This window comes from Notamacropus eugenii, chromosome 4, assembly GCF_028372415.1.
Source record: "Notamacropus eugenii isolate mMacEug1 chromosome 4, mMacEug1.pri_v2, whole genome shotgun sequence".
Lineage (NCBI taxonomy): Eukaryota > Metazoa > Chordata > Mammalia > Diprotodontia > Macropodidae > Notamacropus > Notamacropus eugenii.
The window spans coordinates 4,043,750-4,107,259 of record NC_092875.1 but is presented as its reverse complement, the minus strand read 5'-3'; the positions used below and the strand labels follow the sequence as shown (position 1 = coordinate 4,107,259).

The 63,510-nt window shown below is 40.1% G+C and overlaps 1 protein-coding gene and 1 long non-coding RNA gene across 2 annotated transcripts; both read left to right on the top strand.

Annotated features, from left to right (window-relative positions):
• The first annotated feature begins 7,945 nt into the window (after nt 1-7,945).
• On the top strand, nt 7,946-28,582 carry LOC140498848 (uncharacterized). Its single transcript, XM_072599636.1, is given in 6 exon segments — nt 7,946-8,065; nt 8,068-8,133; nt 8,972-9,066; nt 14,237-14,363; nt 14,914-15,009; nt 25,735-28,582. Coding segments are annotated over 6 exon segments (1,860 nt in total). The 5' UTR covers nt 7,946-8,001; the 3' UTR covers nt 27,147-28,582.
• Nucleotides 28,583-28,672: 90 nt separating this feature from the next.
• On the top strand, nt 28,673-50,784 carry LOC140498847 (uncharacterized). Its single transcript, XR_011965191.1, has 3 exons — nt 28,673-36,759; nt 40,677-40,881; nt 48,747-50,784. It is a non-coding gene; the product is annotated as an uncharacterized lncRNA (long non-coding RNA).
• The last annotated feature ends 12,726 nt before the right edge of the window (nt 50,785-63,510 follow it).

Sequence of the window (63,510 nt, the reverse complement as noted above, 5' to 3'; positions counted from 1 at the left end):
GTCCTCATCATCTTTCTTTCCCTAAGAAGGTCAGAGAAACTTACATAGCCAAGATACCTGAAGAATGTAATTTATAACTAGGAACTGAAACACAATATAATTAAGAAATTTCTGAACATCTCCCTTATTTATGACAATATGTTCCAAAATGCTTGCAATCTGGAAAGATTTCTCAAGTAACTATTGCTTTAAAAACACAGAACTACATGCCCCAATAGGCAGTAGCTGAGTACAAGAGAATCCCAAGGCCCCCCTCCTCATTCTCTCACTAGGATCCAAACTTAGTTTCCTTGTGTTATTTGATTGTTTTCTGAGAATGTGAAATTCTGTGTCTTTTCTTCCCTGCTTTTACATTCCCTGTGATCAGAATCAGAGAGAGTGGAGACACCTCCCTTTCCAAAAGAATCCATGTTGTCAAGGAAAAGTCAGTTAAAAGCCACATAGAGTCAAAAGAGAAGTGTAGATTTGATATCACCCTCTATGGCTAAACATTATCAGTCTATTTGATCCAGTGACTCTGGACTCCTGGCTGTTCCACAAACAAGATTCTCATATCTTTTAGGTCCAGGCATTTTCTCTGTTTAATTTCCAGGCACACTCTCCCTCTTCTGCTTCATCTGCTGACCTCTCTGGCTTCCTTTAAGTCCCAATGTCAAGTTTTCCTACTGCCTTGGAGAAGCTTGGAATGAAATTGCTAACGCACATGAATATATTCCTGAAAATGCTACAGAAGAAGAGCAAATGAGCAAACTAAAAACTCTGATGGGGCTTCATCAAGAGAAATAGAAAGAAAAGAAGAAAAAGAAGCACATGAAAAGCAAATAAGATACTGAGAGTGAAGAAAAAAAGAAATACGAAAAACTGAAAAAAGCATTAAATGTTGAGGAGGCCTGGTTCCCCCATGTCAAGATCATAAGAGGAAAAGGCCCTGCAATAGCATGTATAAAGTCCAAGAGCCTACAGAAGAGGAAAGGGAGGCAGAAAGCATGAAACATCCACCAGAGGCCAGAGAACCCTGCAGCTTCTTTCCTTGTGCAGAAATGGCATGACTTGGCAGGAGATTCAGCCTACCTAACTAGTACACATATATTCTTTTCAGTCTCTTAGCAAACATGGATGGAACAAATTCTCATTTGTTTTTCTTATTGGCTGTCTTTTAAATAAATTTCTGGAACTCTCATAAAAAGTGATTCTTGATCACTTGAAGTTGAGACAGCATGTGTTTATGACCAAGAGGTAGATAAAGCCACTGAAGAAAGGATGTTTGGAGTTTTGGTTTATATGGTCCTGCACTATAAGTTCCACTGATTTATCCACTCAGAATCAGCAGTCTCAGCTTGACATTCAGAGTCTGGGATATTGTGGCATGAAAAGCAGTTTGTTCAAAATCTTAAGATGAAGCTTGTTATTGAAGTCTAGTCTTGGCCTGGGTAATGAAGGACTTCTAGGCCCACTTGACTTTTCTACCTGGACCGAGTTATGCTTAGCTCACATTTCCATCTATATACAATACCGATTAATGGAAAGAAAGACCTAGAAACACATTGTACACTTTTGTATAAGAACTATTACGAGTTATACACCTTTTGTATCTCATGAATACTGGGACAATTGGCTTTGGTCTTGTTGAGAGGTACTTGGTAACAGAGAACAAAATATTGAAATGCATAAGAAGCTCAGAATTCATGCAGGTCCACAGAATTTTCAAAAAAAATTAATACATGATTAGAGTTGGACCCTGGATGGACAATGCTTGTATCTCAACATTTACCTGTGGGTCTGCCCTTGCTTCTTCACAGGGACCCAACTTCTAAAACTAGCCATGATTGAGAAGCAATGCAATATATCCAGGTAATAAAGATTCCTGGTCTAGCCCCTTCATTTTATGCCCTTCTACTCACTCTTACTATAGAGGTATACTGGAATGGATAATCCCCTTTTCCTTTGTAGGCCTCACTTAAGTACCTAAGTATACAGATGTTGATCTGTCAAACCATATAAGATCCTATAGGATTCCTAGCAGACAAGTAGGATTTAAGTCTCCTGACCATTCCATACAGTTGGCAATTCATGAAGGATAAATACTAGAAAGTAGTGTTAGGATAAATCTCTAGTCTGGAAATGACACCTTTGGGACACAGGTTTCTTAAGAGCTAAAGGGGCTTTGTAGTAGAGTCAAACCGAAGGTTCACATAATCAACAAATGCCATGGTATTGGGGTTTGGATTTATGAAAACTGTTAAAATGAGACTTGAGATAGAATGCTAAGCCAGGGATAGAATACAATGATGGCTGGAAAGTTTGCTTAGAACCTTACATATCTGATGAGTAGTCTTAAAATAAAAAAGAAGGGAGGGGAAAAATGTTCACAAACAATTAAAAAAGATGGAGCAGCAAGTCCAACATGGACCAGAAGTACATGGAATATATGATCTAGTAAAATAACAGCAACAAGAAAAAGACATGGCTTTAGAAGTCTATATACCAACTAATGAAGCATGTCTACCAAATAATGTGAGCTAAAGTTTCTAAGACAAGTAGACAAATTTTGATTCAAGAGGAATCACTGAAACTTGATGGACTACGGCTTACGACTGTGAAACCTATGAAATATGTTCTACCCATTCAGATCTTAGAGAGTATTTATTAGAAATGTATACTTCCAAGAACTGACTAGATAAATGTGGGTGGGATAATCCTCTGTTAAGAAGTATCCTTATGAGGAAATCCAAGAGAGTACAACTTTTTGTGATTTTTTTTATTTAATACTTATTTTTCCCAATTTTCTGCAAAAAAAATTAACATTCAATTTTTTTTTCAAATTTTGAGTTCCAAATTCTCTCCCTTTCTTGCCTCCCCCCCCATTGACAAGATTAGCAATTTGACATATCTTATACATGTGTTACTGTTCAAAACATATTCATATGAAGTCATTCTGTGAAAGAAAGCACAAACACACACAAACATGAAAAATAAAGTTTAAGAAAAGTATCTTTGATCTGCATTCAGGCTCCATCAGTGATCTCTCTGGAAATGGACAGCACCCCTCACCATAAGTCCTACAAAACTGTCTTGGATCACTGCTGAGAATAGTAAGGTTAGGCAAAGTAGATCATCACACAATATGGCAGTTACTGTGTACAATGTTCTCCTGGTTCTGCTCTTTCACTTTGCATCAACTCATGTAAATCTTCCTGTTTTTCTGAGAGGGTCCTCCCCTTCCTTTCTTAAAGCACAACAGTATTTCACCATAACCATAAGAGAACAACTTGTTTAGCTATTCTCCAATTGATGGACATCCCCTCAATTTCCAATTCTTTGCCACCACTAAAAGAGCCACTAGTAGTGGTATTGCTTTATCAATCTGACAGGCATGAGATAGTAGCTCAGAGTTGTTTTAATATATATGTCTCTCAAGTAATGGCTTAGAAAATTTTATTTATATCACTATAGACACTTTTGATTACTTTCAAAACTGCCTGTTCATATCCCTTCACCATTAATCAATTGAGGAATGGATCTTATTTTTACAAATTTGTTTCAGTTTTCTATGTTTGAGAAAGGAAGTCTTTATCAGAGAAATCCACTGTGATTTTTTTAATGATTTTTTTAAAATGATTACCAACTATATATTTCCCTCCATCCTGTTTTCTCCTTGTTTATCCTACTTCATCTCTCTCCTTTTACCTGTCCATTCTCAAGTGTTTTGCTTCTTTGACATCCCCCAAACTTCTTTGCCTTTTATCACCTTCTCCATTTCTCTTATGACCTTCCCTTCTTTCCTGTATGATAACAAAGATTTCTACACTCAACTGAGTGTGTATTTTATTCCTTCCTTAAGCCAATTCCAATGAGAGTAAGGTTCCTGTGCTCCTCTCTCCACTTCCCCTATTTCCCTTGCACTGTAAAATCTCTTTCAGGCCTCTTTTATGTCAGGTAATTTATCCCTTTCTACCTCTCCCTTTTCCTTTCTCCCAATGCAGTCTTCTTTAATATTTCTTAATTTTATTTAGATAATCATACAACCACATTAAACTCACACTTATGTTTTCTGTCCATGTTCACTCCTTCTAAATACCCTCATAATAAGAAAGTTTTTAGGAGTAATGAATATCATTTTCCCATGCAGGAATATAAACAGTTTAACTGTATGAAATCCCTTCAGATTTCTCTTTCCTGTTTACCTTTTTATGCTTCTTTTGCATTTTGTATTTGAAGTCAAATTTTCTATTCAACTCTGGTCTTTTCATCAGAAATTCTTGAAAATTCTCTATTTCATTGAATATCCATTTTCCCCCTGAAGGATTATACTGAGGCTTGCAGGGTAGGTGATGCTTGGTTGTAATCCTAGCTCTTTTGCCATCTGGAAATATCATATCCCAAGTCCAAATCCTTTAATGGAGAATCTACTAAATCTTATGTTATCTGGACTGTGGCCCCACAACATTTGAACTGTTTCTTTTTGACCCTTTGCAGTACTTTTTCTTTGATCTGGGAGGTATAGAATTTGGCTATAATATTTCTGTGAGCTTTGCATCCTTTAATTAGATATACTTTAAAATGTACCTTATTTTGTAAAAATATAACTACTATGTGCTTAATAATTTCAAAAAATGAAAAAAAATACTTTATTAATTTGAAACTTAACTAAAGTCATGTGGCCTTAAAGCTGCTACACAGGTATACCTCATAGTCATAATACATATCACTATTAGAGACAATTATCAAAAAGATGGTAAGTGTTCATATAGAAACAGAAGCATTGGTCCCAAAGAGATAGTGTAGCATTGTAAAGCCAGTGCAATACCCACAGCAGCTTCTATGGATATGCAGATGTATTTACAGGGTAATTTTGCAAAATATAAACTCTCTTACTCAAAGCAGAAACCAAGATATTTATTCAGATAGCAGAAAGTCAGTTTCGCCATGGTAACAATGAAGTTGGTCCACATTAGCAATAAGGGGAGCATGGTCATCCCCAAGCCTTCCCTCCATAAAGCGTTCCCACAAACAACTCTCTTAGGCAAAATTTCTCTCTCTCTCTCTCTCTCTCTCTCTCTCTCTCTCTCTCTCTCTCTCTCTCTCTCTCTCTCTCTCTTTCTCTCTCTCTCTCTCTCTCTCTCTCTCTCTCTCTCTCTCTCTCTCTCACACACACACACACACACACACACATACACACACACACACACACACGCACACATACACTAGCTGCTTTGCTCAAGTCTTCCTCTTCTCTCCCAGTTGTGTTTCACTCTCTCTCAGCTGCACCCTCCTGCTCCACCTATTCAGGAAGCTACTCCCACCATCAGCTCCATGTGACTCAGACTGTGGGCTGGACCAAAGCTGAAAGCAGATCCCATGGGCTGATTAAGGGGAAGGGAAGATCTTCAAATCCCCTTACCATAACAAGTATTATCAAGGAAAGATCATGATAGCTAGACTAGTTCCATTTTTGACAAAATTACTAAACTGTGAGATCAGTGAAGTGCTGGAGATAAGTTTATCTTCATTTTAGAGAAGCATTTGAAGAAGCATCTCACATTATTCCCATTGAAAAGATGGAGACAACACAGTAACTGGCTAGACAATACTCCAGGCAAGTCACTAGACAATAATACAATACAATAATAGATTTGGAATTACTTATATGCCTGAACTCAAAAAGTAGCTTTAAATGCAAAAATGACATGCTTATTAAATTTTCAGATGATACAATGTTGGGAAGGAGAGGTAAGACACTGGCAAACAGTCAGGATTGCAACTGATATTGACAGGTTCAAGACAAAATTTAAAGGGAATAAATATAAAATCTTACACTTAAGTTAAACGAAAGTCTTTAGAAGCACAAGAAGGCAAGATTTGGTGTTGTTTAGTCATTTTTTTAAATTGTGTCCAACTCTTCATTTGGGGTTTTCTTGGCAGAAATACTGGAGTGGTTCGTCATGCCCTTCTCCAGTTCATCTTAGAGATGAGGGAATTGAGGCAAACACAGTTAAGTGACTAACATGGAAGCAGTGAGTGAATGTCTGAAACTAGATTTGAACTCAGGAAGATGAGTCTTCTTGAATCCAGGCCTGGTACTCTATGTACTACTGTACCACCTCCCTGCTCCTAGCTTGGTAAAACAACAGTTTATCTGAAAAAGATCTGGAAGTTTCAGTGGACTGCAAGATGGTAACGAATCAGCCACGTGATATGGCAGTCAGAAAAGCTAATATGTTCTTCAGCTACATTAAAATGCACTTTAAGACATTTGAGAAAAAGGAGAAAGTCTCCTTGTACACAGTCCTGGTAAACTATATCTGGTGAATAGTGTACTTTTAAAGACTTTTATTTAACCTAAATGGATGACTTTATACTTATTTCCTTGAAATTTCAAGTTTCCTAAGGCTACAGTGCCCATATTTTTACATTTCTCCACAAATGGTAGGTTAACTGTTCCATCAACTGATCTGTTGAAGTTTGGCAAATTTGCCATATACAGAATAAATTGTACCCTAATATGCTAAGTACAAAAATCTCATATCTTTTTAAAGTTTGCATGAGACAATACTGAGCAGGCCATGAAATGAATGTCCTTATGGGGAATGAGAAAAGTTGAGAAACCAGATCTTTCTCAAAAACAACACCTTTATTTTTCTTAAACATTCTTCATATCTTTCATCACTCCAATTTACTGCTGATCATATTATTAAGTACTATTAAGTGTTTTATACCTGCTAGTTTTTTTGTTTTGTTTGTTTGTTTTACCAATATGGCATGTTGTTTTATCTATTCTTTTTGAAATCCCTTTTCTAACTTTCCTTTCCAATGACAGATTACTAGCACAGACAGAAAAACCTAAGAAGCACCACCAATCATACTGAAAACAAAATTCTTAGGTTCAGAGGCAATTAGAATTGTGAAGTGCTTCTTTGTTGTTTCCAAGGAGGTATGGCCCACTTGTACTGTTTTACCTTTGTCTCCTTCTTGATTTATATCTAAGCCCATGACAATTTTCTCTTTTTTGTTTTTGCTTTAGTTTTTCTTTCATATATTTTCAAGTGTTCTTTTGTCAACTATCCCAGTAAAATACAATAATGATCCCCATCATTGATCTGCCAGCATTTACACGCCCAGTGAATTCTAAATTGACATGTTGTGTTGTTAGGAGCACTTAGAAGTACTACTACACCTTTAGGTTTGGGTGTTTCCTTTTTCTGGACCTCCGTCTCCTTAGGAACCACTTCCTGGTTCTACCTCACTATGCTCTGAGTTCACGATTCTTCTGAGGACATTTCTGTGCCTCCATTTTCTATCACAGGTTGAAACTTCCATGCTAACAGCTGGATTTAAGTCTTCACAAAAGAGAGACTGTCCTTGAGAAGGCTGCGCAGGTGCTCTGGGGCCTGCAGGACCTCTCCTTCAAAGACTCATTTTTCAAGAAGTGGCAACTTGTCATAGCTTCTTTCCTTCCTACATATGGAACAACTATGACTTCAAGGCTCCATTTTAGAGTTTTCCCAGGAATCGATATATGCCTCACTGAGTCGCCCGTGGCAGACTGTTCTTTTCTTGAGAATCGGAATCACGGATGTCTTTCTCAGTGCTGCAGAACCTTTCTTCCCATCCTGTTCAGTCATCATGCTGGCCAGCTGGGATGGAGAGTTTAAGGAGACCTGGCATTCCTCCGGGCAGCAGGGGGCGCGCTCAAGGCCTCCTCCGGCCTTGGGAGTCATTCCTTTCCAGAGCAAATGTCATTCTCTGGACACAGGAAGCAGTTCAGCTTCCCTGACTTGTCCTTTCTCAAACAGCCCCAGCTCTAGCGAATGGGCTTCCGGTCTTGAGATCTTTCACTCTCCATGACACAGATTGGAGGAAAGGTGGAGCATGGGGAAGGAGGCCCCGCCCCCTAGGCACCTCCCCAGGTCACGTGGCGCAAGGAAGCCTAGAGGCGACTTCCTGTTTTCTAAACGTCATTTCCTGCGCTCACGTTCATGGTCACTTCCGGTCCTCCGGGTCATGCGTCATTTGCGCGCGTCTCGCGCGTTCTGTGGGCGTCTCTTGCTCCGCCGTCTTGGGCCGCCTTGGTTCGTTTCGCCCTCAGCCGCCGCCACCAGGGTCCGAGTCCTGCGTCCCGGGTCTCGGACCAGGGTGAGTTGGGGCAGGGACCCGAGGGGGCAGGGGAGGAGACACGGCCCCGGCGGCAGGCCCGGGCTGCGGAACTCCGCAGGCGGGCGAGGGTTGGAGGCGCGCTTGCGCAGTTTGGAGCGGCGCCCCGGCCCTTCTCCGAGCGGGGCGCTCATTGGTCATCCGCAGGGGCGGGATGGGGCCCGGTAGCCAATCAAGGCCCGCTAGTGCTCTTCCTGCTCCGCGTGGCGCGTCTCCCCGCCTTCGTCCCTGCTTTACCCGCTCTGCTCCGCTTGTGCTGCGCTGCCGCCTGCCGCTGCTCGGGGCTCCCCGACCCCGCGGAGGCTCCTCTCGGCCTCCCAGAAGGCCGCCGGCGAGCGCTTAGGGAGCGCCTGCCGTGTGCCAGGCCGAGCGTCCTCCGCAGCTCCGGACCGGAGATGGAGGGCTGCCCGCGGGGGTCTCCGGCCCTCCCGGAGGGCGGGGGCGCTCCCCCTTTTGTGCCCCCGGTGCTCCGCGCACAGCCGGGGCCGCCAACAGCCGCACGTGGCCCTGCACGTGCCAGGGAGGGCACTGTCCCCTCCAGAGTCATCGCAGCCCAGGGGCAGGACAGAAGCCAAGACGGTGCCAGGGCCCCGGATGCAGGGGTGACCCCGTTGTGCCGGAGGAGTCTTCACGATCCTGGCAGGGTTTGCGGCCCCGTCCGCGGAGACCTTCCCCGGGTGCTGCGGCTGCCGCGCGTGCTGCGTGGCTTAGAGCTGAGTGCGGGTGGATGAAGGTAGAGCCGGCGCTTAGCGCAGGTGGAGAAGCCTGGAGCTGCCCGGCGCGGCCCTGTGTGCCTAATGGGGGCTTCTTTCTTCCCCAGCTCTGCCTTGTAAGGACTCGGCTCTTCTGCCCAGAAGAAGGAGGTTGGAAAAGCCCAGCATGGCCCCTGTGCTCCTAGCAGCCAGGGCCTGCCAGGTGAGAGAGGCCTTGCCACCCAGTTTAGAGCAGGAGGGGAGCTCTGCCATCATCTCTGGTCCGCTCATGTTACACAGGAGGGGACTGAGTGAACTGAGAATTCCTAAGTGTAAGTGGGGACGAGGGCCTTGAACCCGTTTCTCTTTCAGAGAACCCATTGCTTACCCTTTTATTTCACGTCATTGTCTGTTGATGTTAGAGGCAGCTGGCAGTCCAGTAGATAGAGCCCTGGGCCTGGGGTCAGGAAGACCCGAGTTCAGACCCAGCCTCAGACACTTCCTAGCTGTGTCATCCTGGACAAGTCACTTAACCCTTTGTGCTTGTTTCCTCATCTGTGAAATGAGGAAAGTAGTAGCACCTACCTTTCAGGGTTGTTGTAAGGATCAAATTTGCAAACCATAAAGTATTGTATGGATAGTAGCCATTATTATATTTAATATATACATGCCTCCTACCTCAGGCATTCTGATGTCCCAGTTCCTCCTTCTGCTTACTTCCCATGATCTCTACCTCCCCTGAGCCCTTTTCAGAGGTAATGATCAGACCCTTGACTTCACCATCACCCACAAATGTTCCACTTGAGCATCCATGAACCCCTGAAATTCCTTTATCTGGTCACCTTTTCTCATTCCACCCTGCCCTGTACGTTTGCTTCTCAACCCTTAAATTCTTGCCCAGAACATCACCCCTGCTTGGGCTGCATTGGCCTTCCTTCTGTAGCTAGAACCCTTGTTAGTTCAACTCTCCGCCGTCATGTATGCTCAGATCTCTTGTCCTGTGAGTGAGGCCGTTTCACCAAACTGCACTGTAAACACCCACCTCTTTTGTTCCTGCTCACATACTCCTGAATGGAGCAGCAGAGTCACCAAGTCCCCCATACTCTGATGACCAGGTCCAATCCAAATGTGTGAAATCATCACAACTCAGCCCTCCAGCAGCAAGACAAACCTTTTATTCTAGTTCCCCCACTCCCAGGTTCTTCTCCACCTACCAGAGGGGCTGGCCTAAACATCCTCATCTCACTGAACTCCTGAACTTGCTCCCTCCCAAACTGAGAAGGAGTCATCTAACCCTCACCCAAACATCTACTTGTATCCTCCTGAAGCTTTGTCTTACATGAAGAGTTGGCCCATTTTGCCAAGACCAGCCCCTCTACATGCACAGACCATCCTGTTCCCTCCCATCTTCTCCAGCAGATTACCCCCTCCCTATCCCCACTCTCTAGTCTTCTGTCTGTCTGCTAGCTGCTTCTCTGCTGCTGATAGAAATGTTCGCATCTCCCATGTCCTTTAAAAATACCCACTCATTGTAGCCATCCTGACCAGCCAAGTCCCTCATTCCTTTTCCCCCTCTCTGCTAAACTTGAGAAGGCCTTCTTGGGTGTGCCTGCACTTCTCCTTTCACTCTCTTCTAAACCTTCTAGAGTCTGCCCTCATCCAAAGGAAATGGCTCTCCAAAGTTACCAGGGATCTCCTAACTGCTAAATGCACTGGTCTTTTCTCAGTCCTCACCTTCCTGACCTCAAAGCCTTGGACACTGTTGACCACCCTCTTCTCCTTGAGGTTCTCCTTTGGATTTCCTCTCTGCTCCTGGGTTTCCTCTTACATGCCAGTTTCTTCCCAGCCATTTGTTGGGCTTGTTAACTGTGGATACTCCGAAAAGGGCTGTTTGGAACCTTTATCTTTCGTGGTGAGATGGCCTTATACCATCTCACTTGGTGACTTATTATTAATGCAGATAATTCCCAGATTTACATATCCAGCCTTAGTCTCCTCTGAGCTCTAGTCCCATCTCACCAGCTACCCACTGGACAACTTCCTCCATGTCCCATAAAAACCTTAAAACAGATATGGCAAAACTGAACTTACTGTCTTTTCCCTGCAAATCTTCCCCTTCTCCCAACTTTCCTCTTCCTGAGAAGCAGATCACTATTCTTCTGCCATTCTCCCAGTCCCCCAGTCTCATTGTTGTTATCCTTGACTCCTTACTCTAAGTATCCACCCAGAAGTCCAGTCTCATCATTTCTACCCTCATGGTACCTCACGTCTGCTTCCCTTTTTCTCCACTCAGATAGCCTCTAGCTTTGTGCAGGCCGTCATCACACCTGAACTCTGGCAGTAAGCTGCTGCTTGGCCTCTCTGCCTTGGCCTCCTCCTCTCAGCTGTCCAAGTGAATCTCCTAAAGCACTGACCATGTCACCTCCCTACTCAGTGAACTCCAGTGGCTCCTATTGCCTCCAGGATTGGCAATAAATACTGGCCATCGAATCCTTTCCCAACCAAACATCCTCCTATCTTTCCAGTCGTTTTGCTCCTCTCTCTGTAGGCTCCATGGTCTGGCTTCACTGGCCTTTCTGCGATGCCTTGAACAAGATACTTCGTTTCCTGCCTCTTTGCCTTTTTACTGACCGTTAATTCTCCTCTGCCTGTTCATTTCCTTGGGCTCCTCTGAAGCCCAGCTCAAATCCTTCGACAAGAAGTTTTTCCTAGTCACCTCCCTACTATGCATACCATTCCTCTGAGATTACCTCCATTTTATACTCTATGTTTGTTTTTCATGAGTCATTTTTGCATTTTGTCTCCCCAAATTGGAATGTGAGCTCCTGAAGGGTAGGAATCATGTTTGTGCCTTCCTTTGCATCCACAGAGTTTGATTCAGTACTTGGCACACGTAGGAAGCATTTCTTGCTTGTTGAGAGATGGTTGCCCACTTTCCTCCGGCTCTCATTTCTGTGGGCAGTATTTACTGATTTTCCCTCCATCCAGTCATGACCCATATGTGTAATGCTGAATTGGAAGCTTTTAGGGATGCCAAAAAATCTAAGCAAACAACAAAATTTAAATTATATTAATGGATCGTAATATGCTTCTTTAAGATACCGGAAGCTTTATTGCTCCTGTCAACACAGTTAAACTGAAAAGGTTGCTCAGGACCTTCTTAGGTCTTGGGGGCTTCGATATGTTCGATATTATAAGGTCTCACCCGTCTGTCATCTAGTACCAAATGTCCTCTAGATGGATGGTAAGGCTGCCAACACACTAGAACAAAGGCAAATCAGCTCCCATACAAGTGTTCAGAGAGCTATTTTTTGCATTTAGTTGCAGCCCCTGTTAAATAACTAAAAGCCATCTGTTTCAAAATGCTGCTGGTTTCCTTCCAGGGGTGATGAGGAAGAATGAGTCTTCCTCTTGGTCCCAGACCTTTTAATGTCATTGCAGTGATCTGTGCTGCTCAAGTGGATCATCCTCAAACCTATGTGGCAGTTGGATGAAGCCACAGGAACAGGCGTCCTGCCTTCCCCCTTCTAAGGTAGATCTGGGTGCTTCAGCAGGTTTCCGTTTCCCAGGAATTCTCTGACCATGATGGGTGGTGTGAGGAGATGATATCCTCTGTGTCCTCTCTACCATCCTCCTCCTGTTGAGAGCAAAGATCTTCCCACAGCCCCTCCAGCACTGACTGTCTCCGTCTTTTGTCATGTTGACTTAGCTTGCTGGATTTGAGGCAAAATGTAAAAGTGATTTTGGTATGACCATTCTCCATTCTTTCCTTATTTATCACTCCATAGTTTTATTTTTCTCACATTTAAACTTCTAGAAAAGGCCATTTCTGCTCATCACCTCTCCTTTTTGCTCACTTCACAGCCCTTTTTAGTAAGCTAGTTTTCTAACTTGTCACGTAACCAATGCAGTTTTCTCCCATGTTACTCCTGGTTACTTAATTAAGCCAGACCCAAAGATTCTTTCCTGACTTCTCTTCAGCCTTTGACATGTCTGGATATCCTCTTTCAGGGTTTTCAGGCCTCTGATTTGCCTTGCTTTTCCAGCCTGCCTGATTGCCTCTTCTCACTCTCTTTTGCTGGCCTGTCATCCTTGCGTCATGTTCCCTACCTGTGGGTGTGGACCTTCAGGCTCTGACCTTGATCTTCTCCTCATTGGTCACTGTGGGCTTAGCTTAGCTATGATCTCTCTGCAGATAACTCAGAGTCAGCCCTCTTCATTCTGCAGGACACCAGCCCTGCATTCCTCTGCATTGGACGGGACTTTCCAGGGGTATCTCCAGTCCAGAAGAGAGCTCATCTTTCCTCAGACATCTTCTGGGCTCCATCTCTGTGAGGCAGTCCCAGGCACAACTTTGGCACCTTTAACTCCTGACTGCATCTTCCCTTCACAAATCCACTTAGTTGCCAGATCTTGAAATTTCTGTCTCCACAGTCTTTGTCCACTCATACAGCCGCCCCCTGGCTCAAGTCCTTGTCACCACTTACTTTGACTATCTTCTCTGTAGTCCTTCCTCCATGCAGGTGCCAAAGCAACTTTGTTTACCCCATTCTTTTCCATGGGTCTCTGTGGCATTGAGGAGGACATAGACATATCTCTGTTTCCACAAACCTCTCATAAGCAGGACTTCCAGGCTGCAAGGTCTAGCTCTAGATTCTTGGCTGTATGGGGGCCCTCCCATGAGATGCTCCCATCTCCTGGCTCTGAGCCTTTGAGCTGGCTGTTTCTTACCTGGCCTGGACCATTCTCTCTCCTCTCCTTCTTGGGGTCTTTGAGCAATGCTCAACTTCAGGGAAACTGTGCCTGAACGTTTATTCCCAGAACACTTACTCTGCATTTGTTTGATATAGGCCTGCGCATGGGCTTGTCTTCTCTGTTGGGGTGGAAGCCTCTTTGGGCCATGGTCTGGTTTGCTCTTGTTTTTGCTAAGCCAGCACCTAGGTCATGCTTGGCACATAGTAGGCACTTAATTTCTTGTGTGTGCTTCAAGGAAAATTCCCATCATTCCCAGCAGTTTCTAAAGCACTTGAGCTCCCTTGGCAAGTTTATATATAAACGGGCCCTTGAGGTACAGAAGGAGAGGTGGCTTGGTATTATGGATAGACCATTGGTCTAGGGTTCTGAAGGCCTAGAGTGGAGTCCAAGCTGTGTGGCCCTGACATGTCTTTTGGCCTTCAGCTTATTCTTTAATTTGGAGATAAATGCATACATGCACTGCAGATATGTGCTTCTGTTACTGCTGTGGGATTCATATAGTAGGTACTCATACACTGGCTTTAGAATACTACAAAGCCCTCCATGCAAGTTCTGTCCTCTCCCTTACCCTCTCCCCTGCCCCCAGGCCCAGGTGATGGCTGCTGGCAAGTTTAGCACGTGTGTATTTGGTGTTTCAGGAGTCAGTGACCTTCAAAGATGTGGCCATAGACTTTACACAGGAAGAATGGGGGCACCTGGACTCTTCCCAGAAGGAACTGTACCGGGAGGTGATGCTCGAGAACTATAGCAACCTGGTGTGCCTAGGTAAGGATAGCTTCCTCCAGGACTCAAAATGTGTACATCGGGGTCTTTTGTTTCCAACATGAAATGTTTTAGAGTGTCTCATGTGATGTGCAATTATTGTTTGTCCTATGGAGACCAGAGATTATCCTTTGGGGAGCAAAAATCAGAGGTTTTTTGTTTTTTTATCAGCTATTTCCAAGTTAAAGGTATTTGCTATATATAGCTGGAAACTGGAAGCTTGATGGGGTTGTACCTCCCTCTCTGACCTTCCCCCCACCCTGGCCTTCCCTCAATTCCAAGATTCTGAGCTAAACTTTCTCTGCAGATTTCTGAAGGCAGGAAAGGTTCCTGTCCTCATAGGGTGGGAGTTTGTCTAGTGAACTCTTTTCCATTCTAAATCCAGTTGCATTTTGTGACTTATTCCCTCATAATCCAGAACATCCTTCAGTGATCCTCTTACCCACCTTGTGGGCCTTCACGTGACCACACTTTTCCCCAGGCCAGAAGGAGAGACAACTGAATTCTGAGGTGCCTCTTTTTCCCCCTTCATTTTCCCATTTTTGATGACCAGGACTTGCAGCCTGCAGACCAGACCTGATCTCCCATTTGAAGCAAGGGGAAGCCCCTTGGGTGGCAAGGAGAGACTTGGAGGCAGACACATGGGCAGGTGAGTGAGGGAGGGGAGGGAGAGAAATGCAGCTTGTGAGATGTGGGACAAGCTCCTGTCAGAGCTCGTCTGGCTTCTGGTCATTGGGGACACTGTGGTTGTAAACTGCTTCATAGGCCGTGATCCTGATTCTAGTAAATCACCTTCCTCCCTTCATGTATTTCCTAGGCTCAGAGAAAGAGGTCCCTTTGGGAAAGCTGAGAATCTTTATTCCCTTCTTACTTTGGGATAACCTTTCCCTGTTCCTCAGCAAACATTTATCATGTAGATACTGTAACTTAGCAGCTGAGGGCCGCTAGGAGCACCATAGTGCACAGAACTCTGGATCTGGAGTCAGGAAGGCTCATCATCCTGAGTTCAGATCTAGCCTCAGACACTTAAAGGTTGCGTGACCCTAGGCAGCTCACTTAGCCCTGTTTGCCTCAGTTCCTAATCTGTAAAATGAGAAAAAAAATGGCAAAGCAGTCCAGTATCTTTGCCAAGAAAACCTCAAGTGAGGGCATGAAAAGTCGGACATGATTAAAATAACTGAACAGTAACCTGCAGGTCAGGGACTGTCCTCAGCACGGGAGCTACAGAGGCAGAAAGTAAACACTCCTGCCCTCAAGGATCTCGAACTCTAGCGTGGGAGGAGCATGGACATGTAGAAGCAGAAGCAAACATAAAGGGCAGCTTTTCTTGGCGTATGAGGGAGGAGACCCCAGGCGCCAAGCAGCCAGGGAAGGTTTCACTAGAAGGTACTGCTTGATCTGAGATTGGAAGGGAATGAGGGGTTCATGGGGCAAAGGTGAGAGGCAGTGTATGAGCATGAGACCTGGAGATGAGACATTGAGTGACAGTGGGAGAAGGTCAGTGTAGACAGACTGGGGAGGGGAGAAGGGGCAGGACAGTGGAGACTGGAAAGGCAGCTTAGAACTGAGTAGACACAGGGCAGGAAATGCAGTAGATAAGTCCCCTTTGGATCCCCAGTGTAAGGAAGGGGCTTTGCAGTGCATCCTGCCAGGGATTTAGGCAGATCCCTCTGGCAGCTAAGTGGAGCATGGTTCAGAGGAGGGAGCTACTTGGGGTAAGGGGCCCAATTCACAGGCCATTGCAGACTAATTCATATTCCCATGTTCCTTGAATTCCTGTAATATTTGTGATTTCTTCTGGCATGATCCTTTTCCACACATGTTGCTCTACCACAATTTATTCAGGCATTCCCCAGTGACTGGGCACCTATTATTTCAAGTCTCTTTCACCTTTGTTCCCTCAACCTCTTGGAACCTCTCACTCTTTTGGAGGCTTACCATCTCATATCTCATCTCCAGAAGAGGCTTTTCGGATTGTTTCAGGTGTTCACCCCCCCACATCCCATCCACGCACACATACTCTAACTCACTGTATTTTTTATGTGAGTTATATGTTCCACACATTTGATTTTCAGGTGTTTGTTCATCTGTGAATCGATATCCTCCCTAGTAGGATGTACGTTCCTTGAGAGCAGAGCCAGTCTCACATTTGTCTTTGTATCTCAGTCCCAGGCCTGGTGGCCAGCCAGTATTAACTATAAATACATGTAGATTGTTGAACTCTAAAAAGGCTTCACCATGGCTTGGCCCTTTTCAAAGTGATCACAAATATAGATGCAAGCTGGTATTGTTTAACAATGCCAGGATCATAGATTCAAAGTAGGAACAGAACTGAAAGGTTGGCTTTCAACTTCCTCATTTAGAAGGGGTTCACCTCAGACATTGCAGCACATTTTCTATTTGACCCCAGAAGCCTGGCCTGAAGCAATGAGGTGGGAGCTGCAGAGGGCACACTTCATGCTGGCTTCCAGGAAGATCCTAAGGAGCAGAGCTATGTGGAACTCAGTGGTGTGTCTGGCACCTGGTTCTAGGGCAGAGGTCTTACAGAGGGCTCTCCTTTCTAGTACTGGTTGACCATGTGGATTTTTTGTTATAAGGTCACTCAGCGTCACACAAGTGGCCAACCTGAGGTTTGAACCCAAGTCTCCTGACTCCAAATCCAGAACTTTTCCCAAAACATTTCAGGCCCTGATTATATCTCACCAGCTTATTGCAATGATCTCATTAAGGTCTTCCTGACTCAAGCCATTTTTCCCTCCAGACCATATTCCACACAGCTATGAAAGCTCTGATCTTGTCACACACCCCGCCCCCCCTCCACTCGCTCACATCCCAGGGTTCTTTACTGCCTCTAGAATTACTACAGAATTTGCAAGTTAGAGGAGACTTTGTATCTTTCTAGTCCGGTTTGTTCAAGGATTCCTCACTCTAACATATCCAACAGGTCAGTTATCTAGGCCATGCTTTTGTAGGCCTTCAGAGAAGATGCCCACCACCTCTTGAAAAAAGCCATTCCAACATTTGCTCAGCTCTAAGTACTGAAAGTTGTACCTGACATCTGCCCTAAGTTTCCCTTTTTGCAGTAAAGATGTGAGTGATTTGAGAGTGGGATGGGATTGAGACAGATGGTCGTGAGTGAACCAGTAATGGGAATTCTATGTGGCACAGTGAAAGGAGTGAGCCGAATTGTAGTAGGATAGGGTTGAGGATGGGCATGAGAGAACAGAAGGTAGGGGTTAAAGGCAGCTAATTCTGAGGGATTTGAGCCAGTGGCTTAAGTAAATGAGGACAAGGAAAATAGTAATGGTGTGAGTTTATGCTGGCCACATAGGGATAAAGTTTACAGTTGTCAGAGGGTAGTTTTGCAGAAGGACACTGGGCCTTTGTTAAAGCCTTCTCTTGTTTTCTGGGTGGTCAGAACAGGAAGTGGTGCAGGGGTGTCGAGGCTGCCAGATCTTTTGGGGTACTGGGCCTTGGTTGCCCCCTTCTGTTCCACTCAGCTTTGGTAGGGGTGGAATGGACAGTGAAACAACAGGTTTCACTTGGTCACCCCTGAGTGCCCCATGATAAGTAATGTCTCCTCCTTGCTCCCATACAAAGAATTATGGCAGAGGAGTAAATAAGTCTGTACCTTATAGGATTGGCATTGAGACCATTATTAGCAAAAACATCAGAATAAAATACTGGGGCAGGGTGGGGTGAAGACAGATTGTTTCTCCCATGAAGAACTAAATCCACTCCATGAGTATGGGAAGGGATGTACAATTGTCTTTTTCATAATTTGGATGGCATCCAATTAACCAGGGTTACTCATTGTATCCCCAAACCATTACTTCAGACCACTCAGACACCTCCCTCCCCCAAGCCAGGACCAGAGGGCCAGTGTCACTGGATCAAAGAGTACGTGGTGGGGAGTAAGGTTTCAGAAGAGTAGACAAATAGAAGGGGGGGCTGTGTTACAAAAGGGATCGAAAGCCAACAGGATTTTCTATTTGATCGTAGACATGATGGGAATGGGGCATCAGTGGAGTTTGAGTTGGTGGGGAGAGAAGAGAAGTGACATGATCAGACCTGCCTTGCGCTTTGTTGGCTGAATGTGGGATGGATTGGGGCAGGCAGATCCACCAACAGCCATTTCAGTAGTACAGGTTTGAGTGATGAGGACCTGCACCAGGGTAGGGGCATTTGGAGATGGGATGTTGGAGTAAGAGAGATAGATGTAAAAATCATCAAATGGTAGTTTGATGTTCGTGATCTGCTGTGGTCACTGAGTCCAGTAGTAGAGGAAGGGGAGAAAGGTACCTCGGACAGAACCCTGATGAAACCTGTGCTTTGTAGGTATGATCTGGAGGAAAATTCAGCAGAGGAGACAGGCATGCTCAGAGAGGGAGGAGGAGAATCAGAAGAGGGTATCTAAAGCAGAATTTATCATTTCCCTCAACGTTCTCATCTTCCTTCCTTACCCATTACTATAGAGGGCAGCACTGTTCTCTCAGGCTTCCAACATAGGTGTCCTCTCCCTCTCCCACTCTTTACTATCTCTCACCTCCATGTTCAATTTGCTGCCAAAGCCTGTCAACTTCACCTCTGCAGCATCTCCTGATTATGCCCCATCCTCTCCTCTGACCCTGCTCCCATCATGGTGCAGGCCCTCATCACCTCACATCCGTACCCTGCAATAGCTGCTGGGGGGTGTGCCTGCCTCTATCCTCACTTCAGTTCATCCTCCGTTCAGCCACTGAAGGAATTTTCCTAAAGCACAGGTCTGCTCATGTTATTCCCCTACTCAGTAAACTCCAGTGTCTATCTGTCACCTTCAGAACAAATACACAATGCTTTGGTGTTCAAAGTGCTTCAGAACCTGCCACCCCTGCCCTTACCTTTCCAGTCCTTTTACTCTTTAGTAACCAGTCTGTTGGCATATATATTCGTAGCTTTATGCTCAAATGTCTTTGTCCAGGAGGAGACTCAACTATTTGTAAATATTGTCTCTGCTCATTGGTTCAGTTTTTTTAACTTTTTCAAGGTTAAAGTCTTTTCAGTATCTCTCTATCCATTGAACACAGTTTTGTACTGCCTGATTTCCAAATGACATTTTTATATCATTGGAGAAAGATTTCATGAGATGTCTTGAAAGGCTTAATGGGATTTTAGTGGAGACACTCTAGCCCAGAGCTTCTTCTTGGAGCAATAAAACATGAAAAAAGGCTATGTTGTCAGTATAGGTAAGTGAGCATTTCTCAAGCACCTGTGCTATGTCTCCCTCCCAAGGCTGTTGTGAGGATCAAATGAGATAAGATTTGTAAAGCCCTTATCAATTGCCTGCTTGTTCCAAACACTGTGCTAAGTGCCAGGAATACAGAAAGAAATAAAAGATAGTTTCCGCCCTCAAGGAGAATGCCATCTAATGGAAGAGAGGAGGGGAAAACAAATATATACAAAGTAAACTATAAGCATAAATATGAAAATATTAAGAGGGAAGACTCTGGAATTAAGAGGTGACAGAGAAGGCTTCTAGTAAAAGAAAGGATTCTAGCTGGACTGAAAAGCAGGCAGGATGGTCAGGAGGCAGAGCAGAGGAAAGTGTTCTAGATGGTTCTGTAGGCAATAGGAAATGAGCCAATAGGGAGAGATTGAGAATAAGGAAAAGGGATGGAATAGGAGGCAGTGTGTTGGAGGAGAGTGGATGGAATGGGATCACTTGAATAGGGAGAGAGATTCACGTGGGGTAAAGAGCAAGGCCACCTCATCATGTCAGACTGGTGAGGGACAAGAGGACCAGTAGATGGAGAAAATGCCTAGAACCAAGAGATGGAAAACCTTGTTTGTAAAACACCCAGGAGGCCATTGTCCCTGGACTGAAGGTAGGTGTTGGGGGAGTAAGGTATAAGAAGACTGGAAGGAAAAGAAAGGGAAATGTTGTGAAGGACTTTGAATGTCAGTCAGAGGATTTTGTATTTTATTCTGCAATCAGTAGGGAGTCCCTGGGGTTATAGAGCAGGAGAGTGACATGATCAGACTTGCACTTTAGGAAAATCTACTTTGTTTGATGAAGGGAAGGTAGATTGGAGGCAGGCAAACATTCCCTTCCCCCCTTCCACAGTCACAATAAGCCAAGCCTAAGTTGATGAAGACCTTCCCTGAACTGGTAGCATTGTCAGAGGAGAGAAGGAGGCATGTTCCAGAGATGTTGCAAAGTTGAATTCGACAGATCTTGATAACATTGGATATGGCAGATGAGAGAGAGTGAAGAATCTAAGATGCTCCAAGATAGGTTGGGAGCCTGCGGGACTGGGAGAATGGTGGTATCCTTTACAGAAATAGGGAAGTTGGGGAGGGGTGGGGATGGTTTAGGGGGGAAAATAATGAGTTCCCTTTTGAGCATAGTGACTTTATGTTTTCTACTGGACATCCAGTTTTAAGTGTCTGAAAGGTAGTTGGAGATGAGAAACTGGAGGTCAGCAAAGAAGTTTGGACAGAAAAAGTAGATTTGAGAGTCATCAGTACAAAAGATGGTCATTAAATCCATGGAAGCCAATGAAATCACCAAGTAAAATAGTATAGAAGGAGCAGAGGGCCCAGGACAGAGCCCTGAGGGATATCTATGGCATGAGGGCATCATCAGTATGGTGATCCAGCAAAGGGGACAGAAGGAAGAGTCAGAGGTAGGAGGAGAACCAGGAGACAGGGATGTCCCAAAAACATAGAGGGAAGAGAAATATCAAGGAGGAATGAGTAACAGCATCCAGTGCTGCGGAGAGATCAGAAATGTGGAACGAGAAATGACTATTGGGTTTACAACTTTAGTAACATTAGTAACTTTGGAGAGAGACATTTTGGTGGAATGATGAGGTCAGAGCCAGATTGTAAGGGGATGAGGGAGTGAGAAGAGACAAAGGTATCTCTTAGAGGATCTTTTTGAGGAATTTATCTACAAAGGGCAGAAGAGAACATAGGCCAGTAGTGAACTGAGATGAAAGGATCAGAGGTGGGTTTCTTCAGGATGGGAGAGAGGTGATTATGTTTGTAGGCAGTAGGAAATGAGCCAATAGACAGGGAGAGATTGAGTAAGTGAAAGGGATGGAATAGAAGGCAGTCTATTGGAGGAGAGGGGATGGAATGGGATCACTTGAATAGGGAGAGGAATTCACGTGGGGTAAAAAGTAAGGCCACCTCATCCTGTCAGACCGGGGTGAGGGACAGAGGGCCAGAAGGCACATATGTGAGAGGAGATGAAGAGGAGGGAAGAAGGAGTTCATGGCAGACAGCCTCATATTTTTCTGTAAGATATGAAACAATTATTTGTTTGTTTTTGGCCTTCATTCTTCCTCTGTTCACCTCTTACTGCAAGGTTTGCCGTATTTTGTATTAAGTGTTATCTCCGATTGCTTGGTTGTTCCCATTCAGATGTCAGAGCTACCCAGTAGTCATATTTGTCATTCCAGTGATCATCTGATTATTGTAGTATTTCAAAATAAAATTTCCCTATTTGGGGTCTTTTTAAATATCTTAAATTTCTGACACTGTGCCTTTATGTGTTGTCTGTGAGTTTCCTAGTATATACACAGATGAGACATGGTCCATCCAAATTGTCAGAAAGCATACAATTTAGAAACTGAAATAATGACGGAGGCCTTGGGGAAGGAGGAAAGAGAAAAAGAATGGATCGGTCTCTTTGTTTTTCCCTTAGGAATTCATCTAGAAGAACCAAAGGGAATAAAGATCAGAACTGTAGACTGAGTGTCAAGGCCACCCACCTAGTGCAGGGATACTCATGATCGTCCCTGATGGTGCTCCAGTCTCTACACTCATATTGCCCATATTCACTTTGAGTAAGTTCCTCTATCACGAGGAGGCAGCGCTAGGGGCCACAAGAGCAAAATCACCAGCAGCACTAGGATGACCAGTAGAAGATCCAGTCAAACAGTAAGCATTTATGAAGCATCTCCTCTGTGTCAGGCCCTGTGCTGTGTCAGGGATATGAAAAGAATCAGAGGACAGACCCTCCTCAAGAAGCTTCCAGTCTAGTTTGGAGAGGGGAGGAGGGGAGGGGGCAGCAGTGTGCAAATGCAAACAAATTATGTACAAGATAAATAATTATTGTTGTGTTTCCCCTTCGTTTTCGAAGAAGACCATGACACAAGGGAGGTGATGGCATGGCTTGCACTTGACTCTGATGGGAACGGAGGAGGGCTGTGCAGGGTCACCGGTCTCACTGTCTTTTCCAGAGCCATCTGGGGCCAGTGGTGAAATATTCATCGGGATGATTGGAGATGGCCCAGGATAAACTGGGAGACCTTGGCCCTTTTAAGCTAAGGTCTTTTCAGGTTCTCACTTTGAGTGAGAATAAATAATAAATAGCAGTGAAGGTGCTAGAATTAGGAGGGCTTCCTAGAAAAGATGGGATTTTAGTTGGGGACTTAGGCATGTGACTTGAATCACTTTTCTCCCAGGTTTGCTCAACTGTAGAATTAGGGAATTGAACAAGGTGAATTCTTGATTATCTTCTACTCCTGACGTTGACTCTGCAAGGCACGCCTTCCAGTTTTGTGCATCTCTCATTGACATGTATTCCTTCTTTCTGTTAAAATGAACAGGGTATCCCTCTCACTTATCCCTCAGTCTACCTCTTATAACTGCATCCAGTAGTTTACTTATAGTAAGCTACAGGTTTACATTTTTGTTGTTGTGGAAGCAGCTCAGTGGCAAAATAGAGTGTTGGACTTGGACCCAGAAGGACAGTCCCAGCTTCCTATCCTGCCTCATTCATTCACTGAGTGCGTGACGCTGGGCAGGTCACTTAACCTCATCTTGGCTAATTCCCATCTTTAAATGGGTGACAATCATAGGCCTCAATTCATAGGTTTGTGGTGAGGTTCACTTAAAATAACAAGTGAAATACTTAATGGTGATAGGCAAATGTAATCCAGTATTGATAGGAAAGTTCTGCAGTGGGTTGAAATAGAAATAGCCTTGGGCTTGGAGTCAGAAGGTGTTGCTTCAAGTCCGGGTTTTGACATTTACTGGCACTGCAACTTTGGCCAAGAAACTATATCCCATAGATTTGTTTCCTCATTTGAAAAGATAATCACTGAACCATTTATGCACATTGTGTTTGACTGTCAATATGAAAGATTTTTTGAAATATAAGTTATAGACCTAGTGATGTTTCCATTCTTCTTCTGAACGCTCCTTTTTCTTTTGAACATATCACCAGTCTTATGATCTTCTACATTCATAGTCTCAGAATTAATCTTTACCTATTTAGTCTTGTCCCTAGCAGCCAGGTAGAACTGGATAGAACCCTGGGCCTAGAGTTAGGAGGAACTAAGTTCAAATCCAGCCTCAGACTGTGACTGAGGTTTTAGCTCTGTAACTCTGGACAAGTCACGTAACCTCTGCTTGTATCCGTTATCTCAGCTATAAAGTGGGGACAGTAATGTTGAATCAAATAAGAAAAATTTTAAAGCACTGTTTTGTTATATATACATATACATGTGTGTATATATATACGTATATAGAAACAAATGCTTGTTTGTTTTTCCTTCTGCATACTGATCAGTTGCTGAGTCTTGTCTATTCCATTCTATCCAGTTTTTGTTGTTTTTTTCTACTCACATGGCCATTAGTACTTCTCACCTGGACTATTACAATAGCTTCCTAATTAAATGACCTGAGTCAAGTCTGACCTATATTTTTTGGCCTATATACATATAGTTGCCTAAGTGACATTCTTAGAGATTATGTCAGACCATGTCTTTCTTCTCAGTAAGCTCTACTGACTCCCTGTTTTACTTCTAGCTTGCAGTGCTAAATGCTGCAGTTTGAAGTCAAAAGCCTCTAGCAGTCAGTAAACATTTATTAAGCATCTTCTGTGTGCCTGGCACCATGCTAAGTGCTGGGGATACAAAAAAAAAAAAAAAAAAAGCAAGAGACAGTCCCTGTCCTTGAGGAGCTCATAGTCTTATGGGGGAGATGACATTCAAACAATTATGCACAAACATGCTATATACAGGATAAATAAGCAGTAATTAAGAAAGATGACACTAGAATTAATGGATTAGAGAAAGCTTCCTCTAAAAGATGGAATTTTGACTGGGTCTTCAAGGAAGCCAGTAGTTAGAGATGAGGAGAGAGTATTCCAGGTAAGGGAAATAGCCAGAGAAAACGATAGAGCCAAGAGATAAGAGTGTCTTGTTCATGGAACAGGAGGCCAGTATCACTAAATAGAAGTCTGTGGCAAGGTCGAGTGTAAAACAGACTAGAATAAAGTAGAAAAGAGCTAGGCTATGAAGGGATTTGAATGCCAAACAGAATTTTGTATTTGATCTTGGAGGCAATTAGGAAGCCACTGGTGTTTGGGAAGGTTGTGTGTGATATGGTCAGACCTGTGGTTTAGAAAGATAGCTGAATGAAAGATGGATTGGATTGGAGTCTAAGGCAGACCAACAAGCAATTAGAATACTCCAGGTTTGAGGTGGGTGAGGGCCTGCCCCCAAATAGGGACAGCATCAAAGGAGAGAAAGGGGGTTGAGTGATGTTGAAAAGGTGAAATATGTAGGTGTTAGCAACAGATTGGATATGAGGGGTGAGTGATAGTGAAGAGTCTAGGATGACACCTAGGTAGTGAGGCTAAGAAATGGGAGGATTAGTGTTGCCCTCTGCAGTAATGCAGTAAAAGGGGAATTAGATAGAGGGAAGGTTTAGGGGGAAAGATGAGTTCTGCTTAGGACATGATGAGTTTGAGATATCTACTGGACATCCCTTTAGAGATGTCTGAAAGGTGATTGGAGATGCAAGATTGAAGGTCAGCAGAGAGGTTAGGACAGGATAGGTAAATTTGAAAATCTTCAACAGAAATGACAATGAAATTCATGGAAACTGGTGGGGTCCGCAAATGAAGTGGTATTAGAGGGAGAAAAGAAGAAGGCCGGCCGAGTGGACAGAACCCTAAGAGACACCTACAGTTAAAGGGCAAGATCTGGATAAACTGAGCTCCAGCATACCATTCCATGATTATCATGTCTCCCATTTGTGAACTCTGTAGTCTAGCTAAACCAATCACTACCTCCTAATTCCCCGCTCCGCAAAATTCCTTTGCATTTTGAAAATATTCTCTGTATTTACATAGTCATGTTGGTTTCCCTAATAGAGCATAAGCTCCTTAAAGAACTATCTTCTTTGTCTCTGTACACACAGCACCCAGTGTAATGCTTGACACATAGTTGGAACTTAAATGAAGATAAGGCACTAATATTTATCCTACACTTTATACTTTGAAAGCCTCTTTTTCCTAATGGAAGAGACAGTAAAATACGATTAAATGTAGAGCAACATGAACAAGGGATAATGACACTTTATTTATTTCTTTCAGATTGTGAGACTGGGGCTGAAACCCAGGAATCAGCCATAAAGCTGGGCATTTCTTTAAAAGAATCATCCCCAGAAGGAATCACAAAGCATTTTTCCTGCGTCTCCAAGTTTGGAGGACTTTGGCAATGTTCTTCTAGTTTAGGGAAGCAATTAAATAATAAGGAGAAGTATGCTAAGACAATAAAAATCTCTAGAAGCAAAACTTGCAGTAATGTGAGAGGTCCTGATTGTTACAGATATGACGGAAGCTTAAGTTCATCTTCCATCCTTCTTCAACAACAAAGAGTTTCTCCAACAGAACATTCTCACCAATGTGATGCTCAAAGAAAGGTCTTCAGAGTATGTTCAGACTCTAGTAAGTGTAGTCAGATTTACTCAAGGAAGACATTTTGGAAGCCTAATAAATGTGAGAAATTCTTTGGTCACAGTTCTGGTCTTAATGAGGCCAATAAAAAACATGTTGATGAGAAACCTTACGAATACAAGGAATGGGAAAGAGCCTTCAACGAGAGCTCATCCCTTTCTATGCCTGAGACAATCCATCTAAGAGAGAAAATTCATGAACATGATGAATGTATTTCAGAACTTGATGAAAGTCAAAATATTTGTGCTGGAAAGAAAACTCATGAATGTAATAAATATGGGAAAGTCTTCCATCATGGACCAGAACATGCACAAAATCAGAGAGGTCAGTCTGAAGGGACATTGTATGAATGTATTGAATGTGGGAAAGTCTTTGCTTGGAATTCAAGACTTGCTTTGCATCGACGAATTCATACTGGAGAAAAACCTCATGAATGCAGTGAGTGTGGGAAGGCCTTCAACCAGAGAATTCATCTTACTCAACATCAGAAAATTCATACTGGAGAAAAACCTTTTGAATGTAATGAATGTGGGAAAAAGTTCAACCAGAAAATACACCTTATTCTTCATCAAAGAATTCATACAGGAGAGAAACCTTATGAATGTAATGAATGTGGGAAGGCCTTTCGAAGGGGAGAACAACTCACTCGACATCTGGTAATTCATACTGGAGAAAAGCCTTTTGAATGTAATGAATGTGGGAAGGCCTTTTGCCATAGAATACAACTTGCTCAGCATCAGAGGATTCATACTGGAGAAAAACCGTATGAATGTAATGAATGTGGAAGAGACTTTAGCCGGAGCACATACCTGACTGAACACCAGAGAATTCATACTGGAGAAAGACCTTTTGAATGCAGTGAATGTCCAAAAGCCTTCCGTTGCAAAAGATTACTTACTCAGCATCAGAGAATTCATACCAGAGAAAAACCTTATGAATGCAGTGAGTGTGGGAAGACTTTCTGCCAGAAATCAGGACTTAATCAACATCAGAAAATTCATATTGGAGAGAAAAATCTTATGAATTTAATGAATATGGGAAGTTCTTAAGTCAGAATATCAAATAATTAATGCTAGAGAAAAACCTTATCAATTCAGTGAAAATGACAAGGCCTTTGGCCAGAGAATAATCCTTATTTAGCATTATAGAAATCTTACAGGAGGAAAGTGGTAGAAATGTAATGAACATGTGGAGGTCTTTAATCAGAGAATTTATACTGGAGGGGAAAAAAAGACTATATAAGGCTTAGGAAGTTTATGTAAGTCAGAATCCAGAATTAGAAAATTTTGGAGGTGAAAGAGACCTCAGCAGCCATCTCATCCAACCTATATCTAAAAGAACTCACCACTGGGACATTCATAATGAGTGGTTGTCTAGTTTCTTTGATAACTTCCAATTATGGGAGAAGTCATGACCTGTTGTGGTTTACCATTCTACTTTTGGACAACTCATAAAATCGTCCTTTCCTAGAATAAGGCTAAATTCTCATCTTTATAAAATTAACCCATTGCTCCTGAGGCAGTTCTTACAGGCAAGAGCAATCAGCCATCCAGAATGCGTCCTTTAAATACTTTAACAGAGGTAGTAGTCCAATCCAAAACCATCTCCAAAATAAATACCCGAAGTTGTTATAAACATTGGCTAAAGTCTCTTCACCCTCATGATTTTGCCTGCACTGGATGCTGTCCAACAATACCCTTCTGAAGCCATAGCACTGAGATCTGCGCTGAGCGTTGCACATGTATTTCACTTGGGACTTGCGTAAAGAACTACTACTTTTTTATTTCTGAGTTATTACTCAATGTGATTCAAGATAAGCTTTTGCAACTTGTAAATCAGACTCGTTTTGAGCTTATAGTTTATTCAGATTTCCAGATCATTTTTCATAAACTTCTGTTGAATCATGCCATCTCCATTTTTGTTTTGAGAAATAGACTTTGTTTTTTAATTCAATCGTAAGACTTTATATTTACTTCAGTTAAATTCCATTTTAGTAAATATGACCCAGTGGTCTATATCCTTGCAAGACCTTTTTTGGTTCCTGAGTGCCATCCCATGTCTTATGTCTCCCTCCTTGATTTGTTTCATTTACAGATTTGGTAAGACATGTCATTTATCAGATCTGCTTGTTGAAAATTGATCAATGTCAATTTTGAAAGCAGAACGTTAGCCACAAATTATAGATGCTGAAAATAAGTACTGCATACAATTTAATTCAAGTTTAATAAGCTGCTGCACATTAAATCTGCTGTTGATTGCAAACAAAAGTCTTCATGCCAATGATAGTAAACTAATAAAGCATTAGAAAATACTGAAACTTTTATGACTTGACAACATTAAGCCTGTTCTCTTAAAACTGCTCTTTGAATTCTTATGATTCAGAATATCTGTTGCATCCTGGAAGTCCTTGAAGCTATATAATACTGTTACATATATCTTTGGCTTGTTTTCGCTTTCCATTCAATAAACCTTTCTTAATTTATAACTTCAGTGCAAACCCTATCTTCTCAGGTAATTATTATTATTATTATTATTATTATTATTATTATTATTATTATTATTATTATTATTATTATTTTAGCATTTTCTGCAAGTCTTTCCACAAGATCTACTTAAGAAGGCCATGTGAAAGACAGTAGAAGAACCCAGCTTCCCCATATACTGAAAGAATCATTGTAAAATGGCATCAGATGCAATGATTGAGAAAATCAGTGAGAAATAGCTGCAATGTCATCCTCCTTGGCTAAGCCTGTACTAAAATGTGGCTGGAAGACTGGGAGTGATGACAAAGAAGTTGATCAGGGAAGTCAACATGATCTGTATCAGTGCCTTAAGCCTGTTGGTACTCTGTGATAACACATCAGAGGGAGAATAAGCCATATTAGGGACATCTAGTAATTGGCTTGAAACCAACACTGCATCAGTCCTACATATCGGAACAGAAGCAGTGGAAAGAAATAGACACCATACGTTACTATGCAGGAAAGCTGGCCTTCTATACACTCATTACAGCAGTGGAAGCCACAACCAAAGACAAGGACAGCTCAGACAAGTAATGTAAAAGGAGATTAGCTTAGAATAGAAACTGGGGGAAAAAATGAAGTGCATTTGGAAACGGTTCAATCAGTACGTGAGAGAGAAAGATATCTTAGAACAAAGTCCAAAGACTGAGGGGGTTGGGTGGGGGGAGGCAGGAAGTGGAAAGTATTGATAATCAGAAACAACCAACCTGGAAAATAGGTCAAGGTGAGAGAATGTAAGAATCATCTAGTTTCCTGAAGACTGACCAAATATCCTGGGAACTGTATTTCAAGAAATCATAAAAAGAAAACTGCCCAGATCTGTGTATCAGAGGCAAACATCAAGTGAAATGATACTGTCGTTAAATATTGAACTGTGATGTTCTAAAAAATAAAAATTTACAGGTAACACACTGAATAACAGAATTCTACAAGGGAAGACATCAATTGTTAATAGAATAGAAGGTATCTGGAATCAAGTCAAGTCTAGAAAGGTAAGTACATTTGAACAATTGAAGTGACTAAGTGGAGATGGAATGCTTGCATTCGTATTGAGAGAAGAGAGAATGACCTTTCAGAATCCCAAAGCCTTCTAGGGTCACAGATAGGAAAGACAAAAAAAAAAAAAGTGGAGGAGGCAAGTGGTATTGGCATTGGGTTTTGCTGTTCTTTTGTTTAGTTTTAATTGGTGAGAGGAAAAGAAATATAGGGGGGGAATAAGGAAGAATGTACAAATGGTGAAGGTCGGACATGTTATGACCCAACTTTTATATGAATTGGAAACAGTTAAACCATTGAAACACAATTTTGTACAGAAATGCACCAAATTCAATATGGAAACCAAGAGTATAAGCCTGATTATTTGACATATATAAGGTGTATAGGTGGAAATGTAGGTGATATAAAAAGAAAACATTTAGACAAAAATAAAGAACAATTTAAATAGAACATTCAAGGGAAATTATGGGGGAAAAAAGTAGAAATGAAGCAGGAATACACATCCATACCTCAAAACTGTCATAAAGCAGTAATCATGAAGTCTTTTGGTATTTAAAGAAAATGAAATCAGTGGAATAGACTGGACATGGAAGAAAAATAAATAATGGAACTCAGCAATATGTTTAATAATTCCCCAAACACATTACCTATGAAAGATCTCCCTATTTGGTAAGAACTGCCTGGGAAAGTTGGAAAGCATTCTGACAGAAACTAAATCAACATACTGTATTTCATAAATTCAAAATGCGGCCATGACCTAAGTATTTAAAGGAACAGTTCACCTGCCTTTCGTAGTAATGACCCAGAGTTGGATTCTTAGCAAGGAATAAAGACGATTATATTAGTTAATTTTGTTTATGTCAATTTGAAAAACTTCAGCATAAATAAAATTGTCTTTAGGATAACAGAAAAACAGCTGAGGAGAAGTCTTTGTATAAATTATTTCTTTGTAAGTTTGATATTCAAGACATCAAAAATTGATAAACATACGAGTCAAAAGTCATTTTCCAAGACCTGTCAAAGGACAGAAACAGGCCTTTAAAAAAAATTCTATTAGCAGCCATAGGAAAGAATGATCCAAATGAACAATAGTAAAGAAAATACAAATTAAAACAACCCAGAGGTTTTGTTGTTGTTGAGTTGTTTCAATTGTATATTACTCTGAGATCTCTGATCTTATCTGGGGTTTGCTTGGCAAAGATGTTATGTCCATCCTTCATTTTCAGAGAGGACCATGACATCAGCAAAATGATGACATGACTTGCACTTGATTTTGTTTTGAGTGAGGAAGGACTGTGCAAGGTCACCAGTCTTACTTTCTCCTGCTGAGCCATCTGGATCCGGTGACCAGATATTTATCAGGATGACTGGAGACCGCCCAGAATGCAATGGGAGATATTGGTTTTTTAGGCTAAGGCCTTTTCAGGTACTCACTTAAAGTGAGGTAATGCCCATTCAGGGAACAGGCTATTTTAAAAAGTAGCCGGGGGATGGCCCCTTTAATAGAAAAGAAAAAAAAAATAGATAAATCACTCTGAGAGGTGCAGGTGCCTCAGGGTTGTTGTTCTGAAGAGAAACTGTTGCTATTGACATTCACTGTAAGCCGGGAGGGTCCATAAACAGCCATGGGCTTCAGAGTGCAGTGGGTCTAAGGTTTTAGGGGAGATGGAAGGAAGGAAGGGCAACTTCTGGCAATCAAAATTTACCTTCTTTTGGAGAGAAGGAAAGGGAGAGAGCTAGGTTGAGAGAGAGGATGAACTGTTACCCAGCTAACTGGATCCCTATTTGGGTAGCTTGGTTGGCATGGATACTGGAGTGAAACTGGATACTGGAACTATTTTCTTCAGCTCATTTTATAGATGAGGAAAAAGTTGACAAACAGGATTTTGATTTGCCCAGGGTCACATAGCTAGTAAGTGTCGGAGGCCAGAACTGATCCCAGGATCTTGATTACAGGCCCAGCACTCTATCCACTGTAATTGTGCCATCTAGCTGCCTATACTCTGAGGTCTTACCTCATACCTATTGACAAAAATGGCAAAAGATGACAGTAGTTGATGTGGTATGCATTGTATTTAGAGCACAACCAACCAGTCTGGAAAGCAATTTGGAATTATGCAGAGAAAGTGACTCAAATGCCTATATACTTTGACCCACAGAGTCCACTGGTGAGCATATATCTCCTTGAGGTGAGTGCAAAAAGAAAAACTGCATAAACATCAGAATAATAATTCACAGTGTCACTATGTATAATAAAGAACTGGAAACAACAGTGGTGCCCATTGATTTAGCAATGTAAAACAAATTGTGCTACTTCAAGAAATTGTGCGGGTTTTATTAATTTATTTTTAGTTTTCAACATTCACTTCCATAAGATTTTGAGTTCCAAATTTTCTTCCAATCTCTCCCCTCCCCCGCACCCCAATATGGCATGCATTCTGATTAACCCTTCCCCCAGTCTGCCCTCCCCTTTATCTCCCCCATCCTCTTCTCCCTTACTTTCTTGTAGGGCAAGATAGATTTCTATACTCCATTGCCTATATGTCTTATCTCCCAGTTGCATGTAAAACAATTTTTAACATGCAGTTTTAAAACTTTGAGTTCCAGCTTCTCTCCCTCCCTCACCACCCATCCTCACTCAGAAGCCATGCAATTTGATATAGGTTATACATGTGTAGACATGCAAAACACTTCTGTAACAATCATTATGTGAAAGACTATATTTTCCTCCTCCTATCCTGCCCCCCCCTCCCCCGGAATTTATTCTATTCTCTTTTGACCCTGTCCCTGCTCAAAGGTGTTTCTAATTATCCCCTCCTCCTATTTGCCCTCCCTTCTATCATGCCCCCACCCTCTGCTTATTCCTTTCCCTCTATTTTTCTGTAGTCTGATAGATTTTCATGCCAAATTGAGTGTGCATGTTATTCCTTCCTTAAGCCAAATCTGATGAGAGTAAGGTTCACTCTCTCTTACCTTCCCTCTCCTCCCCTCCATTGAAAAAGCTTGTTTTTGCCTCTTTTATGCTACAGATAATTTACCCCACTCTATTTCTCCCTTTCTCCTCCCAACATATTCCTCTCTCACCCCTTGATTCTATTTTTTTAGATATCATCCCTTCACATTCAAGTCACCCTGTGCCCTCTGTCTATTTGCGTATAATTCCCTCCAGTTACCCTAATACTGAGAAAAGTCTCAAGAGTTACAAATTTGATCTTTCCATATAGGAATGCAAACAGTTCAACTTCAGTAAGTCCTTTATTATTTCTCTTTCCTGTTTACCTTTTCATACATCTCTTGATTCTTGTGTTTGAAAGTCAAATTTTCTATTCGGCTCTGTTCTTTTCATCAAGAATTATTGAAAGTCTTCTATTTCATTGAATGATTATTTTTCCCGTGAAGTATTATAATCAGGTTTTTTAATATTTGATCTTTTTTAAAATTAATTTATTTGTTTTTAGTTTTCTACAATCACTTCCCATGGGGCCCTTTCCCATTTTTATGATTTCTTTGGGATACAATTCTAGAAGGGATATTGCTGGGTCAAAGGGTATGCATATGTTTGTAGCCCTTTGGGCATAGTTCCAAATTGCTCTCCAGAATGGTTGGATTAGCTCACAGACCCACCAACAATGAATTAATGTTCCACCTCTCCCACATCTTTTCCAATATTTATCATCTTCCTGTTTTGTCATGTTAGCCAATCTGATAGGTATGATGTGGTACCTCAGAGCTGTTTTGATTTGCATCTCTAATCAATAATGATTTAAAGCATTTTTTCATGATTATACATAGCTTTAATTTATTTCTCTGAAAACTGCCTGTTCTTATCCTTTGAACACTTATTACTGGGGATATTATAATCAGTTTTGCTGTGCAGGTGGTTATTAGTTTTAAACCTAGCTCCTTTGAGCTCTGGAATGTCATATCCCAAGTCCTTTGATCCCTAAATGTAGAAGCTGCTAGATATTGTATCATCCTGATTGTGTTTCCATAATACTCAAATTGTTTCTGGCTGCTTGCAATATTTTCTTATCCTGGGAACTCTGGAATTTGGCTACAATATTCCTAGGAATTTTCCTTTGGGGATCTCTTTCAGGAGGAGATCAGTGGATTCTTTCAATATCTGTTTTGTCCTCTGGTTCTTGAATATCAGGGCAGTTTTCCTTTATAATTTCTTGAAAGATGATACCTCAGCTCGGTTTTTAATCATTCAGGTAGTCCAATAATTTTTAAATTGTCTCTCCTGGATTTATTTTCGAGGTCAGTTGTTTTTCCTATTTGATATTTTACATGGTCTGCTATAGTTTTTTTTTTTCATTCCTTTGGTTTTGTTTTATAATTTCTTGATTTTTTCATAAAGTCATTCGCTTCCATCTCTCCATTCTAATCTTTCAGGAATTATTTAATTCACTGAGCTTTTGGATCTCCTTTTCCATCTGGCCCATTCTGTTTTGTAAGGCATTCTTCTCCTCATTGGCTTTTTGGATCTCCTTTTCCATTTGGGTTAGTCTATTTTTAAGGAGTTATTTTCTTCAGCATTTTTTGGATCCTCTTTAGCAAGCACTTGACTTGTTTTTCATTATTTTCTGGCATCACTCTCATTTCTCTTCCCAATTTTTGCTCTACTTCTCTTAATTTTCAAAATCCTTTTTAAACTGTTCCATGCCCTGAAACCAATTCATATTCTTCTTGGAGGATTTGGATGTAGGAACTTTGACTTTGTTGTCTTCTCTTTGTATATTTTGGTCTTCCTTGCCACCAAATTAAGATTCTATACTCTGATTGTTTTTCCGATCTTTGCTCATTTCCCCAGCTGTTTACTTGACTTTTGAGGTCTTTGTCAAGGTAGTCACCATCTCCTTTCTCTATGCCCTCTCCAACTTTTCCACCACAACAGGAAACAATTGCTTCAGCTTTCTAAAAAATATGGCTTTTCATAGTCCCTCTCTAAAACCGCTCTCATAGATCTAGAGTCCAAAGCATATTCTGTCCATGACTCCCCCTGCCCCCAGGTCCATGTGATGGTTGCTGGCTGGAGTTAGCAGGTGTGTATTTGGTATTTCAGGAGTCAGTGACCTTCAAGGATGTGGCCATACACTTTACCCAGGAGGAATTGGGGCACCTGCACTCTTCCCAGAAGGAGATGGACAGGGAGATGATGTTCAAAAACTATAGCAATCTGGTCTGCCTGGGTAAGGACAGCTTCCCCCTGGGACTCTGAATGTGTACATTGGGGTCCTTTGTTTCCAACTTGAAATGTTTCGGAGTGTCTCATATGCTGTGCAATTATTGTTTGGCCTATGGAGACCAGAGATTATACTTTGGGGAGCAAAAGTTAAAGATTTTGTTTGTTTGTTTTTATCAACTATTTCCAAGTTAAAGATATTTACTTTATACAGCTGGAACCTGGAAACTTCATGGGGTTGTTCCTCCCTCTCTGCCCTCCTCCCCCCCTCCACTTCCTGGTCTTCCTTCAGTTCCAAGATTCTGTGCTAAACTTTCTCTGCAGATTCCTGAAGGCAGGAAAGGCTTCTGTCCTCATAGGGTAACAGTATGTCCAGTGAACTGTTTTCCTTTCTAAATCCAGTTGCATTTTGTGACTTGTTCCCTACATAATCTAGAATATCCTTCAGAGATTCTCTGACCCGCTTTGGGGGTCACGTGACCACACTTTTCCCTAAGCCAGAAGGGAGATGACTGGATTCTGAGGTGTTTCTTTGTCCCCTTCCTTTTCCCATTTTCAATGACCAGGATTTGCAGCCTCCAGACCAGACCTGATCTCCCATTTGAAGCAAGGGGAAGCCCCTTGGGTGACAAGGACAGGCTTGGAGGCAGGCACATGACCACTTACCAAGTGAATGAGGAAGGAAGGAAATGCAGCTTGCGAGATGTGGGACAGGCTTCTGTTAGAGCTTCCCTGGCCTCTGATCCTCTTGGATGCTCTGGTTGTAAGCTGCTTCTTTTATCTTCACCCCAGTAAATCACCTTCCTTCTCTCATCACCACCTTTCACCACCTCCTCCTGTCTGCTAGGCTCAGAGAAAAAAGATCCCTTTGGAAGAGGGTGAGAATTTTAATTAGCTTTTTTCTTGGGTTTGGGAGATTTTATTACAGTTTAACGATATGTTTCACAAAGCATGAGGCCTGTAGTCACAAGACCTTAGTTCAAATTCATTCTCAGTCTCTTATTAGCTATGTGATCCTATGTAAGTTATTTCATCTCTTCCCCAATATCCTCATCTGTAATATGAGATCATAAAATCACCTACTCCCTAGGGTTGTGAGGATAAAATAAGATAATGTTTCTAAAATGTTTCACAAACCATATAGTGCAATAGAGATTCTAGGTATTACTATTAATTTTAACACAGCTATGGTTGTTCTTCTTTGTTCTGGAAGAAGACTAAATGACATCACTATGTTAGAGTCAAGTTACAGTATGTCAGACTGGCTGATCAGACCAATATGAGCTCAAAATGCTCTACCACAGGTTGGGTACAATTAGTCCCTGTGAACATTTGGGGTAGATTCTCTAAATTTGTTTTTCTTTAGTTTCCTTTGAGCTACTACAGTTCTGCTTTGCTCCTAGAACACAGCACCTTCTCTGATGAGGGCATGCCATGCTGAGTGGTCCCGTGCAGGTGCCTCCTGTGTTACACAGTCAATTCCAAAGTTCTTGAGAAAAACCTTGAGAGTGTCTTTGCTTCTTCTGACCACCATGTGATCACCTGCTGCATGCAAGTTCTCCAGAAAATAGTCATTTTGACAAGCATATATTTTGCATTGGAACAACGTGGCCAGCCTGCCTGAGTTGCACTCTCTGAAGCATAGTTTGAATGCTAACCAGTTTAGTTTGGGCAAGGACCTCAGTGTCTGGTACCTTATCCTGACAGATGATCTTCAGAATCTTCCTAAGATAGTTCACATGGAAGTTCTTCAGTGGCATGGTGCTGGTAAACTGTCCATGTTTCACAGGCCTACAGCAATGACATCAGCACAACGGCTCTGTAGACCCTGGAAGTCAGTCTGATACTTCTTTTCTTCCACACTTTCCTTTGCAGCTTCCCAAACACTGAACTAGTTCTGACAATGCGTGCATTAACCTCATTATCAATGTGTACATCCCTGGAAATTATACTGCCTAGGTAAGTGAACTTATCTACAGCATTCAAAACTTCTCCATTTGCTCTAACTGATGGTTCCACATATGGATGGTGTGGTGGTGGCTGATGGAGCACCTGTGTTTTCTTGGTGTTAATGGTTAGGCCAAAATTAGCACAAAGTAGCAGAGAACTGATCAATACTTTGTTGCATCTCAGCTTCAGGGGCTGCATTGAGTGCACAATCATCTGTAAAGAAAAATCATGCATAGACATTCTTTAATATTGGCAAGATAGCTATATATTCTAATCAAAGAATATATTTCAACTCAACCAAGCTAAATATTTTCATTCAACAAAAACAGTGGCCCCAAGGCAAAAAAACTGCCAGAGGACTTAATGTCAAAAGGACTAGAGCATTTCTCTGAGTGGGAACAGTTCATTGATAATTTGGAGGGAAAGCAGAGTCAACAAATGGTTGGCAACAGTGGAGCAGAAAAGTAGTGGGTACCTTTCAGAAATCTAATGTATAGCACTGCATTTACTCATCTGTGTCAGGACACTCACAAGCATCAAGACTGGTTGGATGAAAATGATGGAGAAATTCAGAAGCTGCTGAATGAAAAATGAGAACTCTGCAGGGTTTACCAACAGTATAGTTCATCAGTCTTTCTCTTAGGCAGCATGTTCCTCCATCAAAATTAAAGTACAAGTGATTTAAGATTCTTGGCTCAGTAAGAAGGCACATCACATTCAGCTATCTAATATGAATTCACATTTTGTCCTCTGGAATGCCTGCCCCAGAATTAATAAACTTTTTTTCATCTTAAACTTACTGTTTTCTGATTTGTTTCATTTTCTAGCCTTCACTGCCACAAAGATCCATCCGGAAAACATAGATTCTTTTGTTATCCTTTTCAGTTCTGACTACACTTTCCCTTACATCTCCTGATTTACTTATCATGGTAGTACTCCCAAATCTGGTCTTCATCCTCCTTATGAACCTTATTCTCTCTAACCCTCATTTCTTTCTTTTTTAATTTTTTAGTTTCTTTTATTTTTAATTTATGTAATAAAATAAGTTATTTACATAAAATAGTATAAGAAAAAGATGATAGCATAAGAAACTGTTTGTCCATTATGTACAGTTTGCTGTTCCTTCTAAATATATAATAAAGTTATTCTGTAAATTTTTTTTGCCCTTTTGCCTCTTCTACTTCAAAGATGGCTACTATTAAACAAATTATATGTGTATCTATCTATGTATCTATATATATACATATAAACACATATATGTATAATCATTCTCTACATGCTTCTGTTTATCAGTTATTTCTCTGGATGAAGATAGCAATTTTTTTCTATGTCTTTTATAGTTAATTTGGTTATTTATAATAGACAAAATGACTTATTTGCTGAAAGTTGTTCCTAAAACGACATTGCTGTTACTGTATACAGCTTTGTCTTGGTTCTGCTCATTTCATTTTTCATTATGCTGTGCAAGTCTATCCATTTTTTCTGAGATCTTTGAACTCATCTTTCTTATAGCACAGTAGTTACCATGACAACTATATACCACAACTCTGTTAAGTCATTCTTCAATTGAGGGACACCCAAGCAATTTCTAGTTCTTTGCAACCACAGAGAGAGCTGCTATAAATATTTGAGAAGTTATAGGCTCTTTTCCTGTTTCCCTAATCATCTTTGGAAATAGACCTAGTAGTGGTATTGCTTGGTCAAATGGTATTACAGCTTAATAATTCTTTGAGCATAATTCTATAATGCTCTCCAAAATGTTGGATCAGTTCACAGTCCCACCAACAATGAAATTGTATACCAATTTTTACACATCTTTTATTGCTTTCCCCTTTAATCACTTTCACCAGTCTAATAAGTGTAAAATAGCATTCCAAGGTGCTTTTAATTTGTATTTCTCTAATAAATAATGATTTAGATCATTTTTTCTTATGACTATAAATTGTTTTGATTTCTTCATTGGAGAACTACCACTTTTTATCCTTTAAACACATATAAATAGGGAAAAGACTCATATGCTTATAGTTTTGACAAAGTTCTTTATATAGTTTAAATATGAGACTTTTATCTGATAAACTATTTGTGAAATGTTCCCCAATTTTCTACCTCCTTTCTGATCCTGAATACATTGATTTATTTGTATAAAACCTTTTTTTACTTAATGCAATTGAAATTATGCATTTTACACTTCATTCTGTTCTCTATCTCTTGTTTATTCGTAAACTATTTAGCTATACATCAATCTGATAATATGTTCCTTGTCCTTCAATTTTTCTTGTACTGTGTCTCTTTATATCTATGCCTTGTATCCATTTTGACCTTATTGTGATAAATACTGTAGGATATTGCCCTAAGTCCAATTTCTGCCATACTGCTTTCCAGTTTTCCCAACAATTTTTACCAAAAAATGAATTCTTATCTTAAAATGTTGTCTTTATATATGTCAAATTCAGGATTACTATATTTATTTGCTTCTATAAATTCCATGTCTACTCTGTTCCACTGATCTATGCTTCTGTTTCTTACCAGTACCATATGTTTTTCATAATTACTGCCTTCTAATACAGTTTAAGGTCTGATACTACTAAATCTCCTTTGTTTACTTTTTTATTAGTTATTTTGTTGTTCTTCCAAATTAATGAAACTCCCTAGAATAGTGAAAAAAGGAAAAAAAATATTACCAAGTAGGGTTATTATATTGTTGGTAAGCTTAAAATAAGTTATTTTGAATGTAATATATGTAGCTATGTATTTTATGTTTATGATGTATGTGTGTGTGTGTGTGTATTATATGTACAGTGAGAGACAGACTGACAGGCAGATTATTTTTTTATTTTTTATTTTTTTCTATTTAAAAGTAAATGATTTTTTTTCTGTAACTGCTTTTAACCTATAACTGCTTAAGTCACACTTCTTTGTGTCTGAATTTAGTTCAGAGTTTACCTGCACAATGATGGATAACTTTAAAATATTCAGCTCTTCTTGCCTCAAGGAATTTAACTGGCCTTGGAGAATGTGCATGAAAGCAAGGGAATTAGGCATGATATCTTTATACCACCAAGCTATCTTTCAAGAATGTGTGGTTTGCTGTCCAAATGCCTGGGCCACTATCTTGAACCTAAATTCAAATAATAAGCAACTCTTACTCTCCTGAGGAAAGTACAGGAACATTGGTAGCCCCATTACCAAACTTGCAATCAATCATGTTCTTACCTGTGCCTCAGCTCTTCCATCAAACATGTTGCGTCATTCCCATGATGTCATCTGCTCTGTTCTATTCTTTGTTCTGTGCTCTCCAAAACCTATATAACAAAAATTGTTATCTTGCTTGGGATCTTTGGCGTAAATGGAGGCAAATCATTAACCCATTTATTGACAGGCAGAATCCACTTGGTAGTAAATATTATCTTTCTTGGAGATTTCCTTCAGTGTACCCTTTTGATAAAACTAAAAGGTATATACATCAATGTATATACTTGTTCTATTCTCTCTTAGACGTTAAACTCCTTGAAGACAGGAATGGTTTGTACCCTTTCTTTGTATCCCTTGCACTGAACGCACTGTGAGGCAATAATCGTATGATTTCTGTTAGTTTTGTTATTGATATGATCAATAATGATGATAGTTTTCCTAATATTGAACCAGCCCTGCATTCCTGGTATTAATCCTACCTGATTATAATGTATTATTCTTGTGAAAAGTTGCTGTATTCTTTTTGCTAATATCTTATTTAAAATTTTTGCATCTATATTCATTAGGGAAATTGGTCAATATTTTCTCTGTTTTGGCTCTTCCTGGTTTAGGTATCAGAACCACATTTGTATCATTAAAACACATGGTGCTTTCAACATTGAACACCTCACATTGTGCCAACAAATGTGGAGCCATATTGAGGACAAAAATATTTATGGCATCTCTTTTTGTAGTGTCCAAGAACCGGAAATCGAGGGAATGTCCATCAAATGAGAAATGGCTGAGCAAATTGTGGTATATGAATGTAATGGAATACTATTGTGCTATCAGAAATGATGAACAATCCAGCTTCACAAAAACCTGAAAAGACTTATATGAACTGTTGCTGAGTTAAATGAGCAGAACCAGGAATACATTATACGTAGTAAGAGTCACAAGGTATGAGGACTGTTTCTTATTATTTTCTCTTGTGTTGTGTTTTGACTTGTTTGTTTTTTCCTCATGGTTTCTCCCATTTATTCTAATTCTTCTATGCAACATGACTAGTGTGAAAATGTGTTTAATAAGAATGTAGGTATAGAACCCATATAAGATTGCATTTGGTCTTGGGGAGGGAGGGTGTAGAGGAGGGGAAAATTTTAAAACTTATGGAATGATTGTTGAAAGCTAAAAAAAAAAAAAATTAAGTTTTTAAAAAAGCACATGGTAGTGGGGTTTAAGATGAAGAAGCCTGAAAAATTATGGGGTGAGCCTTATGTTGAAGGACTTTGAATATAAAACAGAGGATTTCAATTTGATCCTAGAAATGAGAGAGAGAAATTAGAGTTGAAGTTAACAAAATGAAAAGTAATAGACATAATAATAAAGGATTCATGGCTCAAAAATCATCATGAGTATAAGAGGGGTGAGGCAAATTGAAACAGTGATCATTCATCTGAAAATAAAAACAATCCAGGAGTTTACGTGACTAAAGTTCAATATATGTTAACAATGTGACCAGAAAGTCCCCGAAACATAAAACCAGTGTAAGCTGAATGAAGAAAGACATAATTTCCAGAATATCAGTTTTGTTGTAGCTTCACTGTATGCTGCCCTGATCAGATCACTTGTGGAATTCAGAAATTCTTTGAGAAGGGCCTATTGTAGGTTACATGATGAAAATATCAAAAACCATCAATGGACAAGACCAGCTTCCCCAGATGCAATCTCTGGTTTCATCAGAAATATTTTATGAAGGGTCTAAGTCAATGCAAGCACTGCATTGTAGATAATATAATTGAGGCCAGACATGGTCATGTCAGAAAGGAATATAGGCAAAGCCTCCAAGGTAGTGTTTGATGCACACTCCTCTAGCTCCAGCTTTCCTTATTCATTCTTACACTGGAAAGCTGACCACCAGAATTCCTTAAGTATGATGTTTTCTGAGTCTCTATTAGGGTTCATCATCCTAAGAAAAGACTTAAAACCAGGAACCTCACAGGTCATGTATGTAAATGTGAGAGCTCCACTGAAAGTGAAATTATCAGTATAGTAGGGTCTCATGGTGATGTCCCAGTGATGTTGTGATTCACAACTTAGATGTTGAAGCAAATGGTACTTGTGAATACCTGAGGACCATGAATGGATCTGTATCACCACGAACCACAATGATCCTAGCTGAAGATCTAAAAATCTTCATGGAGTCTCTCACTGGCAGGCATCTTCTCAGTCAAGGAAGCACAGACATCATGCATTGCCATCTCCCCTGTTAATTCTTGAAGAAATTCCTTACCCCTGACATCATCTGTGGTCACCAGATCTACCCACATTCTTTTAAAATATACCAGTAAATGGACCATAACTCAAAGCAAGGAGGAGTACCTGGTTTTTGTTTACTATATTACCTATTTTATTTCTTTAATTTCTTTTTCTCATTTTATTGTTATAGCTAGCATTTTAGTACACTTTTCTACTTTTTTATTCCTTTATTTTTCTAATTTTATTGTTATAGCTTGATTTTTAGTACAATATTGAAAAACAGATGTGATAATAGACACTTTTTCTTCACCACTCACCTCACTAGGAAGATTTTACCTTTATCCCCAATACAGATAATGCTCTCACCACATATAAGTTATTTTTGTCTTTGTGGGCAAGATTTTTAAAATTATATATTTATTTATTATTTTAAAAGCTGATAAAATTAACATTTTTACTCTGCTGTTTTCATTGATGATTTCTTCAAATATACCTCTGAAAAATCAGTTTTCAAAAATCCCTTTGTGATTCAGATAGAGTTACTTGCCTACAGTTTTTAATCCCAAATCACTCCGGCTTTCATTAAATGACAAATAATAGCCCCAGCCCAAGCTTCTGTGGCTCACTGCTTAGATTTCCAGGGATAAGAATGAGTGTGAATAGTGATTGTTTTATGTTCTTCCTAGATACTTACTCTGAGGGTCTTACCCTCCCAAACTGATAATTTCATGTTGGTGAAAAAAATGTCTTGTATCAATTCTTACCTAATCTTTAGTCATTGAGTTGTCTGAGATAAACTGAGACCTCAGAAAGACCTTAATTTCAAAAGACCAGGATCACCCAAGTGAATCCTGGGTCACCTCCAGTTGTCTTGATTTTTCTCTTGCCAATGGACTTTGATGACTCTGGAGAAGAGAGTGAGCAAACAACTTTGATCAACTCTACCTCACTCAAATTCACTTCACAGGCAAGTCAAGATATCACCCTTGTGATGTCATTGGTCCACTTCAAGAATGAAGGATGAGCAAGAGTGGTAATAGTGGTCTCTGTTCCAGCTTTAGGGGGGAAGGTTGTTTTCCTAAGCTACATGCTTTTTCACACTGCTGTTTTCAGAACCAGTTCTGAAGATTTAAAAGTGCATCCAAGATGGTATGATTTCAGGAGAGGTGTGATCACTGATCTCTTGGGCTTCAGTTTCGTCTGTACTTAGGAAAGGCCCCTGATCCCTTGGGATTGCATTTGATATTCTCCTCATAGTTCCTGCTTTTTGGAACCAGTAATGACACTACTCTTCTGGACCCCTGATCCCTTTTGACTAGAAGCAATACCTTTGCTCAGGGTTTCTAATCCCTTGTGACCAAAAGAAAAATACTGTTCCTTGGGAACCCTGATTTCTCTTTCTCCTAAATGCATCTTTCCAACCTTGAACAGTAAGTCAGAAGTAGGCACAAGTAATGGAGCTGATGAATAGCATCTAGTCCTGTGCCCAGTGCTAGCACACCTCTCCTGTCATGTCTTTCTCACCAGCTGCCTGATCCTCTTCCCATCTCTTCCCCAGACATCTGCTTTCTGTCACCATCACCAAGTTTCATCACTACTGTTTCATCCACGTGGGTGCTCAGTCAATCTCCACTCCCATGCCATATATCTCTCTTTCCAACCTTCTAAGTTGTCTTAGACTGAAATAATATCTCAGCCTCAACTTTTGTTGACTCTTCCACCCTAAAATCAATTAGGGGCATTCTTTTAAGGTTGTTTGGAGGGAATGTTTGGAAAGCTCAGCTGAGAGTTCCTCTACTCCATTATCTTGACTCCTCACATTCACCTTACCTTCAGAATCAGTGACACTAGCCCCCTTGCTGTTCATGTCATGCTGACCATGTCATCTTATTCCAAGCATTTCCATTGGCCCCATGCATGATATTATTACCTCCTTATCTCTGACTTCTGGCTTCCTTCAAGTTATAATTAAAAGTTTAACTTGCACAAGAAAACTCTCTGATCCTTCTTACTGCAAGGGCCTTCCCTTTATTGATTATCACTAATTCATCCTGTATGTAGCTCATTTGTGCAGAGCTATTTGCATGTTATATCCTCCATTATCCTGTGAGGTTTTTGAGGATAAGGACTAGAGTTTTACTCATATACATACACATACATATGTGTATGAATACATTTGTACTTCTGTACATATATACGTATGTGCATATGTATTTACATGAGTTTATATGGATATACATATACATGCATATATAAGTGAATATATATGCATATATACAGACACACAGATATAGACAGATAGACGTAGATATGCATATCTGTCTATGTACTTGTTCTCTTCAATAGAAGTTAAGCTTCTTGAAAACAGGGACAATCTGTTCCCTTTCTTTGTATCCCTTGCCCTTAACACAGTTCCTAGTGTACAATAAATGCTTAATAAATGGTGATTGACTGAATGACATGAAAGCAAGAACTGTGGGATTTTTTGTACTTGTATCCCCAGTGTCTATTGCAATGGCTGGCACACAAAGACACTTATTAATTTAAACAGTTGCAGATCCATTGCCTTATTAATAATGTGAGACTTTGAGTTAATTCATTTGTATATGAAAAGTCCAATAGAGGACACAAACATGCCTAGAATATAAATCTCTACTGACTGTTTTCCTCAGTCATACAATTTTATAGACTAACAGGAGCCCTTTAGAATTTAAACAAATACGGAAACCCTGAAACCCATAAACTACTGAACAAATCATCATGGCCAGGTGATGGCCTAGGCCTCAGAGATGAGCACTTGGAAAAATTAATGGGATGGTCACTGTAAGTTAGGGTTAGGTCTTTCACTGAATGTGCCCAGTCTTGTTGCTGGAAGAGTTGTCAAAGTGAAAGGCCTGGAAGGTAGAAGTTCTAAGACCTAATGTCATGAGTGAACAGAACTTGGAAGGGTCATGTCAGTCTAAGGTTAAGGGTCTTTGATCTTTTGGACAGCCCAACATTTCATCAGCAGAGGAGTACAGATGAGGCTGGAGATAGAGGTGATGAAAAAATTCAGCTGACATCAAGGAGCAAACCCAAGAGAGTTCAATAGCATGATCAAGTCAAGAAAACCACCATATTATTGGAGAAGTAGGAGGCACAGTCTGTATGTTTATAAATTGATTTAGAAAATAGACCACAGATTTGTGAGGCCTCTATGAGGGAAGAACATCAAGGAGTTGAAATTCAAAAGGTGAAAGTTGACTTGGTCACCTGTATGCCACATGAGCATTTTACTTTGGTTTGTGTCCACTCTGTCCATGGGCACAATGTGTATTTGTAAGAGAATTCACTCCAGTGTTCCTAATGTGTTCAGTGAGATGGTTGGAATTCTTCCCAGTAGAGGAAGTTCAGAAGAGGAAGTGTTTAAGGGTCATACTGAATTTAAGATGTGTACAGGACATCCATATCAAGTTGGCCAATATACAGCAGAAGCTGCAAAACTTGAGGGCAACAGAGAGGTTAGGGCTGGATGAGAAAATTCAAGAATTTTCTGCATAGAGATGATCAATGAACCCATGGTGACTATTGAGATCAACAAGTGAAATACTATAGGAGAAAACAGAGGAAAGCTGACGACAAAGCTAGGGGGGAGTCAAGGTTAGCACGAGAGAGTCAATATCAAAAACTGTCGATAGAAGATGAGAGGATGGGTCAAATCTATCACTGAGTCAACAATCACAAGCATTAATTAAGCACTTACTATGTATCAGACATTCTGCTAAATATGGATTTACATACAAAAAAAGCAAAAGACAATCCCTTTCTCTCAAGGAGCTTCCAATGTTGGAGAGGCAACAACTGTATCCAAATAAGGTAAAGATGGAAATAAGCAGAGAGAAGTCAGTTGTAATAAGAGGAATTACTAAATGAATTAGAAAAGTCTTCCCACAGAAAGCTAAATTTTAGTCTGGACTTGAAGGAACCCAGAGAGGACAGCTGATGTAAAGCAAGAGGAAGAGAATATCAGGCATACGGGACTTTCAGTGAAAATGTTTGTAGTAGGCAGTTTTCAAAGGAAGAAATTAAAACTATCTATAGTCATATGAAAAAAAAATGCTCTAAATGACTATTGATTAGAGAGTTGCAAATCAAAACAACTCTGAGGGACCACATCACACATATCAGATTGGGTAACATGACAAAAGAGGAAGATGATAAATGTTGGGAAAATGTGGGAGAGTTGGGACACTACTTCATTTTTGGTGGAGCTGTGACCTAATCCAAACATTCTGGCATGCAATTTGGAACTATGCCCCAAAGGGCTATAAAATGGGCATACCCTTTGACCCAGCCATATCACTTCTAGGACTGTATCCCAAAGAGGTCATAAAAATGACAGAGGGTCCCTCATGTACAAAAATATTTGTAGCAACTCTCTGTTATGGCCAAGAACTGGAAATAGATGGGATGCCCATAATTTGGGGAATGACTGAACAAGTTGTGGTATATGAATGTAGTGGAATACTATTGTGCTATAAGAAATGATGAACAGGAAGTTTTCAGAGAGGCCTGGAAGGATTCTGAGTGAAAGGAGAAGAACCAGGAGAACTTTATAAACTGTAAAAATCAGAGTGTGCGAAGAATTTTTCTGGTAGACTTAGCCCTTCACAGCAATGCAGACATAAAACATTCCCAATGGACTCTTGAGGCAAAATGCCATCCACATTCAGAGAAAGAACTTTGGAACTGGAATGCAAAATGAAGCAGAATATTTCCTCTTGTGTTATGTGTTGGTTTTTCTCATGATTTCTCCAATCATTTTAATTCTTCTATGCAACATGACTAAGGTGAAAATGTTTTTAATAAGAATGTATGTGTAAAACCCACATAAGATTGCATGCTGTCTTGGGGAGGGAGGGGAGAAGGAAAAGGAAGGCAGGGGGAGAAAATCTAAAACTTGTGGAAGTGATTATAGAAAACTGAAAACAAATATATTGATAGAAAAGAAAGAAAAAAGAAAATGCTTGTAGTAGAGACAGGGAGCATTTAGTGTGAGGAACTGTAAAGAGGCCAGTGTCGTTGGGTCTCAAAGTCTATGATAGTGGGGTTTTAAAGTTAAGAAAATTACAAAATGACAAGGTGAGCAAGATGATGAAGAACTTTCAATACAAAACAGAGATGTTCATTTTGATGGTAGAAGTAAAAGGGAGAAATTGGACGTAAAGTAATAAAATGAAATGTAATAGAGAGAAAGTAAAGTGTTTCATGTGTTCAAAGAGTCATCTTCACAAGTATAAGTTGGGTTAGCTAAGTAATTGTTAATGTGAAAGAAATCGAGATTTGTAGTTATCTAAAACTTAATATATGTGAAGGCTGTGATCATAAAGTCCCCATAAGCTAAAACTAACATAAGGTAAATTGAGGTAGATATACTTTCCAGAATATAAGTTGTGTTATAGCTCCTTTGTATGCTGCCATGGTCAGTTCACTTGTGGAGTTCAAAGATTCTATCACAGAAGGCCCTCCTGTGTGTTTCATCCAAAATACCCTGAATCAGTAATGGAGAGTACCAATTCTTAAGGGAGCCTTACCTGCCAAGGATGAGGCACCCAGCTTTCTCCAGTTTCCCCAGAGACAATCTCTGATTTCTTCAAATACTTTTCATGGAGGACCCAAGCCACAGCATACATAGCATTGTAGGTGGTGGAGCTCACGCCAGATATGGTCATGTCAAAAAAGAATATAGTCAAAGCCTCCAAGGTAGTATTTGGTATATGCTGCTCCAGCTGCAGCTTTTCATATTCATCCTGGCACCATAAAACTGACAACCCAAAGTCTTTGAGTACAATGTCCTCTGGTTCATTATTAGGGTTCACCATCTTGAGAAAAGACTTACAACCAGGAACTTCATTTGTCAGTTATGTAAATGTGAAAGCTCCATTGAAACTGTAACTATCAACATAGTTGGGTCTCATAGTGATGTCCCAGTGAGAAGTGGTGATCCACAATTTATATGCTGTAGTCAAGGGCATTTGTGAATGTCTCAGAACTATTAATGAATCTGTATCACCATGCATTACAACTACTCTGAATGAAGATGCCATTATCGTGGGCATGAAATCCACCTGTGATTCTTCATGACGTCTAGCACTGATAGGGATCTTCTCTGTGAAGGATGTACAGACATCATACTTTGCCATCTCCCCTGTCACTTCCCAAAGGAATTCATCACCCCTGAGATCATCTGTGGTCACCAGACCTACCCAGTTCCATTTAAAATGTACCAATAACTGGATCACACCTAAAAGTAAGGAGGAGTCCCTAGGAGCCATCTGGTAGAGAGAAGGAAACTGGGCCTTGTCATTCAGGATGGGATCAAAAGGGCCAAAGCTGAGCTGGACAATAGGGAAATATAGAAAATGTTGAATTCTATATATGTGGTAGCAAGGATAGAATTGTGGGAAATTACAAACTTTCTTCAAGCTATCCTTTCTCTGTGTGGATAAATGCAGTGGATTTCAGGATTCTTTCCTTGTTATAGGAGAATTTTAACCCAAATTTCCATTTTTATCTCTCTCCTTCAGACACTTGCCTGCTAAAGAAAGAATTATCTGATTCTTCACTTGTGACTGATTCAACTAGAAGGTCTCCGTTCTTTCCAAATAGATTAAGATATATTTATTCTTGGCCCAAAATTGGTTGTTACACTAACATTATTAGATTTGGGATGTGGTGAGTGCAATATTTTTATGAAAACAAAAACACTGAAATCAGATGTGTATGTTGCATATATTTCTGAGGCCAAAAGTGTGACATCTTCACCTTTTTCATATATAAATTTAGTTTAAAAATATATGCTCTAAATTTTTCCTTTTTGACACTCAAATATGTATATTTGCTTTGAATATGTAATTTGTTCAAGGAATAATCACAGATATTTTAAAGTTGTTCTATACACAGGTACTGTCCTTTGGTGCTTCAAAATATTATTTAATATATTCTTTATAGGAATATGTATCTATAAACATCAAATACTAAATAAACAGGTTGAGATGGACAAGATTTACTATGTGATGATTGAATCTCACAATCAGTTCATCAGTTACATGCTACCACGTTATATACAAGATCCATGGATCTTAGAGAACACAAGAAGTGGAGGTATCACTGTGCCAACCATTTCCCTTAACTACCACTGGATTGTATTACACACTGACCATAAAAATTTCTAAAAGGAACAAAATCAGAATTCATCATATAATTAATTACAAGACAACACATTGTATCATATTTGTATTGTATACCCTTGTGGGCCATTTCCATAACCCTCTGTTAACTGTTAAGTTGATTCTACGAAGGTTGGCTGCCACTTACTACTGTCTCTCATCTCCTAAGAAGTATGCACAGGGACAGGAGCTTATGAGGGTTTCTACTTCAGTCATTTGGCCCAAGGAGTATGTTTCTCATTGATTATCAGTTGAACTTACTTAGCTTTCAGAAAAGGTATTTATTGAGCAAGTTATAATCAGGATAGTTATTAGAAAAACATTTCCCCTAATCATGGGTGCATTCTTCACTTACACCACAAGGTCTCTCAAGATAATGGACTCATATAGAGCACATGTTGCCAAGAGGTGGATTCAAATCCACAAATTCCTGGAGGTCCTTTCCTCTCTTTTGGGAGTTCTCATGAAGTTTCTTTTCAATGTGGCTCTTTCCTGGCCTCCAAGGATTATTGCCCTTGAAGAGCCCTCAAGGACAGCTAGGTGGTGTGGTGGATAGATTTCTGGTCCTGAAAAGTCAGGAAGACTCATCTTTCTGAGATCAAACTGGCCTCAGACATTTACTTGCCATGTAAGTCACTTAAGCCTGTTGCCCTCAGTTTCCTTATCTGTAAAATGAGCTGGAGAAGGAAATAAAAAACCACTCCTGGATTTTGCCATGAAAACCTCAATGGGATAATGAAGAGTCAAACACAATTGAAAAATAATCACTGAGGGGGGTGAAGCCAAGATGGCAGAGTAGAAAGACACACATAAGCTAGCTCCGAACCTACAACCCATAAAATATCTGTAAAAAAGAACTCCAAACAAATTCTGGAGCAGCAGAAGCCACAGAACAATGGAGCAGATGAGATTTCTGTTCCAGAGAGCCCTGAAAACCTCTCGCAAAAGGTCCGTCACGCTGTGGACCTGGAGCTGAGCCCAGCCCTGCCTTGGCCGCTCGGTGCTGATCCAAGCAGGCTGCACGGACAGAATCTCCAGTGGCCATGCAGGTCCCTTCACCCATGGGCCCCAAAGGTTGGTGAGAGGGTCCTCTCGGCTTGGCGAGAGGGGAGTGGGGTGCCCCCATAACTCAGGCCCCCTCAGGAGGCAGCAGCAGAGGCAGCAGCAGACAACGGCTCCCCAAGCAGGCAGGAGCTCAGATCCACTGTTGAAGGTCTCTGCATAAACCCCCTGAGGGAACTGAGCCCGTGAGGCGGCCCTGCCCCCACCTGAGCACCTGAACTTAATCTCATATTGAGTAGCAGCCCTGCCCCTGCCCAAAGCCCTGAGGCTGGGAACCAGCATTTGAATCTCAGGCCCCAAGTGCTGGCTGGGTGGATCTGGAGGCCAAGTGGGTGTGAAGAGAATATTCAGAAGTCAAGTCACTGGCTGGGAAAATGCCCAGAAAAGGGAAAAGAAATAAGACTATAGAAGGTTACTTTCTTGGTGAACAGGCATTTCCTCCCTTCCTTTCTGATGAGGAAGAACAATGCTTACCATCAGGGAAAGACACAGAAGTCAAGGCTTCTGTATCCCAGCCCACTCAATGGGCTCAGGCCATGGAGGAGCTCAAAAAGAATTTTGAAAATCAAGTTAGAGAGGTGGAGAAAAAACTGGGAAGAGAAGTGAGAGACATGCAAGTAAAGCATGAAAAACAAGTAAACACCCTGCTAAAGGAGACCCAAAAAAATGCTGAAGAAAATAACACCTTGAAAAATACGCTAACTCAATTGGCAAAAGAGGTTCAAAAAGCCAATGAGGAGAAGAATGCTTTCAAAAGCAGAATTAACCAAATGGAAAAGGAGGTTCAAAAGTTCATTGAAGAAAATAGACCTTTCAAAATTAAAATGGAACAGATGGAGGCTAATGGCTTTATGAGAAACCAAGAAATCACAAAACAAAACCAAAAGAATGAAAAAATGGAAGATATCTCATTGGAAAAGCAACTGACCTGGAAAATAGATCCAGGAGAGACAATTTAAAAATTATGGGACTACCTGAAAGCCATGATCAAAAAAAAGAGCCTAGACATCATCTTTCATGAAATGATCAAGGAAAACTGCCCTGAGATTCTAGAACCAGAGGGCAAAATAAGTATTCAAGGAATCCACAGATCACCGCCTGAAAGAGATACAAAAAGAGAAACTCCTAGGAACATTGTGGCCAAATTCCAGAGTTCCCAGGTCAAGGAGAAAATATTGCAAGCAGCTAGAAAGAAACAATTCAAGCATTGTGGAAATGCAATCAGGATAACACAAGATCTAGCAGCTTCTACATTAAGGGAGAGAAGGGCGTGGAATAGGATATTCCAGAAGTCAAAGGAACTAGAACTAAAACCAAGAATCACCTACCCAGCAAAACTGAGTATAATACTTCAGGGGAAAAACTGGTCTTTCAACGAAATAGAGGACTTTCAAGCATTCTTGATGAAAAGACCAGAGCTGAAAAGATAATTTGACTTTCAAACACAAGAATGAAGAGAAGCGTGAAAAGCTAAACAGCAAAGAGAAGTCAGAAGGGACTTACTAAAGTTGAACTGTTTACATTCCTACATGGAAAGACAATATTTGTAACTTTTGAAACTATTCAGTATCTCGGTACTGGGTGGGATTACACACAGACACATGCACATGCACACGCACACACACATAGAGACAGAGTGCACAGAGTGAATTGAAGAGGATGGGACCATATCTTAAAAAAATGAAATCAAGCAGTGAGAGAGACATATTGGGAGAAGAAAGGGAGAAATGGAATGGGGCAAATTATCTCTCATAAAAGAGGCAAGCAAAAGACTTATTAGTGGAGGGGAAAAGAGGGGAGGTGAGAGAAAAACATGAAGTTTACTCTCATCACATTCTACTAAAGGAAGGAATAAAATGCACAGTCATTTTGGTATGAAAACCTATCTTACAATACAGGAAAGTGGGGAATAAGGGGATAAGCGGGGGGGGGGGATGATGGAAGGGAGGGCATGGGGAGGAGGGAGCAATTTGAGGTCGACACTCATGGGGAGGGACAGGATCAAAAGAGAGAATAGAAGTAATGGGGCACAGGATAGGATGGAGGGAAATATAGTCTTACACAACACAACTATTATGGAAGTCATTTGCAAAACTACACAGATTTGACCTATATTGAATTGCTTGCCTTTCAAAGGGAAGGGGTGGGGAGGGAGGGAGGAAAAGAAGTTGGAACTCAAAGTTTTAGGAACAACTGTCGAGTAATGTTCTTGCCACTAGGAAATAAGAAATACAGGTAAAGGGGTATAGAAAGTTATTTGGCCCTAGAGGACAAAAGAGAAGATGGAGACAAGGGCAGAGAGGGGTGATAGAAGAGAGAGCAGATTGGTGATAGGGGCAATTAGAATGCTCGGTGTTTTGGGATGGGGGGAGGGGACAAAAGGGGAGAAAATTTGGAACCCAAAATTTTGTGAAAATGAATGTTAAAAGTTAAATTAATTAATTAATTAAAAAAGAAAAAAAGAAAAATAATCACTGAACAACAGAGTCCTCAAGCTTCCTTTGTGTGTCTTGTTTCTCATGAGTATGTCTTTCACCTCCCACTGGAGAAGTTAACATCCGGTACTGCTTGATAAAGACATTGCTATTAGCTCTAGTGTACAATGCTCCTAGTAATGATGGAACTTCCAACTCTTCTCATCATTCAAAGTTCATGACATCATCATGTGGAACTTTCTCCATCCCCCTTATTGGCAATTTCCTCTTTAGAGTATATTGTCCCTGGATTCAAACACCACTTCACTGGCATTCAGCTGGAATGCACAATTCTATGCTTTTCATATAATACAGAAAATGATACATACCTAATACACAAACTTATTTTTTTTCCATCGGACACTATTTTATGTCTGCTACTCAATGTCCCAAAATTCCTAGTCTTCTCCAATTTATTAATGCCGTATACATATTTGCTTTACTCTCTATATGTATATGTACATAATATATTATATACATAGTATAAAAATATTACAGATATCATAATTTAACATTTGTTATATATTACATATTATGTTTGTTATGTCATATCACATTATATTATATAATGATGTAGTGTAATGTTATGCTATACTATATTAATTATATTTATTATATTATATGCACACACACGTTCAGGAGGAATGTCTTCTGTGACTACAGTGTCACTGAAAATATAGTGATATGAATTGATAGAGTCTGTGACCATCATAAAATAAATGTGGTGTTAAATATATAAAGAGACAATAAAATGTCATGTCAAAATAACCCTAGGTCCAGATTTTCTGATAATGGAAAAACTGTAGATATAATATGCTCATATTTGAGCAAATAGTTGGCAAAGTCTCACTGTAGTGTCGCATGCATCCAGAGCTACAGGGTAACAGAGAGGATATTCTATTCAATCCCCTTGTTCTACTGTCAAGAAAACTAGGGCTGCAGGAGGTTTGACTCATCCAAAGTGGACAGTAAGTGGAAGGGTGACATCTGAATTCAGTTCTCTGAATACATAGCACATGGTTTTTTTTTTTCTTTCCCATGTTACTAAACTAATTCATATTATCCCACTGAAAAGACTTGAAGATGTGGACTGGTTAATATTACAATTAAATCAATATGGAAATGATTGAATGACTAGATACAGAGCATAGTATTCAATGGGACAATGTCACATTGGGAACTGGGACAGCAAAGTGGTGCTGCAGTGGATAGGTTGCCAAGTCTTGAGTCATAAAAACTCATCTTCCTAAATTAAAATATGGCCTTGCTAGCTATGTCACTCTCGGCAAGTCCCTTAACCTATTTGTTTCAGTTTCCTCACCTGCAAAATGAGCCGGAAAAGAAAATAGCAAATCAGTTTTATATCTTTGCCAAGAAAACCTCAAATGGGGTCACACAGAGGCAGATATAACTGAAACAACTAACCAATAATTGCAAAAACACTTTGGAAGGAAGTTCCCACTAGAATTCTCTAGAAAGTTTTTTCTTTGTCACTGCCATTATAGGCCCATTGTCCATGATTTAGATAAAGTCACATGGTAGTGAACTTATGATATTGCCAAATAACAGGAAGGTGGGAGTGGTAGCTCTAACATGTATGGAGGAGCAAGGAAGATCCCCAAAAGGATTTAATCAGGCAAAGCATTTGGCTAATTCTAATGAGTGAAATATAGCAGACACAAATATGTAATCTTATATTTGGATGCAAAAAAAAACCCTAACTTCATAAGTACAAGAAAGGCACATAGGAGCTAAGTGGGCAGCATTTCATGGGGGAAAAAACCTGTAAGAGTTTTAGGGGACTACAAAGCAGGCAGAAAAGCTTGGGAAATCCTAGTCTTCAATGAGAAGCAGAGAGTACAGGGTTTGGGAAAACGATGACAGCCCGCATGACTCAGATCTCTTCTGGAGTATCATAATCAGTACTCAGATTCTTATTAAACTCCAGCTCAACTGTAGTTAAAAACAACTCATTTCTGTAACATGAATCTTCTACACTTCTTAATGGTTCCCTGTCTGAGTTATAATAGGGAATATATTCATAATCCTCATCTGATGGCAGATAGGTGGCACAGTGAATAGAGCACCGGCCCTGGAGGCAAGAAGACCTGAGTTCCAATCTCAGATAAGTTGCTCATCCTTTGTATAGATTAGTTTCCTCTTTTATAAAAGGGGTATAATATTAGCATCTGTCATCCAGGTTTTTTGTGAAGAAAAAAATGAGAGAACATATGCAGTAAAAATAAAACCTAACACTTACATAATGTTTGTGATGTGCTAAGGACTTCATACATGAATAAAAGTATCAAAACCTTAAAAACTATGTAAATGTTAGCTGCTATTATTATTGTTATTATTATCATAAATTCTCAGATCTCTTACAGTATTCCTTCTATCCATCCTCTAAAATGATGACATAGCCTCATCCTTCACAAAAAACAACTGTTTTTTTTCCTTTAATGAGAGTTCCCTTTTCTTCTCCTTTAGCAAAATCACTCAGATGGCTTCACTCACCATCTCCATCATCTCTATATTAAGTGAAGAAGTAGCTTCTCTCATTGTAAATACAAATTCTCTGAACACATCCTTGATCACCTCCCATTCCATCTTCACCAGTTATCCCCCTCTATCATTTCTACCCTCTCAATGATCTGCCATCTCTTTCTATTTCCTGGCTGTTTCCTAGCTGCTTACAAATATGCCCATTTCTCTCAACCCAAAAACAACCTTCAGTGGATCCTACCAATTTGGTAGTTATTGCCCTATTTCCTTCCTCTACTTCATGGCTTAATTCTTTGACTAATTCATTTATATTCAATATCTCCTGCTCCTCTTCTCCAAATCCTCTGCGATATAGCACCTAAACTCTTTAACTGAAATTGCTCTCTGCAAAATCACCTATCATCCTGTAACTGATGAATCAGGAATCAAGTGGCCTCCTTGAAATTCTCATCCATGTTGACATCTCTGCAGCTTTGGATCCTGTTGATCATACTTTTCTCTTTGATATCCTGCTTTCTTTTTTCTGATGCTGTTTTCCTCTGATTCTTCTGCTACCTTTATGATAGATTCTTCTTAATCTCCTTCTCCACACGTGCAGCAGGGTTTGGATGAAGTAAATACAACATTGGATTTGGAATTAGAAAGATATGAGTTGAAATCTGTCTTTAGACACTTGTTGGTTGTATGACCATGGGCAAGTCACCTAATTTCTGTGTACTTCAGTTGGGAATAATAACAGCACCTGCCTCACAAGTTTTTTGGGAGGAGCAAGTGAGAAAATACTTGCAAGAGGGTATAGCACAGTGCCAGGCACACAGTAGGTACTCTCTAAAATGCCTAGTCTTTCCCCATCTCACCCCTCCACAGGGTTGAGTAATTCTCATTCTATTCTTTGTGTACAATCTGGATGTAGTACAATGAGAGGTCCATCCATCCTCTCCTAAATTGAAGGCGACTGATAAAGGTTTAAAAGTCAGCAGGCTCAATGTTACCAATCTATGGGAACTTGTAGACCTCAAGCAGGGTCCCCATCTGGACAGACAGAGCTGATGTGGCTCCTCCAATGACAGTCACAGACTTGTCCTGCCCTATACACCTGAAGTTAGGGACTAGCTGACCTCCTGTCAGCTACCTTAGGGAGGTCTCCAAGGTCCTATCATCACTGTGGTAGGCACTGTAGACCTGGAATCCCAGAGAAATGTTGTGCAGCAGAGCAGGGTCCCTGTTGATCTCTTCCACAGCAAACCTTATGGTCAAGACTTGCTGATAGTTTTTATGCAGCCTCCTGAAAGAGAGAGAATCAGAAACCACTAATAAAGCCTGAAAAGAGAATTCATTTCAGAAAAAAATGTTTCTCAGTCAAGTGAGGGTATAATCATTTTGTGTTTATGATAACAACAATAACAACAGCAACAATAATAATAGTTAAAGTTTACGCCATGCCAGGCACTGTGCTCAGTATTTGACAATTGTTATGCCATTTAATCCTCACAAACATCCTCAGAGACATGTGCTATTATTATCTCCATTTCACAAATGGAAAACTGAGGGAAACAGTGGTTTGTCAGGGTCACACACTGAGTGTCTGAGGCTGGATTTGAGCAGGTTTTCCTGACTTGAGCCCTCTCCCTGTATCCACAGAGAGAACTTGCTACCCCAAGTGGATTACTAATAAAAGGCTCCCTCATGCCTCTACTACTTGCCTTGTGTGATTCCTATGATAGGATGGTTTGCTTTAAGTTTCTAATTTGATTGTGCCTGGTAGACTAATTTATTTAATTAATAATAATGAGCAAATATGATGTGTTAGAAAATGTCAGTGATCCAGATAGTTCTTCTTCTCGGAGTGGTCTATGACATGAGAATTACACAAATACCTTTAATACAAGGTCATAGGCAATATGTGTACCTGCATGGTGGAGAAAGATATAGAAACGATGAGGGGAGGACAGCTCACTTCCAAATGAAGCCAATAGAAAATGTTTCCTGGATTCTGTCACACCTATTGAAGGATGGTCATCAGTTTATTAACAAACATTTATTAAAAATCTAGAACATGCCAAGAATGGTGATAGGCAGTGGAAATGTGCTGAATCAGATCCTGGAGACTGTCTGAATGGATAGATTGCTGGGCTTGAAGTACTCAGTTCAAATCCAGCCTCAGATGCTGAGCAAATCATTTTAACCTCAGTCTCCCTCAGTATCTTCTTCTATACAATGTGGATAAAAGTAATATCTACCTGGCAGGGATGTTGTGGAGATCAAATAAAGTAACATTGAAAAGTGTATATTATGTTGTCTGATACATAATAATCAATTAATAAATGATGGTTTCCTTCCTACTCTCAAGGAGCTCATGGGGGAGCTCCCCCAAGAGGGGGAGCAGGCAGTTAGTTGGCACAACAATTATGGCTACTGGCTAGGAGTCAGGAAAACCCAAGTCACAATCGAGTCCCAGATCCTTTTTAGATGTGACCCTAGGCAGGTCACTTAACCTCTGCTTTCTTCACTTTCCTCATCTGGAAAATGGGGATGAATAATTGCACTGATCCCCTAAAATCATTTGAGAATCAAATGAGATAATAATTTTAAAACATTTCTCAAAGTTCCTGGCACATAGTTGGTATTTATGTAGAAGTAAAGTACTTATTAATATAATTAACAGCATCTCTGGACAGAGGGAATTGTATGAAGAAGAAATAGATTGGGAATTGGGGAGCCTGTTGAATATATGCAAACAGCAATTGTATTCAGGCCTTGCCAATGTGCCCTAATTTCAAGGCCAGAATCTTGTGAAGGCTTCCCTTTTCCCCTCTCCACCTCTTTTTCTTCTCCATTAAGTTTGAAGAAAAGGAAGCAAAAGTCACCTAAATAATTGTCACCTGTAACTGGTCATTTGCCAGAAAACCCACGCTAAGAGTTTATTCTTTCCAATATTTTCCAATAGACTTACAATTTGGGAATGCTTCTCAGTAGCTCCCACTTTTAAGGAAAACTAGTCCAATTTTCTGGGAGACACCAGCTGAGAAGAAGAGAGTCCATCACCCTGCCTCATCACTCTTGTGTTCACATCCAAACTGGCTTTACCTGTAGAAGCAGCTCTCTTCCCTTGAAGAAGTGGCCTGCCAGTTCCCTGAGAATTTGACATGCTATATCCATTCTTCTGTGTCCTTTTTTGTCATCTGTTCCTAATGAAAAAGTTACCTACCCTCATAAAATCTTTATTGTCCCTCTCTACAACAGTTTCCCTCCATGCCATAAATACCTGGTATTAATTTTGGCTAAAATCTGTTTATATTCTGTCTCTTATGTTCTCTCTCCAATTAGAAAGTATGGTGCTGGATATCCAGGAGCCAAAATGGTGGAGTAAGAAATAAATCGCTCTCACTCTCCCTTACTGACCTCTAAAAATTCTTAAAATATCATCCAAGAAAGAATCCTGGAACAGCAGAAAGAGGGAGGTGCAGTAGGCTTTTAACCTGAGAAGCTTGGGGAATTAATGGGAAAGGTTTCTCTCACTCTGGTGGAATGAGAGCAGTACAGAACAGAAGTCATTTGCGGAACCAAGCAAGCCCGACCTCACCAAGCAAGTGGGCGATCCTGAGCCCCAGGTTGGTAGATGAAGAAATCCCCAACACCAGGATTCCCAGAGTGTTTGACACAGGCAGGGAAACTGGAATACTCCAGCTTAGAAAACCACCAGTTGTGTTGCTAGGCAAGCATCATCCAGTAGACAAACCTCCCTAAGCTTCAACACAACTTCAGGCAGGCAGGAATCATCCTCCAACTGTCAAATGTCCCTGTGCTTCCTCTCAGCCCTAGTGAGCAAGCATCCTCCAGGAAAAAGTCCCCATCCCTCTTTCTGAGAGCTTCAGTGTAGATCTAGGAAATGCAAAAAAAAAAAATCCGAACTCAGCACATGATAGCCACCATCCCTAGGATCCTAGCTCAGCACCAGGTAAACTGCCAGACCCCTACATTCTCCATCTTCCAGCATTTGAGCCCCCAGCTCACAAATCCAGTAACCAGATCCCTGGCCCCCAGAACAGGAAGTTTGTGAAAGTGTCCACTGTGCCCCAGCAGACAAGCTCAACTTTAAAAACCAGGAAATAGGCAAATATCATGAGCAAAAAACAGAAACAGACAATTAGCATAAATAATGACTAACTTTCTATGGGGATAAGGAAGATCAAAACACAAATTTAGAGGACGACAATACTACCAAAATAGCAATATCCTCAACCTCAAAGGGGAACACGAATTGGTCTCAAGCCCAAAAATCTTTCTTGGATAAGCTCAAGAATGATTTTAAGAGTCAAATAAGAGAGGTAGAAGAAAAATTGTGAAAAAATGAGCAGTATGCAAGAGAGAATCAATAGCTTGGAAAAGGAAGGAAAAAATGACTCTAGAAAATGAATCCCTAAAAAATTCAACTGGTCAAATGGAAAAGGAAGTACAAAAGTTAGCTGAAGAAAACAATTGCTTAAAAATCTGAATCGAACAAGTGGAAGCTAATGAATACAAGACATCAGGAATCAGTCAAACAAAATCAAAAAAGTGAAAAAATAAAAGAAAGTATAGAATGCCTCATCAAAAAAAAAAACTGACCTGGAAAATACATCCAGGAGAGATAATTTAAGAATTATTGGTCTACCTGAAAGCCATGATCAAAAAACAAAAAAGAGCCTGGAAGGTATTAGTCAAGAAATCATCAAGGAAAACTGCCCTGAAGTCCTAGAACGAGAGGGTAAAATAGTCATCAAAAGATTACATCAATCACCTCCTGAAAGAGAACCCATATTAAAAACAGCAAAGAATACTGTAGGCAGATTCCAGAATTATAAGATCAAGGAGAAAATACTGCAAGCAGCCAGAAATAAATAATTTAAATGTCATAGAACCACATTTAGGATTAAACAGGACCTTGCAACTTCTGGGTTTAAAGATTGGGGAGCTTGGAATATGGTACTCTATAAGGCAAAGGAACCTGGATTATAACCAAGGATCAACAACCCAGCAAAACTGAGGATAATTTTAGAGGAAGAGATGGATATTCAATAAAATAGAGGACTTCCCATCCTTCTTCATTAAAAAAAGCCCACATCTCAACAGAAAATTTGAGAAGAGAGTTGTAAAAAGGTAAACACAAAAGGAAAAACAAACACATGCTATTCAATAACAGCCAACTTTTTGCATCCCTACATGGGAAGATAATCATTGTAGCTCTTAAGGGCTGCAACTTGATTATGATGTTTAGAAGGAGTGTACATAAACAGAGAACATGAGTATAAATTAACATTGATGTGGTGATTTAAAAAAATAATTAAGTGGTGAAAAGGGATTGTACTGGGAGAAGAAAAAAGGAGGAGACAGAGAAGGGTAAATTACATTACATGAAGAGGCACAAAGACCTGTTACAATAAAGGGGAAAACAGAGGGAGATGAGCATTTTTGGAACCTTGGTCTCATCAGATTTAGCTCAAAGAGGGAACAACATACTCAGGTATAGAAATCTAACTTATCCTATAAGAAGTTGGAAGGGGAAGAGGAAGGAAAGGGAGGGGGTGGGTAAAAGAGAGGGAAGAATTAATAAAGTAAAAACAAAAGAAAAAGGAGGGTGGATAAAAGAGAGCAAACATAATAAAGTAAAAGGAAATAAAAGGGAGAGGGTGATGGAAGGGATGGTGAACTGAAGGAGGTGATGATCAAAAGTAAAACTCTAATGAGGAGGGAAAAGGAGAAGGAGAAATAAAGCAAAAATTGGAGGGCGGGTAGGATGAAGAGAAAGATACAAATAGTAATCCTAATTTTGAATGTGAATGGGATGAACTCTTCCACAAAAGGGAAGCAGATAGAAGAGTAGAATAAAAACTGTAGTCCTACAGTATGTTGTTTACAAGAAACATATTTGAAGGAGAGAGATACACACAGAGTAAAGGTAAAAGGCTGGAGTAGAATATACTATGCTTCAGCTGAAGTAAAAAAAAAAAAAGCAGAAGTAGCAACTGTGAGCCCAGATAAAGCAAAATCAAAAATTCAAAGAGCTAAGAAAGGAAACTATATCCTGCTAAAAGGAAACATGAACAGTGAAATAATAACATTATTTATCATATATGCACCAAGTGGTATAGCACCTAAAATCTTAGAGGAAAAGTTAAGGGAATTACAGGAAGAAACAGACAACAAAACTATACTAGTCAGAGACCTCAATCTACCCCTCTCTGAATTTGATAAATCTAACCTCAGATAAACAAGAAAGAAATTAAGGAGGTGAACAGAATTTTAGGAAAGTTAGATATGACAGACCTCTGGAGAAAATTGAATGGAAACAAAGGAATATAACTTTTTTCAGCAGTACATGGCACCTACACAAAAAAATGACAAAGTACTAGAAATAAGAGCCTTGCAATCCAATGCAGAAAGGAAGACATTAAAAGCATCATTTTCAGATCATGATGCAATAAAAATTTCATGTAATAAAGGGCCATGGGAAGATAGAATAAAAACTAATTGAAAACTAAATAACTGAAGCCTAAAGAATGAGTGGGTCAAACAACAAATCATAGAAATAATCAGTAACTTCATCCAAGAGAATTACAATAATGAGACAACTTACCAGAATTTATGGGATGCAGTCAAAGCAGTTCTTAGGGGAAATTTTGTATCTCTGAATGCTTACATGAATAAAATAGAGAAAGGAGATCAACAAATTGGACGTGCAACTAAAACAAGTTAAAAGAAAAAACAGATTTAAAATACTAAATTAGACATTCTGAAAATCAAATGAGAGATTAATAAAATTTAAATTAAGAAAAATCTCTAATTAATAAGTAAAACTAAGAGCTGATTTTATGATAAAACCAATGAATTGGATAAACCTTTGGTTAATTTTATTTTTAAAAAATAAGAAAACAAAATTAACAGTATCAAAAATGAAGTGAGTGAATTCACCTGCCAATGAAGAGAAAATCAAAATAATAATTAGCAACTATTTTGCCCAACTGTATGCCAATAAATTTGAAAACCTTAGTGAAATGGATGAATATTTACAAAAATATAAATTGCTTAGATTAACAAAAGAGGAAATAAAATAATTGCATAAACAGATTTCAGAAAAAGAAATTAAGCAAATCATCAATGAACTCCCTAAGAAAAACCACTAGGGCCAAATGGATTTGCAAGTTAATTTGATCAAATATTAAAATAGCAATTGATTCCAATAATACATAAAGAATTTTGGGAAATAGATGAAAGAGTTCTATTAAATCATTTTTGTGATAATAATATATTGCAGATACCTAAACTCGGAAGAGCCAAAAAAAGAAAGAAATTTACATATCTATTTCCATAATGAATAATGACAAAAACATTTTAAATAAAATATTAGCAAAAAGATTACAGCAACTTGTCACAAGGGTAATTCACTGTGAGAAAGTAGCAATTATACCACAAATTCAGGATTGGTTCAATATTAGGAAAACCATCAGCATAATTGACCATGACAACAAAAAAAGCAACAGAAATCATATGATTATCTCAATTGATGCAGAAAAAGCTTTGGGCACAATACAGCCTCCATTCCTATCAAAAAACGCTAGAGAGCATAAGAATAAATGGGTCTTCCTTCAAATGATAAGTAGCATCCATCTAAAACCGTCAGAAAGTGAGAGGGGAATATATTGGGAGTAGGAGAAAGAGAGAGATAGAATGGGGGTAAATTGTCTCACATAAAAGAAGCAAGAAAAGTTGTCACAGTGGAGGGGAAGAGGCAGGGTGTGAAGTGAAAGGTAATTTTTTTATCATATTTGGCTTACGGGAATAACACACACTCAGTTGGGTTTCTTATACTATAGGAAAGTAAGATGGAAGGGGATAAGGGTTGGGGAGATGATAGAAGGGAGGGGAGACTAGGGAAGTGGCAAACACTCCTGAGAAGGGACAGCATCAAAGAAGGAAATAGAATAAGTGGGGATCAGGATAGGATCGAGGGAAATATAGTAAGTCTTTCACAACAAGACTATTATGGAAATGCTTTGCATAACTACACAAGTATAACCTATATTGAATTGTTTGCTTTCTCAATG